General features: G+C 36.7%; 1 protein-coding gene across 1 annotated transcript; it reads right to left on the bottom strand.

Moving 5' to 3' along the window:
- Positions 1–19,410: 19,410 nt before the first annotated feature.
- On the bottom strand, positions 19,411–58,053 carry LOC311625830 (uncharacterized protein). The gene is made up of 16 exons (XM_084890470.1): positions 58,018–58,053; positions 48,455–48,525; positions 45,195–45,311; positions 43,248–43,335; positions 41,400–41,548; positions 40,871–40,968; positions 39,850–39,941; positions 37,755–37,817; positions 27,885–27,921; positions 26,846–26,960; positions 24,909–25,025; positions 23,740–23,827; positions 22,901–23,046; positions 22,387–22,484; positions 20,811–20,899; positions 19,411–19,546 (listed from the first exon to the last, which is right to left on the bottom strand). The coding sequence occupies exons 2-16, from the start codon at positions 48,521–48,523 to the stop codon at positions 19,419–19,421; spliced, it is 1,494 nt and encodes a 497-aa protein (XP_084746596.1). The 5' UTR covers positions 48,524–48,525; positions 58,018–58,053; the 3' UTR covers positions 19,411–19,418.
- Between the last annotated feature and the right edge of the window lie 14,036 nt (positions 58,054–72,089).

The following is a 72,089-nucleotide window of genomic DNA, read 5'->3' on the forward strand; positions in this document are numbered from 1 at the left end:
GATGTAGGTAGGACAGTGCAATTCAGGGAGGTAGCATAGCATGAAGTGAAAACACAAGGATACAATTTTAAAAAGGAAGAGAAAAATAGAAAAACAGAGGCATCACAGTTTCCCAATTTAATTTATACTATAATACAAAAGCTATTGTAATTAAAACAGTATGGTACTAGCATAAAATAGACATATAGACCAATGAAAAAGAATAGAAAGCCCACAATCCATTCAACATACACATTCAACTAATATTTTATAAACGGGCCAAGAGTGCCAACGGAGAAAGGATAGTTTTTGTAACAAATAGGATTGGGAAAAGTGGATAACCACACACAGAAAAATGAAATTGGAGTCTTATAATACTCACAATAATTAATTCAAAATAGATCAATGACTTAAACATAAGACTTGGAATTACAAAATCCCTAGGAGAAAACATAGGAACAATGCTCCTTTACATTGGTGCTGGCCAAAATCACCAATAGAACAAAAGCAAAAAAGAAAAATTCAACAAGCGAGATTACATCAAACTTAAAAGTTTTGCACTGCAAAAGAAACAAACTTTCATGAAAACACAACCTATGGAATTGAAAAATATTTACAATACCTGTATTTAATAAGGGTTAACATCCTAAATTGATAAGTAACCCATATAACCCAATAACAAAAAAATCCCAAACAATCCAGTTAGAAATTAGGCAGAGAAGCTAAATTGACATTGTTGTAAAGAAGACATCCATGTGGTCAACAGCTATGTGAAAAGGTGCTCAACTTTGATAATCACCAGGAAAATAAAATCAAAAGGATAGTAAGATGTCTGGGTGTACACTTGTTAGAATAGCTATCACCAAAAAGACAAAAACAAACAAACAAACAAAAACAGCAACAAGTGTTGGTGAAGATGTGCTACACTGTGGGTGGCATTGCAAATTAGTTTTGCCACTATGGAAACCAGTATGGAGGTTTCTCAAAACATTGGAAATAGAACTACCACACAATCCAGGAAACCTACTTCTGGGAATACATCGAAACAAAATGAAAACAGGTCATTGAAGAGATATGCACTCCCATGTTTACTGCAACATTGTTGACAACAGCTAAGACATGTTCATCAATAGATGATTGGATAAAAAAAGATGGGTATGTATGTCCAGTGACCAATCAGTCCAAGAGAAAACCCTGTAATTTGCAACAACATGTATGGACCTTGAAGGCATTATGCTAAGTGAGGTAAGTCAGGCAGAGAAAGACAAATTCTGTGTGATATCTCTTATATGTGGATCTAAGTAAAAGTGAATCTGAAAAAAACAAAGAGTGGGATGATGGTTATCAGGGACTGAGGAATGGGGAATAGAAGAGATATTATTTAAGAATACCTACTTTCAACAAGTAGGTAAATAAGTCCTGAAGAACTAATACACAGTGCAGTGACTCTAGACAACAAAACTGTATTATACACATGAAACTAAGCTAAGAAACTAAATCTTAATTGTTTCCATTACTAGAAGAAATAATTAAGGGACTCAACAAAGGTGTTAGCTAAATCTACAATGACAATCACATTGCAATATAAATGTGTCAAATATGTTGTATATTTTAATCTTACATAATGCTATATGGCAATTATATATCTCAATTAAAAAAAATAAATTAGTTGAGAATGGCAAAATGTGATTTTTAAAAAAGAAGAAATGTTCTTAAAAGTATATGTAAGATTGGACACATAATAAAATGATAGCTTATTAAGAAGACAAATTGTATACTTAAATGCCCTGGGTGATAGTTTGAAGTAAAAAGGAAACTTGACCCATCTTTGCTTTTCCATATTCTAAATCAGTGAAGCTTATTAAATAAAATTGTATTGTATATATCTACCTGAAAATCCGATACCTTTGGCCTAAATTTCTTTCCTTATATCTTTAATATTGCAAGATGTTTGCATGCACTTACTAGTTCTTGCCAAACCTGTCTGACATGGTTAGACATGAGATAATTTGGGGCTAATGGGCCTATACAAATATATAGATAGATGTTTATAGTAAGCAAAATGTTATAACCATAAATAGTGTTAAAAGAAACTCATTTTCATTTTAAGAGTTTGTGGCTCAGCAGTTTGCATAATTTCATCTCGCATCCAGAATATCAATTTTACATACTCACAAAAAATAATTGGTGGATCCATTGACATAGAAGGAGACTGTGTCATTTGAGCCCTTTACTGATAATAGAACTTATTATCAATGGGGAATTTGCATTAATTAGCAGCTGATTTTAGAAAAATTCTGGACTTTATTTTCCTAATTTTTAAATGGGATAATTGTGATATTTGCCTTAGAAGGTAGGTTGCTAAAATAAAATTATGTGACTTGTGTAAAGCACTTAGGACAGAGCACAAAATAGGGGCCTCAGTAACATCAGCTATCATAGTACCATCCTCTTTGTCCTCCCTCTCTTCCTCCTCCATCTATTGGCTTATCTCTGAGTTCTAAGGAGATTTCACTGGGATATTATTTATATATGTCCTGATAATAATGAGAGAGGACCATTGAGGCATTTAGTTTAACCCCTTCCCCAAGAATATTTGAGAAAGTGAATGTAGAAAAATAAAATCACTTGGTCAGGTAATGTGGAACATAGAGTCTCTAATGATCTTGTTGAATATTGTTTTCACTTTAGAATAAATGGAAATAATGTTCCACTTCCTACTTTATAGAGTTTAATAAAACAGTATACATAAAATAAGAAAGAAAAAAATTCCAGTTTTGCTTAAATGAAAACACTAAGGATTTCAGGACTCATTATTTGTAGTTGAGTGATCCTTTTCTCAGTCAAGATGACCTGTACTTGGCAAAGGGCCCTGCCTCCATGAGAGTCTGCAAATCCACCTCCCCCCCCCCCCTCACACACACATAGTTACTAAATATTAGTTTTGAAAGGAAGAGACTTATTTTTACCTTCCATGTCAGGTAACCTATCTTTGGTTTTACAGTTAGCCTTGAAGGGACAGATCCTGTCCCCCTCTAAGAAATGTAATCTCTGTTGACAATAGTCTTTGCAAATTATTGTATGCTCCATATCTCTTGACATTTGGTGGCATATTTGCAGATATAGTCAAAGAATGACTACAACAACAACTCCATAAACCATATCAATAATAAAATATTTCCTCATGAACTTCCAATTTAGTACTTTAAACTTTTAAAGTATTTTCTTGTGTGTGAAGTTTCCAATCTCATAATCTGAAGCATCCTTAGCCACAAAACAGTACTTGAGGATTTGAATGTTTCCCAAAGAAGGTCATCTCTTCAAATCATTTCCCTCTAAGATTATAGCTGGTATTCATTCACCTCAGTGTGTATACCAGATACCAAGAACTAAGTCTCCCCTTTCTACAGAGGCAGGTTAAACATGTGTTCTCTTCCATATTTCTGCATTATTGATAGAGAATCAAAATCTCAGCTCATATTGTAGTAGCATACTGATCGAGTTAATCTCCTGGTTTTTATCGCTTTGGGGAATGAATATTTTAACTTTAATTAAACATTTCAATATATTTTGAGTACCTATTGTGGTGAATACTATTTTAGGTGTTCTGATGGAGTTTACAATCTAGTTTCATTAAGTAATGAAAACAATGAAGAAAAAAGTATGAATCAAGAAGCACCATAATACAGATGAATATATGAAGAGAGCTTTCTTCTTCTAATTGAATGAGGCTTGACCTTACACATTTGGGAAGAAATTCATTAAATGGAAAATACTGTTTCACTAAGGAAGTTAACTTGAGATACTGGTAAAAGCTACAGGAGATGTTAGTCAGAGGGGGAAATATTTCAAAGATAGCAACAGCAAACAGTTCTGGAAAAGGCACCTGAAGGCTAAGAACAAATCATGACTAACAGGGACAAGAGATGGGACAAGAGATAGCTAAGCTTATGCTGAAGAAAGGAAATCTAGAAATGGGGTAAATAAGGAATAAATATTTGATTCTTCTAAAATGGCTTGGCTAACTTAGAACAAGTATTTTATAACAAAATATTTAAATAGCATTAAACATGAATATGAAGCCTCCTGATTTCTACATGTATAATAACTAAAAGGGACATGATCAAGAAACAGGCAAGCATGTAAGTGTGCCTGTCCCTGTGTTAGACTGTGGAGATGGAATGATGGAATCCCTGCAAGGAGAAGCAGTTTTATCAAATTCTTGAGTGAAGACTTCCACAAACCAGGCAATTAAAAGGCGTCACCTAAGACTACTAACTATTCAGGGCAAGATTGCTTCATACTTCCCTTAAAAGGTGGCGTCCTTACCCAACCTTTTGGAAAACACCAAAGATGTTTTACATTGTTCTCATTTCCTGGTCTGATCATGAAACCCACAATTTAGGTTTTATAGAATATATATCAAATAACTTTCAGCCCTTAGGTTTCAAAAACACTGTGTATTAGTCATAAGTTTTGAACAACTTTGTAAATACACATGAAATGGAGAGATGGCCCAGGAATCATAATTACAAGACAGGCTTCTGGGTGCAAGCGAATGAAGTAATGATGAAAGTGTAGGCTGTGTCCTTAAACGAACTATATATTTTTTGTGTTGGTTAGGTACGTGCCTAAAGTCCAAAGAGAAATGAAAATAACCATCAGAAAAAGTAATGAGGATAATTTTCCTTCTCATGTTTAATTTGCATATGAAAGAAAATATAAAGTCCTGAAGGATTTTCAGTAATACTTTAGAAAACTGTGATGATTTATGAAAAAGAAGCCATGACAACCCATGCTGTTGGGTTTCTCCTTTAGTAACATAGAAGTATCTTTCATTATAGATGTAAAGTACCTATGCAAAGGATTTTCATGGGTGTCACAAGAAGACCTCTTTTTAAAAAGACAAGTTTCTACAACTGCGGTCATTTTCCAAGTCTTCATCGCATCGGAAACAGTTTTCTCTGCCCACCAAATGATGTCCTCCATCCATCAGTTGCCAGTATCACATCATTCTTTCCTAGTTCCAGGTAACCGTGATGCAAAATTCCTTGTAGTAGGGATTTCCCCTGACCTCATTAAAAAAATAAAAGTCTCACTGTTGCCTTGTTCTCATTTGCCATTATCAATAAACTGGAGCAGAAAAAAAGGGATTTTCCCATATTTCCTTTTGTACCAGGAATGATTAACAGGAGGCTCTTTCACGGAGGTGTTATTTGAATAGTGGACACTGTTGGTGCCCAGATCCTCTTCACCAGCTGGTACATCCATCCCCCAACGGCTACCCTGAGTGTTAGCTTAGTGTGTGCATGGTTAATGGCTCAGCTACCCTTGTCTCCACGCAACTGCCCTTGTCATGGCGAAGTAAGCCAGTTGAGAAAGGATAAATAGCACATAATCTCACTCATATGTGGGATATAATAATCAACATAATTTGATGAACAAGAATAGATCCAGAGACAAATGGCAGGGGAGGGGGAGGTTAGAGACCAACCAAAGGACTTTTATGCATGCATATTAGCATAACCAATGGACATGTACACTGGGCTGGCTGGTGGGGGCTTGCCCGGGTTGGGAATGGCTGGGGTGGGGCATCAAGTGGTGAAAAGGAGACAAATGTAAAATTTTAAACAATGAAAAAAGGAAAAAATTTAGTCTTTAGAGTTTAATAAGAGATGAATCTTTAAGAGTTATTCTATACTTCTAATATGAATGTCCAGAAACAATTAAACAGTTTAGTATATTATTGTCAGTTATATATACTTTTCTATAAGATATTTCATGCTGAAAATATAATTCTTTTCACAAATTTTATTGTACAGAACTAAAGGAATAAATTATTTTATATATGTTTTAAGCAAGAATCAGCAAACATTTTTTGGTGTAGATATACCAGCTCAGTGTTGTGTTAAACTCATATTGTTATAGTTATGATTTTTAAAACACCAATTTTGTCTATAATTTTTTTTTATCATCTCTCAATATCATGTTAGCCTTATTCTTTCCAACAGTCCTTATTTCTATTTGGGGTTTCTTGTGGTTCTATGACTCCACACCCGATTACTGGCAGGGAGGGGAGAACATGTGAATTCAGCTAAGCTAATCAGGCCACTATGCAGGCCATCTCATTCCATAGTGATTGACACAAGTGACTTAAGCAGATCCAGTTCAAATGAACTTCAAGCTATATGCTTACATGCTTGCATAAAGGTAATTACTTTTCTTTCCTTGGATGTTATGTAATCTGGATGTGTGGCTGGAAAAGCTATGGTAATGATTGCCAGTTACACTCACACTCTCCCATTCTTTCTTGAACTACCTTTAATCAAAACTTTGCCCCTAAGAGTACATAAAAATTGACTTTCTCAAGGACATCAGTAACCTCAATGATTTGTTCTCCTCTTTTATTCAATCTATTGACAGCTTATTCTTCAACCTTAAAACATTTTATTTACCCACATGGTTTCCAGTGAAGTAAAATTAACTCATACTTCAAAGGCTGCGTTTTAGTACCCTTCCCAAACTGTTTATGTTGTAGTGCCCCACTGCTATGCTTAGATTTTTTTCTATTTACACTCATTCCATAATTGCATCAAATATCATGTCTTCAAATACTCATTTTTATATGCTGAGGAGTCCCAACTTTATATCTCAATTCTGGAGTTCACCCCTGAACTCCAGACTCAAATATCCAATTACTTACTCAACATCTCTACTTTGTTACATAAAAGGCATACACAATTTATCCAAAACTGACCTCTTGATCTTCCCACCAAAACCTGGTCATCTTCTAGTTTATCCATCTCATGAAATAGAAATTCCATAATTCTAATTATTCAGCCCAAAAACCTCATGGATATTCTTGATTCCACTTTCTCTTATATCCCACATCAGATCTTTCAGCAAATTTTATAAGCCTTCCATTCATGATACATCCAGAATCTTATAGTTTCTCATCACTGTACAGCAACCACTTCACCATCTTCAACTGTTAGCTGTAATATTTACCATAACTTCCTAACATTCATACTTTTGCTCTTGCCCACATTTAGTTCCATCTCACAGCACTAGAATAAACCAAAGTCCTTATAATGGTCCACAAAAACCTACATGATTTTTCTCCCACATTTTATTTTTCTGATCTATTTCCAACTATTTTCCACCTTGTTTACTCAACTCCAGGCTTATTACTATGAACCATATTCTATATTTTCTAAAATGTCCTCTTAATTGTCTATCTCCCTCCACTGGAATATGAGCTCCACAAGAGAAAAGACTTTTATATGTTTGGTTACTTATAAATTATAGTACTAGTAAGGTGCCTGACACATTGTAAGTGGTATTTGTTCAGTGAATGAAATGGGGGGGAGGGGGTCCCAAAGCAAACCAAACAAATAAGAAACTCCTTGTGATTCTTAGCTTTGCTTATATGTATAGCATCAATAAGAAACACCTTCCCTTTGATCAACCAAAGTACCCCCTCAATTATTTAAAACTAGAGGCCTGCCTGGCCAGCCCCGCTCTCAATCAGGGTGAGAAGGCCAATCGATCCAGAGGGGGGCTGATCAGGGGTGGGTCTGGCCCTTCAACCATTTGGGCCCCCTCTCCCAGGACAACCTCACCCCCAATCAACCCCCACCCTACTTGGGGGTGGGGCCAGCCCATCAGCCACCCAATAGGGGGCAGGACTGGCCAACCAACTGCCCTCGGCCCCTCCCCCCAGCTGTCCCATCCCAATTGCCTCAATTTGAGTGGGCCCCACCCATGTACAAATTCATGCACCAGGCCTCTAGTTTTTAGTAAGATTATAGCACAACCTGCAGATAAAGCCTATACATGGAGGAGGACAAATTCAGAAGGCTTCAGAGAAATGAATCTGGTAATTTGAGAGCACTGAAAACCTTTGTCTCCAGTGGTCTGCTTACTTTGTCTTTTTAGTCCTATAAGTTAAAAAAAGTTCTGGTATTATTTAAGTCATTTTGGATTGATTTAAAACATTTTTTTACAGTAAGAGTACTAAGTGATATATTTATATATTTAATTAAGGATATACATAAAAGCAGATATTTTGAAATTGTACACTTTGATGAGTAATATAAAGAATCAAAATGTATAGGCTTTTTACTATACTTCATGCATTCTTATTAAATGCAAATTATGTTCTACACACTGGTGACGTTGGTGCCATAAGGAAGAAAGTAAAACATCACAATCTTCTTTTCCAAGATGAAGCAGAATAGCTTGGGGTACTACAATAAAAGGAAATGCTACTTAATCTTATGATGCTGTCTTCTGGGGACTCCATTATTAAAGAGCAGGTGAGTTCTTTTACATACAATTGTAGCAGGAAATACCTTAAGAATTTCTTTGACAATGTCTTTCTTTGCCAAAGGATTCTTTGTTATAGACATACTCTTGGGAATAAATTGGCTTTTTGAAGTGTCTATGTCAGCTCATAAAATATAGTCCTATGCAATTATTCAGTTACCTATTCTTCCATTTATTTATTTTTTGCTCATGTATTCATTTATTAAATTACTACTCAGTAGCTAATGTCCTGCAGAGCATTGGGTATGGGATACTGAACAGAGTTCTAGCAAAACACTCACCAAATTTAATAATTAATAAAGATATACTTTAGGAAATGACAAAAATAAAAATAAATAAAGCCAGCAGACAATCATTTAAGGGACTGACGCTTCATAAGAAAATAGTCAAGGATTGTATGGCAGATAGATAAGAAATGACGATAAGAATGAGTATAGTTTTAGTGGAACAATCACGAAAACTAAAGTCTGGGAGCTTGGGTTTAGAATCAGTTACACTTGTAACTTCCATTAATTATGTCAGTAACCTCCCTTTTTGAGGTTCCAGTGTTCTTGTCTCTAAGAAGATTGCAGTCTTTTTAAAGTCTTTTTAAGCTTTCTTTTTTCATACTTGAAGAATGAGTATAACAAAAATCCATCCAGAATTTTATTTATTTATTTATTTATTTATTTATTTATAAATATATTTTTATTGATTTTTTACAGAGAGGAAGAGAGAGGGATATAGAGTTAGGAACATCGATGAGAGAGAATCATCGATCAGCTGCCTCTTGCGCACCCCCCACTGGGTATGTGCCTACAACCAAGGTACATGCCCTTGACCAGAATCGAACCTGGGACCCTATCCACTGAGCCAAACTGGTTTCGGCCATACAGAATTTTAAAACAAAAACAATAACACCTGAAATAAAGACACTATATGAAGTGATTTGAAACAATTCAACACAACAAATATTTCCTAAAGATCAAATATTTATCTACAGGGTGTTAAGTGCCTTAGGGGACACAAGCAAAATGTCATCCACACCTCCAAAGAGGTTAGCTAGCCAGTTGGCATACACAACCTACATGAGCAGTGCTGTCCCATGTTCAGCAGGAGCCACATTATAAGAAACGTCCATTTTAGAATAGACTTTGCTTTTCAAGAGGGATACACCTCATCTGAACCTCTAGGGAATAAAAATGTCCTCCTGGTTCCATCTTTTTCAGAAAAACAAAAATATATCCTGATAGCTCTATTGCTATTTAAAAAAAACAAAAACAAAAAAGAAACTGAGAAGTAGAAGGAAAACAAAGTTACTTATTGAGGCTGATTCTCTCATGTCATAACTAATTCCCTCTAACTCCCCTCCCAGCACCTTCTTTTTCTTTATATGACTGGGACATTTGTAATTGAGAAGGGGCAAGCATGATAGCATCAAGATTTAAAGTGAAGGAGGTAAGGTCCAGCTGGCATGGCTCAGTGGTTGTGTGTTAACTAATGGTTCAATTCCAGTCAGCATACATGTTCAGGTTATGGCCTCGATCCCTAGTAGGGGATATGCAGGAGGCAGCCAATCAATGATTCTCTCTCATCATTGATGTTTCTATCTCTCTCCTCCGTTTCTCTCTGAAATTAGTAAAAACATATTTTAAGAAATAAAAAAAGACTCTCCAGCCTGATTCCCTGTCATGTGTTTTACTGTTAGTGCCAGCTCTTCCCCACATGCTCTGAACACCACAATTCAAGCAGAAATGTCACCATCTTTCCTACTGAATCCCTTCTACCAAGGTGTGTTACTTGTAAAGAAAGACAAGTGGCCACTCAATAGTTCATTGTGCCCAAACCATAAGAAGGTCTCTGACTCCCAGATATGATCAATGGGTGAGAGGCATGCTCATGGATGTGGATTGCTGCAGGCTTGATGTGGGATGTCCTGATAGATGACATGGTTTTAACACACTTCACCTCTTTAATACTATCCTTTGGACACCAGTTCAAATACCCTGTCAAAGTTTGACATCAGCAAAGAATAGAATGTTCTAGTTATGTTCTTCACAAAGCACAGAAGCATGGACCCTTTATTTGCCTTGCATGAACATTTTCCTATAAATACTCCCTAGGCTTGTGTCAACATCTTGATAGTCATGCGACATTTGTAATTAATGAAAAGCTCTAGGTCTTTTTCAAACAAGATACTCATGTGCCAAGTATTACTCAACCTGTTTTTTCACAGTTGATTTTTGAACCTAGTCTCTCTTACTTACTGCGACCAAGTAACTAAGAGAGACTTCAGCTACTCTTAGTCCAGCTTTCCAATGCTTGCTACACTTGATTCTGTCACTTAAAATCTTAGCCACCTGTCCAAGTTTAGCATGATTATGTTCCCCTTTCAGGGCTCCTCCTTTGCAGAGACAGGGTAACTCGAAGGCCAAGCGTGCAATAAAAATGTTGGTTTTTTTGCACATAAAAGGAGAGCAAAGAGAAAGAATTTTGAGAGCCATTTCATTCCAGTCACGATGAGGCTAATGCAAGAGCTTTATCTTATGGGAAATACTATCCTCTAATGACCACACTGGAGTCTGCCAAAAGCAGTGTCTTCTCTCCCTAGTCCACACCATGGGACAGTCTGTCTGGGCTTTAGAGCATAGTGAGGGACCTGTTAAAACACACATTCTGGGTCTCACCTCAGTTTCTGATTCTATTGGGTTGGCAACTAAGTAATTGCGGGTCTCACACATATATGGCTTCAGTTGAATTTTTAGGTTTGCAGACGTAGTACAAATGTAAAACACATTTTGTTATTTGATAGTTGGCTATTCAGCTGTTAATCAGTAAAAAAAAGTTTAATTAATGGAGCTTGGTTGGGATGTTTTGCCACATCCACCATATAGTCCTGACCTTGCACCATCTGATTACTTTTTGTTTCAATCTTTACAAAACTCCTTGAATGGTAAAAATTTCAATAATGATGATGATGTCAAATCGTACCTGATTCAGTTTTTTGCTAATAAAAACCAGAAGTTTTTTGAACGTGGGATTATGATGCTGCCTGAAAGATGGCAAAAGGCCATTGATCAAAATGGGCAATACATTACAGAATAAAGTTATTTAGTTCCATGAAAAAATTGTCTTTGATTTTCTTTAAAAAATCCGCAATTACTTAGTTGCCGACCCAATATGTTGATGCTACTTCCAGTTGAAAGATGACTCTTTAAGGGCCACTGCCTTATACTGACCTACCCTGTGTAATTACACAGTCTTTCCTTCAGTTTTCACTTCATAAATTGCTATTACATTCCAATCTTATCTCTAGCAGGAGTAGATCTAGGTTACCCTGCCTGGAATTTTGAGGTTTCCCAAACATTTCACTTGAAGTTGATGATATCACTTGGTTTAAATACTAAGAACTGAAATTTTATTTACAAATTCCTGAAAGGTTGCTCATTGCTGACCCAAATGCACTGCTTAATTGCCTGCTTCCACAGAAGTCACTGGAAGCACCAATTAATAACATCAAGATCAGGATCTTGTATGGAACAAATCCAGCACAGAGAATAGTAGGTAGGTATTTTGTCTTGTTTTTCACCTGTTTCAAGTACCCATTATATTTAAAAATAGTCTCCATGGTTTAATATGAATTTAATAAAATTCTGCTTAATGTTTAGATGAACTATGGGCACATAACATACATAGTTTTATAAAATGATATTTTCATTTACATTCATAAACTAGAGGCTCAGTGCACAAAATTTGTGCACAGGGGAGTCCCTCAGCCCAATCTGCACCCTCTACAATCCAGGAGCTCTCAGGGGATGTCCTACTGATGGCTTAGGCCCACTGCCCATGGTTCTCTGCTTTCTGTGGGGCTGGAGGTTTTGCTGCAGCCATGGAGATGAACCCTCCATACCCTGCTCTCAGCTCTCTGCCTGCCTTGCCATGCACCATGCGAAGGAAGCCCCAATGCCCTGCAGTGTGCTCTGTCTGCCAGGCCTGGGGGCTTTGCCGACACCAACACACTAAGGAAGTACCCATGCCCTGTTGTCCTGGCTCTGTCTGTGGGGCCTGTGGGTGTTTCTGCTGTCACCTTGCTAAGGAAGCATCTAAGCCCTGCTGTTCAGGCTCTGTTTGCTGGGCCTGGGGCTTCCCTGCCACTGCAAGGCTAAGGAACACCCAAAGCCCTGCTGTTCTGGCTCTGTCTGCTGGGCCTGGAGGTGTTCCTGCCTCCTCTATGCTAAGGAAGCCTCCATGCCCTGCTGTCTGGGCTCTGACTGCTGCACCTGGGGGTGCTCCTGTCACCTCCACACTTAGGAGGCCCCAAGCCCTGCTGTCCAGGCTCTGTTTGCTGGGCCTGGGGCTTCCCTGCTGCCACCACACTAATTGCTCTCCAGGCTCTGACTGCCCTGTATGGGGCGGATCAAAAACCCCTCCAGAGTCGGATCCAGCCTTGCTGCTCCTGCGGAAAGGCCAGACACTCCAGCAGCGGAGCTGAGGGGACTGGGCACGGCCATCTTGTGGCTAAGGGGGCTGCCATTTTGTAGCAGAGTGATGGTTAATTTGCATATTACTCTATTATTAGATAGGACTAGCAAAAAAAGAAATAAATTTAGCTTAGCACAATTTTTCAAAAAGTGCCCTTCTACATATTACTCTGTTTTATATATGAAGTCATGGTTCAAGAATGCTAAATAGTAAAAAAAAAAAAAAACAAAAAAAACATATTTTAAATTACACATATTTCCCAAAGATTGATGTCAAACTTTCACGGTATTTTTTGGCTCTTCCATTTGCCACGTGTCAGTCACCACACATTGCTCTCCTACCTCATCATTTTTCAACTGAACTGATACTTATTTTATGATGACTTGAAAAGGTTTTCAATATTCCCCAAGCATGTAGATGATTTGTGACTGTAGATGATTTGTGACTGTTTCCTCACAGGTTAATTATTCTTTTCCTCTTTCAGCTAATTGTGCCAGACTAGAGTTTAAAGATTTATCTCCTTGACAGAAAAAAATTAAAATAGAAGACAGTAGCTTTTGTAGTTTTTGGTAGATCTTGCTTCACAAGTTTTAGCAAACTCTTGAGATTTAGCAAACTGCTCCACTCACTCTCTGAGAATCTAATGTAGTGTCAGGATTTTAAGAGTCATCTGTACAGTGAAACTCAACTGCCATTCCATATTCTCACTTATAATATGCCCCCATGATTTTCTTACCCTGATTTTCTTACCAAACCTGTACCTCCATGCCATATCATGACAGTCTATTTTGACTTTTGTCTTTTCTTCTTCTTTTTCCCCTCCCTCTCATCATCCTTATATACATCTGTTATTGTTTTTAAATTAAGGCCTAACTTGCATATAATATAGTGCACAAAGTCAAGGGTCTATAGACTATTTAATTTCCCAATATGTATGTAGCTCTGTATCATCCATCACTCTGGAAGGCTTTCTCATATTCTCATACAATCAGTGCTCTTTAGGATTCAATTTATTTCTTGTCACCATTTTTTCCATAATTATAGACAAGATTTTTAAGATAGTAGCAATGGAAGTCAACAGAATTAGGTCACTATCTTATTTTATGAGGTTAAAAGGAAGCATTTTATGCCTGACTACCATGAACTACAAGTCTTAAAAGTCACAAAGTCAAAAATACACACATTTTCATAAATACAGAATAAGTAATCAACCTCAGAACTTAATGTGAAGTACATTTTCCTTTTCCAATGAAATAGTGTGAATACATTTTCAGTCCAAACTGTCAAATAAATTCAGTCTAGATAAAAAATAAGTAAAAAGCCAACATTGCGCAGTGCTTAAAAACATTAGCCTTTGCCAGGCTCTGTCTGGGTTGAGTACATGCTCTGACATTTGCTGGCTGTTTATATCTGGACAAGGAGCTTAACTTTTATCCCCGCTTACTCACCTGTAAGATGCAGACAAAGAACTATTGTGAAGGCAAAGGGCAAAAATGAATATAAAAAAATCAGCAAACCATATGGAATGTAATATGTTTCTAATTAGCTTTGGTACAATAAGTGGAGACAGGCAAGTACATTAAAAGGTATTGAGTATCATTAGTATCTATTACTCTTAAATATATTACAAGCATTATTTCACATAATCAAAAAAAGAGAAAAATCATCTCAATTTGAAATAAATATATATCTGATGACATTTTTAAATTCTATATATAAATCAAAAGTGTCTTTTATAATTATGCTAGAGGACTGGTACACAAAATTTGTGCAGGGATAGGGGTGTTCCTCAGCCCAGCCTACACCCTCCCCAATCTGGGACCCCTTGAGGGATGTCTGACTGCCCATTTAGGCCCTATCTTAGGAGAAGTTGGACATCCCTCTGATAATCCAGGACTGCTGGCTCCCAACTGCCCTCCCCTCCAGGCCTGCCCCCCTCCCAGCTGTCTCCCCTGCAGGCCTGGTCACCCCTAACTGCCCTCCCCTACAGGCTTGATTGTCCCCAACTGCCCTCCCTTGCAGGCCTATTTCCTCCCATCTGCCCTCCCCTGCTAGCCATCTTGTGGTGACCATCTTTGACCACATGGGGGAAGCCATCTTGTGTGTTGGAGTAATGGTCAATTTGCATATTACTCTTTTATTAGATAGGATAGAAGCCTGGTGCACAGGTGTGGGCCAGCTGGTTTGCCCTGAAGGGTGTCCAGGATCATTATGGGGACTCCCTTGGGACATGGAGTGGCCTGGGTAAGGGGCCTGTGGTGGTTTTCAGGTTGGCCATGCCCCCCAGCACTAAGTGGAGGACACTGCTAGCTGGAAGCAGATATCTGAGATTTATTTATCTTCTATATTTGAAACTTTGTAATCTTGAGAGGAGGCCAGGGTCAGCCATGGCAGGTGGGAAGCTTGGCTTCCTCCATTGCCAGGGGTAACCCAAGCCTCCTACTTGCTCCAGCTCCATGGCTGCTGCCATCTTAGTTGGGTTAATTTGCATGCTCACTCTGATTGGCTGGTGGGCATAGCAAAGTGATGGTCAGTTTTCATGTTTCTCTTTTATTAGATAATATTTTTCAACATTAGGAGTTGCCATAAAATGCTTGTGTGTGTATGTCTATGTGTGTGCACTCATGCATATGTATGACAGGTAAAGATAGTGATCCCCATATTTGCTCTTGCAAAAGCCATAAACTGTAAAGTTTTCACCCAATCATTGTAGGGTACTCATAGAGTCCAAGGAATTTTCTCATGTGTAGTAACAAATAGTGTCACCTCCCCCATAACATCTGCTCTTTTCCTACCTTTCTACTCAGCCTCTCTGACAGATCTGAGCAAATAAGGACTCAAACTTGGCAATATCCAGTGAGTGTGTTATCAGTAACTCCAGACCTCAAAGCTGAGTTTGCTGGACGCCATGGAAGCCTCCAGTGGCCACTCACCAATTATCACCATCTTTGCTGCTGGCTACCAATGCTAGAGAGATAAGGATGAAGGCTTCATTAAGCCAGCATGAACTTGTCCTTTCTGGAACTTTCTTTCATTTAAAGCCATGATGTGTTCCATTTAAAAGTGGTGAGCCAGCATTTCTCTCTTTGGTGTTACATTTTATATCAATTTATGAATAATTTTTACTATCCTGAAGAATGGTATGTGTCCCTCATGGCTGGGAAACCTTATGTTCTTATTTCCTTTGTTAAAAAAAAGTATTCATTCTTTTTTTAAAAAATATTTTTTATTGATTTTTGTACAGAGAGGAAGGGAGAGAGATAGTTAGAAACATCGATGAGAGAGAATCATTGATCAGCTGCCTCTTGCACACCCCCTACTGGGGATATGCCTGCAACCAAGGTACATGCCCTTGACCAGAATCGAACCTGGGACCCTTCAGTCCCCAAGACGACGCTCTCTCCATTGAGCCAAACCAGTCTCGGCAAAAGTATTCATTCTTGAGGGAAGGGATTCCTTCTGCTTAGTTCCCTAACAACCACATCTATTTCTATATGTTGAAAACCATCAATTCATGGCAATATATCCAATTCTAATACAACACAGGGTCTATTTCCACCTTCCTCTCTTCCATATGCATAAATTCTTTCTCCAACAGTGAGAAACCTGGTTTCTATTATTCATATGTATTTGTTCAATCATAGCAGACATAGTAGTTTCAGAAATACTAACTCATGTGTCTAAGGTTAAAAACAAACAAGAAAGTCTATTCATTAGAGTTGAACATTTGTTTATATAAATATAGAAGACATACAGTCAAAAATGGCATTTGAACATTATTTGAATTGGTTCTGTGGTGGTTTTTTCCCCCCTTTATGGTGATTATTTTATGTATTTAAAGTATAGTTTAATTTGTTTTTGTGTTTATTCCATTTTTGGATTTTTCTTCCCACTTTTGTTGGTTATATTTTATTTTAAGAGTATGTAAGCATTAACATAATTTATAAGTTAAAACTATACCAAAAGGAAGTCAGAGAAGAGTCACTCCCTCCAACCAATTTTTCCTACCCCTTTGACACTTTCCAATCTGCCCACCCCATTCTCACCCACCCACTGTATACAACCAATTTCCTTAGTTTTTGGTACACTCTTCCTATGTTGCAAAAATGTGAAAGTACAGGTGTATTTTCGCATTTACCCTTTTTTTTTTTTTTTTAACACAAAAGGTAGAATACTATCAAAAACATTTTTGCACTTTGCTATTTTTTATTTAACAACCGGTGCACGAAATTCGTGCATGGGTAGGGTCCGTAGGCCTGGCTGGTGATGAGGGACAGTGCAATTGGGGTTCCGTGCTGGCACTGAGTTTGGTTGGCCTGATGCGGCCCACTCACCAGCCTGGCCCTCTGCCACCACTGCTGGTTGCTTCCTTTGGTGCTCCACCACTACCACCAGTCACCTCCTCTGTAGGGAGACCAGCAGAGCAATCGGAGGACCATGTTGGCTGGCCTGGAGCATGTGGGCTAGGGGCAGCTCCTGCATTGAGTGTCTGCCCCTGGAGGTCATTGTGCATCATAGCAACCCATGTTCCACCATTCCTTTTTTTAGGCTTTTATTATATAGGCTATATAGTGGAAATCACTCCAGATAAGTTCATAAAGATTCTTGTTCTTCATAAAAAATGTATAGGGCTACCATATGTTGAATAAACCATAGTTTATTCAACCAACTTTTTGTGTGTGGGCTATAGACTTTTTCAATATTTTGCAATTACAAATACTATTTCAATAAGTAATGTTGCAATATGAATCATCATATGGTTCAAGAACAATATAAAATTTCTAGAAGTGATTTGAAGATGAATCCCAGAAAGATGGCTGAATTAAAGAGCAAATGCACATGTAGTTTTGGTACACATTGCCAAATACCACTCCATAAAAACTATAGCAGAATGTGTGTGTGTGTGTGTGTGTGTGTGTGTGTGTGTTTAATTTTTACAATTTGAGAGATGAAGTGCCATGTCAATGAGATTTAAATTTCCATTTCTTTTTATGAATGGAATAAAAATTTATTTTATGTTTAGTGACCATTTTCATTTATTTTTGATAATTATTTGTTCATGTTCTTTGCCCATTTATTATATTTCTCACATACACACACATACACTTTTTTTTTTGAGAGGTGATAGCTTCTTAATAGCTTTTACATATTGGTAATGGGTGGTTTAAACTTTCTAGCTCTAATAGAGTCAATTTTTGTATTTTCATTTTCCTAGCAAATTATTTATCTAAGTTCCCAAATATATTTGTATAGAGGTTTTAATAGCTACCTCCCTGCCACCTCTCTTTATTTCTTACATTTTAATAGCTGTTTCTCCCTTGCCTTAATTTTTTTGTTTTATCTTTCTCTCTGTATTAAGCCACCTAGTCATTTGTCTATCAGTGTTTCCCAAACTTTTGACATATGTGTGCCCCTTCTATAATTTTTGTAATGCTGAGTACCCCTAGTACTCATGAGAATGTAGAATTAGGTGCAACTAAGCACGGTGCAGTGCATATCCCCACCAAACTCCAGTACAATGCCTACCCCCACCAAACTCTTCCCATACCCCTGGGGGTACACGTACCACACTTTGGGAAACACTGGTTCAAAACACAGAATTTTGATTTATTAATTATATATTTTTATTTTCTACTATCTATTTCATTAATTTTTATTTATGACTATCATTTTCTTCTTCAATTTAGATTTATTCTACTGTTTTTCTAGATTTTTAAATTGAGGAGTTATTTTAATTTTTTTAGTAAAAATGTTTGAGGCAATCATTTTTCTTTTATCACTACCTGTAAAAGAGTTACTTGACTGTTGTTTAACAATCTTAAATAACAATGTAGGCAAAGACTCATCAATGATAAATATCTCTAAAATACTTATTTTTTTTTTCTTCTGGGGAGGAGGATATCTTTGTACATATTGTCAGATGGTACCGTCTTTTTAAAAATTTATCAACTAAATAAATAGGATTATCAAATGTCATAAAGTAAAAAGAAGTAAGAACAGATTTTTTGTTGTTGTTAAAGTTTAATTTTATAGGTAAATATTTTGGAAATTTTGTTCCATATTATCATTTAACTGGGATGAGTCTAGTTAGAGTAATTATGAGTCCTATAAAATATTGCACAAGAATCATACCTATGTGGTTGTTTAGGTATGTTCTTTATTCTAAAAGCTACTTTTGTTTTTAAAGGACACCATAAGACAAAGGTAGATCCAATCTTTGGATTCATTCTTTATACATGTAAAAAATCATGTAGTAGGAATGACAATGATGTTACAGGTGTTTTTTTTTCCTCCAAGTTGTTTCATGAAACATGTGATTCTTCATTTTAGTCCAAAATTCTAGTGACCTAAAATCCTGTGGTTACCACTTTAGACATCCTCAACGTGATTTAATTCCTTCACTTTAAAGTAACAAATGTATCTCAAAGTCTTAAGTTGGCATTGTGTTGCTTTTGTAAATTGATGTATGAGAGAGATTACTGTGAAGATCCTAGAGAAAAAGATGCATTGCTGTTTGGAATCAAATGTGTAACTAACAGGCTTACAATTTCCCCTCTGGGATGTGTCAGTTAAATGATGCACCTTTCTCCACCAGGTCTAAGTAACGCAGCCCTTTTCCACTTAATCTTGTGCATTGCATGTTGAGCATTTCAGAAAACTTTGTCTTGACATAGACAAGTAGCCTTGCACTTTTCCTTGAGCAATTCATGCTCACAGCCTGCTGTTGTCTTCAAGGAACCACAGTTACTAAGAAGATCTTCATACTCACAACTATTGGCTGTAACAAAAACAGATTAGTTACAGGTTATGATTTTCTTTAGTAGCAGCAAAACGATTCAGATTTTCAAAATGCATGGGTGTAGAGGGAGCCTGGCTGGGCAGTTCAACTGGTTAGAGAGACATCCCAATACACCAAGGTTGCAGGTTTGATCCTGGAATTAACCAATGAATGCATAAATATTAAGTGGAACAACAAAGCAAAGTCTCTCTCTCTCTCTCTCTCTCTCTCTCTCTCTCTCTCTCTCCCTCTCCCTCTCCCTCTCCCTCTCCCTCTCCCTCTCCCTCTCCCTCTCCCTCTCCCTCTCCCTCTCCCTCTCCCTCTCCCTCTCTCTCTTTCTCCACTCTCTCTCTCCTCTCTCTCTCTCCTCTTTCTCAGTTGAATGCTTTTGCTAATAGGATAATTCCAAGCTCTTTAGCAAATAGCATTCAGCAGTGGTATAAATATTCAACTTTTTTCTTCTTTAGTTGATTTATAATTTTGATACCGTCAATATTCTGAATTAAAGCTTTATGAAAAGAAGGCTAACTGAAGATGAATGAGTTTGAAAGGTAAAAATCTCAGAGAATGGGTCAGCTCTATTGTTCATAATTTTAATGAAAGCATCCCAACTATGAAAGACCAACAGCTTTTTTTACTTCTATTCGTAAGAACTTCGAAATGAAATATATGACATTTATTTTATTCTCTCCTTTTGCTACCAATTTTGTATTCAGATTGAATTTTTGTCATTATAAAGTACACAAAGCTACTATCAAATGATAAGGTAAGTGATCATTTGTCAAGTCAAACATTATGATTCAAATTATACTGTAAAATATGATAATTAGCATGATGAATATATTAGCACAAAAGAAATTTAATATTTGGTTTGCCTGTCTAGATTGAGCCATAATGTTCATCTCACATCTGCAGATTTATTTTTATTTTTTCAAAAAGCCACCTTTTGTGTAATGATACTTTGATGAAAAGTTACCAGAACCTTGTGTAATTAATATTAATGAGCTTTTTATAGTCACAAAAGCCATTGATGGTAGATGTTTCACTATGTTAGAGTTGGTAATATCCTTTTTGTTACAAAACATATGTAAGTTATGAAAGTGTAAAAATGTTTACTTAAACACATCCTGTTGAGGAATATTTCTGTATTTTGCATCAATACCTGTATTTAAGTTGGTAACTTTAGGAGAGTTCTTAACCCATAAAAAGAAAAGAACATATCAACTCTTTATTATAACAGCAGGTAAAATCACTTCAAACTTACTGCATAGTCCATTGTTACAGCTAGTGGGGCAACTGGCACAGGGTGTTCCTTGTTGGTAAGGGGTATTCTTTTTACTCACATTATTGCCTCTGAAATTTAAAAAATTATAACGTCAAATATTTTTCACTTTGCTGTTTCGCTTATACTCCACAGGTAGCCTTAGTCACCAAATATACATAGTTATTAAAAGTGAAAAGTTACAATTCCCAATGTGTAATTCAGATGGCCTCCAAATTAAGAAAATACCTCAAACATTGACTCATCTCCTTCACTATTATTCTGTAGGTTGAACAACTAAATTGAAATAACTGCAATCTAAATATTTCAGAGTATATTTCAACACTCTCTTCACCTCCCACAAGATGTGGTTAAATTGGTAAGGCAGTGCACCCCACTGTGCTGGCTAGGGTTAGACCACATCTCCTAGACAGACAGGAGAAACTCTTGGGGCTAGGGAGTTGTAGTATGAAAGAAAATACTCAATGCTACCATATCATTTATATTTGGAAGATGATAAAATACCACAATTTCTCTGATATGTACTAGGGACAGTATATATTTCTAGGCAGGAACGATGTGGGAGATTTAGTTTGGTGTGGGGAGGGGTCCCTCTGTCTCTAGTCATAAGGAATTTAAGCTAAGAGATCCGTTGAGATTAGATCTTCGATATGTCCATAGGATTTATTGTGGATGACTTCAAATATATTGTTGGATGAAACAGCATGTTGCCTGCTATAAGTCAAGGCAGTATGGGGTGGTTCATTATGGAGCTGTTTTTGTGTGTGAAAACTGCTGAGGCTAGGTCAGTGTGGCTCAGGGGTTGAATATCAATCTATGAACCAGGAGGTCACAGTTCGATTCCCCATCAGGGCACATGCAAGGAGGGAGTGTGCAGGAGGCAGCCGATCAATAATTCTCTCTCATCATTGATGCTTCTATCTCTCCCTCTCTCTTGCTCTCTGAAATCAATATATATATATATATATATATATATATATATATATATATATATATATACATATATTTTATGATTATATATTTAAACTGCTGAGAAAGACTTCAGATGTTAACTTTTTCTGGACTCTGAAATATATTAAAGATCTCTTGAAAAACCTCTGAAACTCAAGAGAAGGAATCATTTTTAATGGTAGAAATGCAAATAGTTTGTAGATAAACAGGAGCAGAAACATTTTTGCAGAAAAGGCAGAAATCACAATCTTTGATCCCGAATTTGCCACTGCACTACCACCCCTTGCTTAATCATCAAGCATCAATAGGGCATGAAAGTAGTGAGAACTGATGACAGCTAAACGAGAGACACGCACACTCCACATGCTCAGAGAATAATCTTGAGTACTGGGAAAAGGCGATTGAGAGAAAAGACATTGTTTTACAGTTGAGAAAAAGGAGCTTCACGTTTATACTTGGTCTCTTATCTCTCCTGAAAAAGCATTTCCAAAGACTTATTCCTTTACTGAAACACATGTTTTTATTCTGATTTGTCTAATATATGAAAATTTAAAAGTATCAAATTGCAGATGGAAATATTGACATTATCTCTAAAGTGTATACTCACGCAGGACAATAGTGGCAAACATAGTAGTATTTTAGATTTTCTTGATTGGGACAATAAGCAATTCCACATCCAACACGGTAAGATGAGTACCAAACAAGCTACAAATCCATGAGGGGATATATAAAGAATAATGTGAGAAAGGGAAAATATTAAAGGACAAATACCAAATAAAAACTTGGAAAAATGTTACTACTATAGCTTGTAGCCATGTATGTCATGGAAATATTTATATGATTGAAATAAAAATCACACACTTTTAAAATGTTAAATTTTTATGTACATTCACTGCTCTATCCATTTGTAATGCTGGAGAAATACACACTGCACTTTCCAACCAAGAGTTTTGCAAGCCATCAAAATAAAATGACAGCTGCGGGTGAAGTACAGTCCAATGGTTCTGTGTTGTACCTATTCGGGCTCTTTCCCCAAATTAAACACTGGAATGGGTCATAATTTGAAGAAGCTTTCTGTATGAGAGCATTTGCGGTAGAAATATTTTCATCATTCCCTTTACCTGGGTATAATGTCCAACCACTACACTGGAAGACTTTGGTCCTGAACCATAAACAAAATCGTCACTCTCATCAAACCAGTTTTGGAGTGCATTTGACCACTCAGTAGGGTCACTTGACATATAGAGATTCTCACCACATTTCGTACCTATGAAGGAACAGAACATGAGGAAAGCGATAAAGCTGCAATGGTAAAAGAAATCAACTATTTGAACACCAGGATCATTGATATATCTTCTATTATTTTTTTGAATCGACTATATGGTTCCATGCATTATAATTACACAGTCCATACAAAATACTTGATTATCATCAAAACATTTTTAATGAATCAACATAATCAAAATATCATCCTGATTTTAAAAAGGTTTCATATTTGTAAAGAAAAAAAAATTAGGTAAAATTTCACATAATTCAATTATTTTGAGAATACAAAATAAATAATTTCAGAACACCAAATGGCTACATAATATCACAAAAGGTCAGTGGATTAGAAATCAGAAAGCCTGGTTAGCTTTTTGATATATGTCACTACATCAGGTTGTGTTCTTGGGTAAGTCATTCCTTCCATGTTTTACTTTACTCATGAGGAGGTTGGGAGGAACAAATTAGATACTGCTTGAGAAATTATTTATATTATATAACAAACAATCATTAGCACAAAATGGCATTTATCATAACTATCTCTCCATATAGAGATACTGTGATTACAAAAAGCCAAGTGTAAGTAACATTTATTCATAGTCTTAAAGTAATACACCAGAAGGATCCATTCTATTTTATTTGTCCACTGTTATTTTATTTCTTCTTTTATTCAACAAATGTTTATTAATTTACATACTGGTTTGTCGTTCCTCTGGTTTACTGTGTTCTAAAGTGCACTGGTTTGCCCACTTCTGGGCATTTATCATTGCTTCTCTGTTCCATTCCTAATTATTATAAGGAAAAAATATATACACTTAAGAGTTCACTCAAACAAAACATGCACATTGTAATCTGATTGGGATAAAATTAATTTGCACTACTTCAAAATTTCTGTAGATGTATTAGCTATTTGTCATTGATCTTAAAATATCTCTGGTGTGTCTTTATCTGCCAAAATGCCCATTTCCCACAAGAGAAATGACTATTTATGATCGCACAGCAGCCACACCTGGGATTTTTAGTGATGGTACTATTCTAAATATTGATCTTATGTGAAGCATTATAATTATACTAGAGGCCTGGTCCATGAAATTCACGCATGAGGTGGGGGAGGGCCTGCACCCTCTTGCAATCTGGGACCCCACCTTGGGGGATGTCTGACTGCCAGTTTAGGCCTGATCCCGAAGCAGGATGGGGCCTGAACTGTCAGTCGGACATCCCTCTTGTAATCTAGGACCACTGGATCCTAACCACTCTGCCTTCCACATTGCCCCTAACCACTTGCCTGCCTGCCTGACTGCCCCTAACCCCTCTGCCTGATTGCTGCCTGATCGCCCTAACCACCTCTGCCTTGGCCCCCACCGCTGCGGCTGTGTCTGGAAGAACATCTGGAATAACGTTGAGGTCATTTGGCTATCAGGTCAAATTATCATATTACACTTTTATTATTATAGATTTTGATAATAATAAGCTGATCTAGATTATTTCCAATTCCATTTGTAGCCCACTGTTTTCATATAGGAGATATTTAGCTTTCAGGGACTGTGCCCTGGAAAGGGTTCTATTTACCCTCAATGGCACTGATTCTGAAAGAAAAAGGGTTTATTTTAGACTAGAAAAGAGTGAAGAAAAAAATATAACAGCTTCACGTTTGATGCCTGATAGTCTGGTTTCTAATTCTGTCTTCCAAAACGTATAGCCCTGTAAACTTGATGAGTTGTTTAACCATTATAAAGTAAAACTAAGAATTTCTTCCTATAACATAACTCAAATAAAACAGCAAAACAGAGGCAGCATGTTGTAAGCCACAACAGATGCCAACTACCAGCTTGTACCCACCACTTTCCTTATATTACTGCTTCTTACCATCTGTAGCATGTTGCTGGCAGGTGGAGAGACTGATTTCCTTAATGCATTGTGTTTATTTACAATATCTTTTTGGATATGCGATTGAGTGGTTAACAAAGCAGAAAAGGCTGGATCCTAAAGGGAAATGAAGTCAGGGTTTTTAAAACATTTTTGAAAAACCTTTAATATATAAGAGTACATAAGTTGATTCAATGTAGCAAGGACCACTTTAAAAAGTGTTCAGTTAAGCCAATATTAGTTGCCAAGCATCACCAAGGAATCTCAGCCAAAGCTGTGACAGATAGGAAAGAAGTAACTTGAAGATTTGAGAATGAAAGTGTAATTCATAGCATGACAAAATTTTAAAAATTGTTTAAGGCCACAGATGCCCATTTCTAGTTTTAGGAAATTCTTAATATGGCATATGAGTGATAATATTTTATAACCACAAAAATGCACAATAGGAGCCCTAAGATATATTCATTTACATTTGATCGGGCGACAGCAAAAGGAATTAAGGGGAGGTCAAGGTTCATCCTAGACTTTGAGGGAATATTGACCTTGTATGATATCTATATTCAGAGACAGATGTATTTAGAATGTATTGGGAAAAGAATATTTAGGCTCAGTTGAAATGCATTCAAAATTCTACATAACTCATTCTACCTTTTGTGGTTAGATTTTATGGAATCACTTAAAAGACAAATTTGCAATATTAAACAAATCTCCAAGGTAATTTGGAGGAAGCAAAGCCATCCAGTTATGGACTATTGTTGATTCTTTTCCTTTATTAACAGAAATAATTAAGGTATTAAATCAGTCACCAATACTTATTGGGTTATCTTTGTGTGTGGGTGTGTGGGGTCTAAGTGTGAAAGGAGAGTAGGGTGTGTGATTGTTCCATAAAGTTTATGTAATTTAATGACCTAAATTTATGATTATCTAAAATACTATTTCAATGTGTATTTAATATAAAAGCTATTAAAGCAATATTTTCCTCTGCTTCTATACTAAATTGTTTAAATCTGGAATGTATTTTATACTTACAGTACAGCTCATTTTATTTTATTTTATTTTATTTTATTATTTCTTAATTGATTAAGATATTACATATATGTCCTTATTCCCCCATTACATCCCACCACCATTCATGCCCCCAACCCCATGTTGTCTGTGTCCATTGATTAGGCTTATATGAATGCATATAAGTCCTTTGGTTGATTTCTCCCGCTTAGGTTCTGATTAATGTTTCTCTGTTTCTGGATCTGTTTTTGTTCATCAGTTTATGTTGTTCATTGTATTCCACAAATGAGTGAGATCATGTGGTATTTATCTTTCTCTGCCTGGCTTATTTCACTTAGCATAATGGTCTCCATCTCCATCCGTGTTGTTGCAAATGGTAGGAACTTTTTTTTTTTTTTTTTACTGCAGCATAGTATTCCATTGTGTAGATGTGCCACGGTTTTTTAATCCACTCATCTGCTGATGGGTACTTCTGTTTCCAAATTTTAGCTATGGTGAATTGTGCTGCTATGAACATAGGGGTGCATATATCCTTTCTGATTCATGTTTCTAATCTCTTGGGATATATTCCTAGAAGTGGGATCACTGGATCAAATGGGAGTTCCATTTTTAGTTTTTTGAGAAAACTACATACTGTTCTCCACAGTGGCTGCACCAGTCTGCATTCCCACCAGCAGTGCATAAGAGTTCCTATACAGCTTAGTTTAGACAAGCCACATTTCAAGTGTTCAATAGCCACATGTGACTAGCAGTTACTCTACTGGACAGTGCAGCCTTGGATTTTCATCTAGGTAATTATGCTAAGTGCTCTGAGCAACCAGTGAGTACTTTGTGATGGGCCAGACACCCCTGCCCTTCCCACTCTCAAAGTGCCTTGCCATCCCACAAAGTTGCCTGGATAGGGCTAGAAGGATTTTCTACTCTAACATTACCTTACTTTCTGCAGGTAAAGGTGGAAGCAGGACAGCAGCCAAAAGCACCACCACTGAGAGTAAAGCCATTGCTGGGAAGTAAGTTAAAAGAGAACAAAATAGTTCTGCGTTGAAACTAGTAGTACATGAACAAGAGGGGAAAATCAATATAGTGAACATATTGTCTCATAGCCACTATGACTCCCAAATTCATAATGTAACAAGCGAAGACTGCCATATGGTACCAGTAGAATAATAGTGGAACTAACATTGTCTCTGGTAGAGACAATCTATATATATAAAAGCCTAAGCTTATATATATATATATATATATATATATATATATATATATATATAATCATTATATATATATATATATATATATATATATATATATATATATATATATATATATAAATGACCAAACCACAGGAACAACTGGTTGACCAGTCTCTATGACGTGCTCTGACCACCAGGGGGCAGATACTCAGAGCAGGACAACCTCCTGAAGGCCCTCCCCTTAGCCAGACACCCTCTTGCCACTCCTCCCCAAGGACATCCAGCCCCCTCCCCCGCCCCATCATCCCCTGTTAGGGGGGCATGGCTGGCCAACCTCCCTGGGTATCTCCCTCCAGTTACTTCTCCTCATAGGTCTCAATCGCTAGCCAGGCTGAGGGACCCTACCCTTGCACAAATTCATGCACTGAGCCTCTAGTAAAATGTAAACTGATGAACATGACTGATGTCCTTAAAGTATATATAATATATATAAATTGTCACATTTTTACCTTTTTCTATTAAAGATAGTTCTAGTGAATTGTTTCAAAGTCATAAACATGGGAATTATTTAAAGCTTCTATTTTAGAATGAAATATAAATAATTCATTTAAGTTTCAATTTGATATAGTGAGTAAAATTTACTTGATTCTCTCAATAATAAAAATTTAACCATAAAGTTTTAAAAACCATTGATATATTAAATGTATCATTTTATCACTGGCAAAATAAAAATGATTGACAAATAACATGTTCACATTACAATACATGGGTCATTGCTTACTGTTGGTCTTCAGAGCAGGATGGAGTATCTGCTTTACCTGATTGGAAGAAGGGAAGTGAAGAGGTCAGAGCACCATATATATTTCACCTACTTCTGTTTCAGCAAATTCTGGTTGCTCCAGTAAATCTAAGTCAATAAAGTTTTTAAACAGATTTTTTTTACACCCATAGCTTAAAATTTCATTGCCAGTTTCCTGACATTGTTTTTTTGACATTGACTCCCACAAAGTTTTTAATCTGAGTAAAGTACGCCCTTCTTCCCTAACCAGCCTTCCCTTCTTAGGCACCCTACCATTTGGATGCTGCCCTAGTACTTTTATAATAACCACTCCAGACAAGTTAATCACTTCAAAGATAACTTGAATCCTACTTTGTGGCTGAACTGGTGCGACTCAGCTTTCTGTGGCATTGACTTCCTAGTTAACTTTCTATACCTTATTGGTTGTGAACATAGTTTTTAAAAACATCAGTGCTGGGAAACCCTCTTGGAAAATCCAGTTTTCTCTTCTGTAAAATGTGGATCATCTTATCATCTGTTTGCTTTGAAAACTGAAAGGCATAAAATACCTAACATAATGCCTGGCATAGAATACTCAACAAATGGAAATTATTAATATTTTCATTATTATCCTTTATACTGTGTGGTAGTTTTCTGAGCTCCTAGGAGCTTCCATAAATGCATGTTGTTTGATTAAACTGCTAATTTTAAAAGTACTTCTAATACCTGTATTTATTTTTTGCATGTATGGGGAATTTTATAGTTTGCATAAATAAAAATATAAAAATTTAAGGCACAGTGTATAACTATAAATATTACAACTGGCCACTGTTGGACAAGTATTAAATAAAGTAAAATTCCAGAAACATAAAACCTTCCTAAGTCATTATCTTCTTTCTACTACAATTGGAAAAGTTTCTAGTTTTCTAGGGAGAAGATTCAGATCACCTTTAGATATGTGTGCCTTCACTGGGTAGCCAAATACCTGAGTTGAAGGTACTATCTCAAATGAAGTTAAACACAAATTAGAGGGGAAGCGTCAGATTAGCATGTTTTAGAGCTACTGGCAAACTAACTTACTGTGACATTAATTACATTACCTGCTGATTAATCCTTTAAGCACTAAATTATGTAGATTATACATTCATGACCAAAAAGATTACCATCACATGCCATACCTGAACCACCACACCATGAATCCATTAACCAAAGATTCCTATTGAAGAATTCTTTTTCATAAGTTCTTCAAATTTTGGTTAAAATACTGCACTTAGTGGCTAGATGTACACATTCCTCGGTTACAGAGTTCCTAATAGGTCCACTGTACCTGTGTTGTAAGTTTCTTTGTATTATATATAGACACATTTAAGATTGGAAGGTTAATGCTATTTACATGGTTATTCACAATCAATCATTTCTAAAAACTCTAAGTTTGTGACTAGTCTTTTAAGAGCAGCATTATCTGAAATAGACCACATATTGTTCCTTACCCACATTTAGTTATTAATCAAAATCATACAGATCTCTTAAGGTTCTGAACACATATTTAGGGATATTTTCAAAATGAGTTTCATACTCTACTTTGTAAGTTGGCTAATAACACAGTGGGTAGAGAGATGGCCAACACAGGTCAGGTAAACTGTCCACTCTACTCTGGTTCCTTTGAAGTGGTGAATGACAAGTACTTTCACATGTGGCCATTGCACCTTGTACAATATTTAACAGTGAGCCCGTGAAGGGTTAAGTCTTCTTCTGTCCCCAATCCCTCCCTTCTCCCTGCAACTACTTGGCCCATAAGAGGCACTCAGGGCTAAATGAATGACATAACCAGGATGCCAGGTGGGTATTCATTGGGTATTACCACTTGAAAACAAATACATTAATAAATTCATTCAGAAACTAGTGTTTTTAACATTATGTTCAAAGCTAGGTATTTGATTTGAATAATTACTAAAAAGAGAATACAAGATTAAGAAACCTGCATTAACAAAATGGAAACCCATGTTAATATTTGGTGTTATAAACCCAATCACCTTTCCACAAAATAATTATTTGCAGAGAAAGGAAATTCTAAGTGCTTTTATCTTGCTCCTTCTATTACATACTCAGTGAACTATCCTTAGTATAAAATCATGGCTAGTCTGTACTTAGCTCCTCTCTCTCCTCCCCTGGCCTTGATTCAACATTTCTTGTACTATCAATAATTTATCCTTTACATCAGCCCGAGATTATACTTACAAAAAGAAAAATGATTATTTTTTTTAATTCCTTTAAACCCATATACATACATAGTTGAAAGTTTGGCTGCCATTCCCTCCTCCCTCCCCCCTCACCCCCACCACTACTTACTAATAGAATAGTACTGTGCCCTCGTTGCAGATGTTTTAAAACCAGGATGTCAGGGTTCTGCTGGGGTGTCTACAGGAAGAGCATGGTGTATGGTTCCATAATCCTGAAACAGGGTAAAAGAGGGCATTTAACATAACGATGTGAAGCCTAGGTAGAATCACTCATCTCTGAACTTGAAACTCAACACAACTGTTTAGTCTTGTTCTCTAATACTTTGCTGTATTAATTTGGTCTCACCTTTAGGACCATACTCGCCTTCTGAGATCAGACTGCTTTGATGTCCTTGTATTTTATTCAAATACTAATAAATAATTGGGTTAATTGACATTCTTGGAATATCACAACCTAATTTCAAGATTCACAACTCCTCATCTAGGCCTCTAATCCATATACTCTTCAGAGGATAAACTCTGTAAGCAGACACCCACATAATGGGCATTTGCAACATCGATTTGGGTCACACCTATATTTCTCTTCATGTCATTTCCTGGAAGCCAGTAGAGGGCATAAAGCCCAGAAGATTCAACAGCCACAATTCTACTTGTCTGTAATAATACATAGCTTCTAATAACTGCGCTCAAAACATAAGCAGCCAAACTTCTCAAGCTGACTTCATGGAAGGCCAGATTTGGAAATATGACTTGAGGCTTCGGCTATGTCTCAGAGTGCACTGTGTGAATAGAATGATTTATCCTTAAGATAGGCAAAGAATTTCAAGAGGACTCACACAGACACCCACATTGAAAGCATCTGGCGAATGGGCACTAAGCAACACAGAGAAACACCCTACCCGTGTACTGGTTCAGCCAGCGATGGGTACCAGAGGGCCGAAGAGTACTAAGGATCATGAGACCCCTCCCATCATAGATGGTCCTCTCCCCTGTCATTACCCCACCTTTCCCCCACACCCCTCACCCCTACCCTCGGTCATTTCCAATTTCCCAGCCTGTTCTACTCCTTACCCTGGCTCCTGGGCCCAGATCTTCCTGCTTCAGGGCCAGAGCCAGGGTCGGGCTGCAACTGGCCCCTCCTCCGGCTGCAGTGCCTGGGAAACGGCCAGCCCGCCACGTGGGCGCCACGTCACAGGGCTTTGTGCTCAGCGCAGCCAGGCTACCCCAGTTCTTTCCCCAACACCCCCCCCCGCCCCACCCCCGGCTCCCCCCAGGGCTTCCCTGGAGAAAATCCTCCCATTCTCCCTGATAAAAAAAGCAGAGGTCTGCTCTTCTCCCATCACCATGGTGAGGAAGGTAAATGTCTGTTCGCACACCCGAACAGTACAAAGACGATGGAGATATATTGGGATTTAACATGCCCATAGCCAGGCTGAAAAGGAGATGTTCCTTTGCAGACAAGATCCCCTGAGTCAGCACAGGTCAGAATTTAAAGGACAGATTGGAAAAGTCTATTGATACTTAAGTGTTCAGTGCTATACCAGTGCGAAGGGAACAGGGAGCTCAGGGTTACATAGATAAAGTTGGCATTTGACAAGTGTGCTCATAAACACTCTATGCCCGTGCCCTGCTTTATTCTTTCCACACCCGTCTTGTGGTTAGGAAATTCAAAAGAGAGTCATAGGAACACAGGACCGAGTCTTAGGAAAATGCCCAGAATTCCTGGACGAAGGATGCTGGCTTCCTAGTTCAGCAGGGATACGGGGTGTGGTTTGAAGATCCATTCACGCCTTCTTCACAGAGGGCAGATGATGAATAGATACATTTTCTGAGATGCTTAGTTGTTTTCAAGATTTAAAGGAATGTGTTTATATATTAATTAGAGAATATGTTGGGTCTAAAGATGTCAAGCCAAGGATTATCATCCATCACCTGCTAGTTCTCTGTGCCCATGAGAAGAGGCTTAAAATTTCTCCCCAATACTTTGAAACTCACATAGGCACAACTAGAACAAGACTTCCTTGTTTCATGGTGCCGAGTGCCACTTCCCCTTTGCAATGTTAAAATTCCTAGTAACAGCTGCACAGACATTATTTTAATTCTCCTCTACTATTTCAGTTCAGTTACAACTGGCTTAAAAGTCATCTTATATTGCTTTACTCTTATGGTTACATTAAATCAAAGTTAACTCCTGACAGATGGATTTTCTAAGTGTTTATAAATCCACTAGAGGCCCAGTGCACAAAATTTGTGCATGGGAAGGGGTGTCCCCTCAGCCCAGCCTGCACCCTCTCTACTCCAGGACATCCCTCTCACAATCCTGGACTGCTGGCTCTTAATCGCTCACCTGCCTGCCTGCCTAGTTGCCACTAACTGCCCCCCATGCCCCTGCTGGCCTGATCACCCCTCACTGCCTCTGCGTGCTGACATGATCATCCCTAACTACCCCCTGCTGGCCTGGTAGCCTCTCATGCCTCCCCCTCCCCCCAACCAGCCTGGTTGCCCATGCAGCCTGCTTGTTCAGTTGTTTGGTTGTCCCTCACTAACTCCCTCTGCTGGCCTGGTTGTAGGCAGCCATCTTCTGAATGTTGAGAGTTAATTTGCAAATTACTCTTTATTATAAAGATTCCCAGATCTTTCTCACATCTATATTTAATTTTGGACAAATCTTGCTTAGATTATCAATTTAACATTTCAGATACTTAGGTTCAGGCACCTCACACAGACACCAGAGAGGTGTTAGTGGACAGCCCCCTGAGTCAGCCCACTTGATTCTTGTCATGCTCCTAGGAATCAATTCAAATTAGTGACTCCAGATAATTGCATTGTGTTAAAACAAATTTATTAAGCAAGTAAACCATGCAAATGGATTAAATAGTAAGGCAAAAATTCGGTTATCCAGTTTAAAGTGCAGATGGGTTCTCTGGGCTAATTTTAGGAGCGAGTGGGGTGGGGCAGGGCGGGAAGGGTATGCCTTATAGATTTTTCTGACTATAGGTTCTAAAATTTATCTGCTAGGTATCTTGGTACAGATTAACTCTGAAGGTCTCTTTCACTTTCCCAAAATTTATGAGAAACATCTGGCAATTTTTATCTTTGCTGGCTTCCCTTTCATGGAGTGAAATAAACTACCTCCCCTTTGGTTTTCCTTTTCTAAAAAGGACTTCTTTCTTTTGTGAGACCGGATTTTAGACCTCCCTCTCCTTTCCTTCTTTAGCAGTTCCAGGTGGATCAACTCCATGTTTACTCTGTTTGGGGAGAAGAGGCATTAAAAATCCCTTTCTCCCCCCTTCCCTTCCTTTCCTCCTCTCTTCTGGATTCTTTCAGTTAGTGGGGAGGGGTATTTGCTCTCAAGTGTCCGTAGTTGGGGAAGATAATGGCTTGGTATTTACCGGCCAACTTCAAGCACCCAAATTGTTTGGTCTTGTTCAATGTTCTTGTTTTAGTTTCCTATTCCACTTGCTTAAAAAGTTTTCTAGCTTCTCACTCTCCTGTAACAAATAGCCACAAAATTGCTGCTTACTTATTAGAAATAAAATTATCTGGAACATTTGTTCTTTTTTAGTGCAAAAAAAATCATTATTATCCTCTAATATGCTCTAATTTACTGTGGATGTCCTTTTTTTTAAATTCTTGGAGGCATCATACCTCCATGATTACTATTTGTCATGATTACTATGAATATTGTAATGATAGATATTTTCAGGGAACATATACCTTGTGGGCAAAAGTAAGTTTACAGTTGTTCATACAGAAAATAATGTAATTATTAATAAATAATAATGCAAGAATCAACTTTCATGTACTCATAACTATAAGCCTACTTTTGCCCACCCCCTGTATTGGGGAATTGACTATGTCTCTCTTGTTTATTGGTATAACTCCAAAGCTTATCACAATATTGGTTAGATAGGTGGCAGTTTGTAAATATTAGTTCAGTGACTTAATATTAGCCTGGATTAGATTCTTAGAGAATTCAAAGGAAAGGACATGCCATCTCTTTTCTTTAAGGTGTATAGTACTGTGGGAAAGATAAATACATATAAACATTACCACGTAGTACAGTTTAGTGCTAAGTAGTTGAAACAGGGATATATGCAGCAATGGGGAGTTGCGTGAGTTGGTATTATCTGGGTAAAAACTAGATAGTAGAGTTTCATTTGAACCTGAAAAATGTATCTGATTTGATCAGAAAGGAAAACAAGTTTTGTATGCCTGGTATGAAGAGCAGAAGCAAACAACAACAACAACAACAAAAAATCAGTGTACCATAAAGGCGTAAGTAGGTCAGAATATTAGGCTGTATAAAATGTTGGGGAAGCTTTGTAGAGAAGTCTAAGAGATTTGCCTCCTTGTATAACATGGGGAAAAGTAATTTTATTAATGTTTAGAGAGAAGGGAAATTACATGATCAAATATTATTTCTTGAATGCTACCTGATCGCACTGTGCAGGGAGATTTGCAGAGCTGAGAGATAGGTTATGGGAAATACACGAGTGTGGTGACAACTTCCCATATTAATTTTAAAGCAGTAGAAATAGAACAAAAGATGGGGATGTGAAAAGTTTAAAAAAATTTAGAAAGCAGTGTTGATGAGTTTGATATGGAAGACAAATCTAGAATTAAGAAACCTTTCAGGGTGAAAGTCTACACATGTTGGTGAGCACATGGAAAGCACATCTTCATTATTGAGGGGAGCGGTGCAGGTACCTCTAAATACTCAAACAAAATCGGACGCTGGCAGTGTGCTGGGCTTAAAGGAGCAGTGTCCTAGATGCTGAGAGTTGGGGAGAACAAGGTTCTTGCATGGATTCTGATGAGAAGCCTGCTGTATTTCTTACCCTTTTGCTTTACTTGTAAGGTGCTTCCTGTTCCACCTTGTAATCTCATGACTTTGCTAAACCTGCTCATTATTTGTATTAGCTTATGAGTCCTATTAGAGGTAGAAACATCAAGAAAGGTAATTTTAATCTGCAAATAATAACTTTCTAATCTATATGCCTTTAACTTATTTATTTTATTGTGTTGGCTGTAAGCTTAAAATGTGAGCAAAGTGGTGCGACCTGACATCCTCACCTTATTCCTGATAGTGGATATTCTCTTTGCCTGAGAGTTTCTTGATTATTCTTTATTGGTTGTTTTCTCACTTATCTTGTGACTATTGTCATTACCTCAGAGAATATTTACCTATCTTATTTAAATTAACATTTTCCCCTCCCAGCCTGTCCTCAATATTCTTCATTCTCTTGCCCATTTCAGTTTATAACACTTTTTGCTTCCAATATTATATTAGGATTTATTTGCACATATGTTGTTTTCTTTCTACCCTATTATAGTGTGAACTCCATGAAGTTCTGAACTTGGTCTGTTCTATTAATCACTATTTTCAAAGGAACTAAATAAATAGTTGAGTCATAATTGTTTCCAATAAATATTTGTTGAATGCATGAATGAATGATCACGCATCGTAATGATTATTATGAAAGGAAGTATAAGGAGCTATGAGGGGACGTTCTTCAGAATACTTACTCAAAGGAATGCCTAGAATGCAATGACATTCAATGTGAAGGAATTAGTCTAGCAAATAATTGAGGGATGAATCTTCCAGACAGTGTGAATAGCAAACACAAATGCCCCGAGCCAAGAAAAATCTTGAGAAGCTTGAGAGAATTTGATAAGATCATTCAATTTGGAGCATAAAAAATAAAGGAGAATGAAACAAAGTGAAAATAGATAGCAAAGTAGAGAAAAGTGATTTATCTTGCTAATGAATTTGAGCATAAATATGATCTTCAGTACTTGAGAGCTCTATGGGGATGTTTTGAAAGTAGACACATTAGGAAGTCCATCACTATAGAGATTAGGAAATGTGTTGCAGAAGCACCATCTGGGAGCTACATTGGCGCTCTTGGACCTATCCCTGTTTTGCCTTTGCCTCCTGACTAATATCCTTGAAATGATTAGTGATCCTAGACACTGGATAAGCAGCTGAGTTTGATTTGACAATGAAACCATTGGTATTACCTGAAAGTTCTTGAAAAAGACAAAATCAAACATTTAGTAGTGGGAACAACAAAATTTGGTGGTAGTGGGGGGTAAGGGGAGTCTGAGAAAGAATAACCAGATAATCTAGAGAACAAGTATGGAGCCGAGAAAAGTATATTTTCTTTACAATGCACTTTTTATTTTGAAGTCTTTTTATTTATTTATTTATTTATTTATTTATTTATTTATTTGTTAATTGTAACCCAAGAATATATTTTCCAGTTGATTTTTAGAGTGAGTGGAAGGGAAGGAGGGTAGGAGGGAAGGAGAGAGAGAGAGAGAGAGAGAGAGAGAGAGAGAGAGAGAGATTGGTTGTCTCCCACACAGGCTAGGAATTGAATCTGCAACCCATGTACATGCCCTTAATCAGAATAGAACCTGAGAGCCTTTGTGCGCAGGTCAACACTCTATCCACTGAGCAACAAAAACCAGGGCTATTTTGGAGTCTTTTTAGATTTACAGAAATGTTGCTAAAATATTACAGAGAATTTCCACATACTCTGAATTCAGTCTCAGTTCCCTATAATGTTATCATTTTACATTATCCTGGTACATTTGGAAAGACTAAGAAATCTTCATTACTTTTAAAAACACTACAGGGTCTATTCAGATTTTACCAATTTTCTCCTTAACGATCTTTTTCTGTTCCAGGATCCAATCCAAAATACCACATTGTATTTAGTTCTCGTGTTTGTTTAGTCAATCTGGTCTGTAATGGTTTCTCTGAACTTACTTATTGCTCATGATTTTAACAGTTTGGAGGCGTCATGATTAGTGGTGTTTTGTAGAATGTCCCTTCATTTAAATTTGCCTAATATGTTATCTCATGACGAGATTTGGGTTATAAGTTTTTAGAAATAATGCTGCAGAAGTGAAATACCGTTCTAATCACATCAGATGAAGGGTATAGGAGTCCACTTATTACAGATGATGCTAATTTTGATTCCTTAGTTAAGGTGGCATTTGCCAGATTTCTCTACTGTGAAATTATTATTGTTTTCTTCCCATACTTGACTCCTTGGAAATGAGTCACTAAGGTCAGCCCAGACTCAAAAGAGAGGAAACTAACTTCTACTTCCTGGAGGAAAGAGTATTTATGTATATTATATTAAGTTCTTCTTTAAGGAAGATATGTCTAAGAGAAGAGGGGTTTTAAAAAAGAAGGTGTGGTCATCTTCTGTACATTTTATGCAGATGAAGAATCAGAAGTCTTCATTGTTTTGGGCAAAATTAAGGTTGGGTTCTTTTTAGGAAGAAAAAAAATTAATTTAATTATAAGGATGGAAGCTAAATGAGTGAGAAGAAGGGTGAATGGCAGAGAAGGAATTAAAGACCACACATGTGAACCCTTCTTTGGATGAGAGACATTTCTGTAAAGTAAAAAGAAAACCCAGGAGAAAAAAATATTACTATTTAGAATCAAATTTTTAGTTAACATGAATGTGATTTCTTTGCTAATAAATGTCAAGTGTAAGTAGATGTGGCTTCCTTCCACTTAGCCATGATTAGTCTGAATTGGGCATTTAATAAATCTTTTTTGAACAATTGCAGGCAGCCTTGCAATTCTCCTTGACAAAATCATTTTTACAACCCATTTCGCTCATCATATCTCTACAGTTAGAATAAACATCGTCATGCTCGCAAGGATTGGCTGGAACAAAAACAAAAACAATTAGTCACTTCAGTATCATTTTCCTTCGCAGCAGCAACACACACAATAAATTCCATGTGAGTGAGGAGGAGGGAATAGTACTAACAAGTTGACATCATGAATTATGCTCTGATGGCATAATAGAACAAACAAGTTGTCATCATTCATTATGCCCTATCTTGAAGGACATAAGACCTCTTAGTTAAATTCACTGAGTAAGGCATCATTTTGTGTGTGTGTGTGTGTGTGTGTGTGTGTGTATGTGTTGTTTTTCTGTTTTGTTTTGTTTTTAATTTGAGCTTTTCAAAACATTTCTAAAATAAATGACTGGCTTTCCTCCCTCAGAAAACAGGGTGAAATGAATTTAAATAAATCTTTATGAATCTGCACTATCCAAAAGTATAGCCACTAGCCATGTGGTTGTTTAAATTTTAATTTTAATTAAATAACTTCAAAATTTCAGTTTCTCAATGATACTAGTTACAGTTTATGTGCTCAATAGCCAATGTGTCTAGGGACTACTTCACAGGACAGTGCAAATATTGGACATTTCCATCATGGCAGAAAATTATATTAGACACTAATGCCACTGAACTTAATGCCACCAGCCTTTCTTTCAAGAGTAAGAAGTTGTTATGAGATGTGAAAGTAAAAAATATATATATAAATAGAATTTTATTATTATTATTATTGGACATTTCCACTTGGATGTCCCTCAGTGGCCACAAATCTCAAACTAAATTCATCATCCTACCTACAAGTTTGGCATTTCTTTGGTATCCCTAACTCCCAGATCAATTCACCTGATCTCAGATGAATGGTGGCCCCACTACTAAATAATTCAAACCGGGAACTAGGAATCTATCTGCACTCATCCCTTCTACTTTTTATGAATGCTTAACAAGCATAGGTAATAAACACTGGCTATTCTACTTCTCCTTGTCTCTCATAAACTGCCCATTTCTCTTCATTCATTTTGCCCGAATACAGTAGTCTGTCAGGTGGCTTCTACGCAATTGTTTCTTCATACTACTGCCAGGAGCTCTTTATGAAACACAGTTCTGTTCTCATCACTCTTCTGCCTGAAGTCTTTCAGTTAGTTACTCAATACTAACAGGATAAGTTCCAAACTCCTTAACTTATACCTTAGCAGAGGTATAAGTATTTTCTTCTTTAGTTTTAATAGCTTTTATATTGTAAGTATTCTGTATTATAGCTATATCATTCACTCAGAAAGAATGTTACAATTTAGTCAGGTGAACGCATTTGAGAGGTAAAAATGAGTCAACTGTATTGCTATAATAATTCTAATAATGCATCCAACTAAAAAATACCTCTTTGTACCTTCATTCATAAAAACATTGGAAATGAGATATTATCTGACATCAATTTTGATCCTTTCTGCTAAAATAATTTTAAGGCTTCTGTTAGCAAATAATACCATATGCCAATTTGATAGACATTTTAAAAATACATAAAAGTTACTAACAACACAAAAGTGCAAATGATTATTAAATTAAACTTGATCATTCCAACTATGCTATGAGGAAAATGAGAAATTTAGTATGATTAATACTTTGGTATAGAATGGACTGTATTTGGTGTGCCTGTCTAGATGGAGCTATATTCTATGGTCTCACACCTTTATATTTGTATATATTTTCTTTTGTAAAATGCCACCTTTTATATAATAGCATTAACTTGAAAAAAATTCATATTTAATTATAATAAATTATTTTCACAGAAACATTTCATACATGCCAATATGTAATTGGTCAACATAGTCACAAATATACATCATTGGTAGATGTTTCTTTAGGTTACATAGGATAACAGGCTTTAGTTGAAAAAAGTACATATATACTGAATGGTTTAAGATGTTCACTTAAACACACTCTGTTCAGTAATTTTATTGTTCTCTTCTGCATGAAGTCATTGCTTAAGTTGGCTTCATTCAGAAGATTTCTGAATTTTTAAAAAATACATACCAGGTTATTTAATTATACTGATAAACTAATGACTTCAGACTTACTGCATAATCCTTCGTCACAGTTGTTAGGACAGCTGCCACAAGGTTTTCCTTTTCCGTAGGGAAAAAGACTTCTGCCAACTCCAATATTACCACTGGAATTTGAAAGACAACATTTTTCAGTTTAGTTTATGCTCCAAAGGTATCAGTAATCACCAATATTTCTGAGTATTTACTCAACGTTTTTCATTGTGTCATCTGAAAAACGAATATTGCTGATTTATACTCAGATAGCAATGCAAAATGAGATCATAATTCATACATACACTCAATTCCTTGACCATAATCTCACAATCCGAGCAAATGAAATGGAATAAATAGAACTAAAGTTTTGAAAGTACATTTTAATGTGTGGTCAGACATTCAAAACACTCAACACATGGGCCAGAACTATTAAAAAAAAGATTTTAATGGATGGTTCTTTCAGAGATTTTCGTGTTAAATTCTAAGAAGTGAATACTTAAGATATTGCTGTTTTTTGACAAGTTGAAAGATATCAGGAATTTCCTGAAAACCCTTTGAGCCCAATATTTAGTCAGTTCTTAATGGTATATACTACAGGTATTTTTAGATGAGCAGGAGTAGGAATATTTGAGTACAAAGGGCTGGAATCACTAGAAAGTCATTACCATTTGCTATTTCACCTTCACCCCTGGCCTTACCATCCAGCTTTCACTTTCCAGATGTGAATTTAATATAAAACTGACAGTACCGAGTCTAGAGAACTACACACAACATATAGCCATGGAGTAATGCTGAGCCTTGGGAAAAGCAGTTGAGAGGGAAGACAAATCATTTTAATCATGGTGGAAGACAACTTAAGAATATTAGACTCAAATATGAGAAATTGGTCTTCTTTCTGAGAAGTTGATTGTATCTCAAATTTAGAACATATTTCTAAAGATTTATCTCTTCCCTTCACTGAAATATGCTTTTTTAGTTTGAGTTGTCTATTACATGATACTTTTAAGATATTAAATTGTCGATGGTATCATTGACAGCAAATTTGAAAGCATATACTTACCTGGGACAATAGTGGCAAATATAATAGTATTTTAGATTTTGTTGTTTGGGACAATAGGCAACTCCACATCCAACAAGGTAAGATGAGTACCAAACAACCTACATGCCCATAAGTGCAAATACGAGAGTACATTAGAGAAGGAAATATATAAAAACAAACAATAGAAAATAAAAAACTGAAAAGAATGTTACTGACACACAATTTCATACACCATATGGAAATATTTTAATTTTTGAATTAAAGTAAAAATCTTTAAAACTATTACATTTACGTGTATATTCATAGCTTTATCCATTCAGACTACTCAGAAAATACAGAGTAAGTTTTCCTATTAAGAGCCCACGTGCTTTTGACAAATGATGGCTCACAGCTAAAATACCCACAAAATGTGAAGACTATTCTTTACCTACTGGAAATCTTCCCCCAGATTCAACATTGGAATCAGTCAATTTGTAGAAACTTTCTCTTTAGGGCATTTATTGCAAAGTTTTATGTGTGTGTGTGTGTGTCTTTCATTTTTTTTCCTTACCTGGGTATAATGTCCAACCACTATATCACTTCTTTTTGCTCCATAACCATAGATAAAATTAATTCCCTCATTAAACCAGGCTTTGATTACTTTTGACCATGGAGTGGGCTTACTTGACATAAAGATATTCTCACCACAGTTCCTTTTACCTAAGAAAAAAACAAATAATTCATGGGGAAAGCAATAAAGCATGCATTGGTTGGTATCGAGAGAGAGAGAGAGAGAGAGAGAGAGAGAGAGAGAGGGGGGGGGTGGGGGGAGAGTCATCTACCTGTTATCTATCTATCTGTCTGTCTGTCTGTCTGTCTATCTATCTATCTACCTACCTACCTATCTATCTCTATCCATCAAGTTCTTGATCTTCAAACAAATGCCCATAGTTACTGACTGTTCATTAATACATAGAGAGTTCCTTATCAGCTATAAGCCTAAATGAAACCAAATACGCCAAATGCATTGAGGTTGGTCTCAACATGCAAAATTTTGAGTAAAGTCTTCCTTCTTTAATATCTACTCCCCCAAGAGTCATTGATTTACAGATTAAATTCTTCATGAGTGTTAGCCTCCTGTGCTCTCAACTGTGTATTGTTAGCTTGCTGAAAGCAGAAAGCAACTCATAGTATTTCTCTTATTCTCACCCACACTTACCAGAAATTTTTCATATATAGCAACTTTAATAAATTTTTAGGGTAGTTATTTTGTGTAAATTTTGAAAACAATCTTACTCTCAGTCTTTAAGAGTTCCAAGCATAAAGCAAATGACATGAGGAGGGACACTGTTTTCAAAGTTTATTGGTTTCCCTTTAATCAGCAAATCATAATGTCATAGGCCAACATCTGCTCAAAGAATTAGGATAAAAGTGCTTTGCAGCTCACAAACATTTCAATATACTTTTCAAACCTTGAAATTAAGATTTACACTTGGATGGCTTGAAATGTGATATCTACATACTTTTTAAAGGAAGTGTAAAGTAATCTTGAATAGCTCCTTTTTTAAGGGAAGAAAGAAGCTGAAATTTTAACAGTATATTGGGATCTTCAACACCAGTTATTTCAATCTTTTTCTGAATATAACTCACCCCTCTCAATAATTTCATTGAATTATAGAATCAAAAATGACAATGACAGTCCTACTTTCAAAACAGGTGAGTTATTTATTATTTTAAAATTGGGCTTGCCTATATCTGTCAGTTGCTACCTCAAGTAAATATTTTGTTTAATTGTCAATACAGATGATATCTCATTGTAGAGGTCATGTCTTTGAGGCTATTTTTGAGTCTAATATAGTATTGCATGCTTTGTAAGAGCATCTAGAACACACAAAAGATTTGACTTACTGTCACCAAAAATGAAAAAGATGCTAATGGTAAATATTTTTGAGTAAAAATCAGAATGGTTTGGCAAAATTCAGCATATTTTATAAATTCAAAAATAAATAGTTTTCAAAACACAAACAGGCTCGATGCTATGAAAAAAAGGGCAATGGGTTAGAAATCTGAAATTCTAATTTTGAATTTACCATATATAATACTTGCTAGCAATGATTTTCCTGCTGACAGTGTGTCCCTTACTCATTAAATCAGAGAAAGAAATGACACAGGACCTGCTTTACTCACGCGATGGTAAGAAGTACAAATATGGCATTGTGTGAGACAATTTTTATAAAAGATAGAACAGTAAGCACCAGGTGGTGCTTCTCTGCGCTTTCTCTCACACAGGGATATTTTAACCTGAAAAAGGCAACATTGAAGCAATATTTATCCACAAAGGTTTCTTAATGCAACATCAACAAATGGCTCCTTATTATCTTACTTATTTACCTACTCAAAAAATATTTGATTTACATACCAACTTTTCGATCATTTTGGTCACTGTGTTGGAAAGTACACTTGTTTGCCCACTTTTGGGAATTTTCTGCTGCGTTGCTGTCCCATTGCTAAAACCAAGAGGGAGAAGATAGGCACTTAATGAATTAAGACACAAAGGGGCATAAGGTTTATAATGAGATTGGTGGCTTGATTCACATCATTATAACTTTTTCTGTACATGCATATTCTGATTATTCTTATAATCAAAGACCATTTTTAATGTGTCCTTTTCTACTCCCAAAGGAACAGAGATAGTATGGCTACCCCAAGTAACTGTGAAGTCTAAGATAGTTAATAATCTATGGATGATAGCATAGCAGGAATACCTAAAAACTTTTAGCAGTGGTCCTATCCTAAATGTTGATAAACATGTAGATGTATTGATATGATTTTCCTATAATACTGAGCTGGCATATTTCATTCTTAGTTCCTTGTGTGTGTGTGTGTGTGTGTGTGTGTGTGTGTGTGTGTTTGTTTTTGTTTGTTTGCTTTTGTTGTTCTGGTTTTGTGTGTGTGTGTGTGTGTGTGTGTGTGTGTGTGTGTGTGTGTGTGTATGTGTTTCCAGCACTTAATATGTTTCTGAGACATTTGGCTTCTGGCACTAGGCCCAGAATGATCTGTTATTTACCCTAAATGGCATTGGTCCTAAAGGAAAAATGCTTTTCTGATTATAGATTAGGAGGAAGTAATATCAAAAAAACATAATGGCCCCTTACTGGATGGCCAAAGATTTGGTTTTAATTCTGCCTCCATAACTTAAATAACCCTGTAAAATGGACAAGTTGTTTAACAATATAAAGTACAATTAAGAATTTGTGCTGCCCAGCCGCCGCTGTGGTTCAGTGATTGAGCATTGACCCAGGAGGTCACAGGTCTGATTCCTGGTCAGGGCACATGCCCAGGTTGCAGGCTTAATCCCCAGTGTGGGGCATGCAGGAGGCAGCTGATCATGATTCTCTCTCATCATTCATGTTTCTATCTCTCTCCCTCTCACTTCCTCTCTGAAATTATATATATATATATATATATATATATATATATATATATATATATATAATTTTTTAAGAATTTATGCCAACTTAAATAGCCCAATAAAATGAACAAGTTACTAAATCATTATAAAGTACAATTAAGAATTTCTGCCTGGTCCCATGGAGTTAGTGAAGGTCAGGTTTTGGACCCCTCACTTGCATAGGCTTTACCAAGGTTGGACTAGGGGGCCTCAGAATATGCATAGTAATTAAAAAAAAATTTTTTTTCAGTGGTAAGATAGTTGTGGACTCTCTTCCTGAAAGAGGGTTCCTTTAAGCTTAACTTGGATTTTCCTGTCTAACAACATGTCTCAGAGGAAAGGTCAAGGGTTCAAGGTGAAACCTATGTGGGTGGAGTGGACATTAATAACAAGAATGATGTCGATGGTGATTGTAGGTTGTCTGACTGTATGGAGAGGAGCTGCTCAGAAGAGCTGCCTATAACCAGAGAACTTACTGGGTTAAAACAAACAAAAAAGGCCAGTTGAAGTGTCTAACCTCAGGGCCAGGATTCCTAGAAAGGGCTTCAGGGGTTCCCTGGGCCCCCTGAAATTATATGCAATTTATATATGCACACAATATATAATTTCTCTGGGAAGAGAAATTTCACTCACAAAGACAGAGAACTCTGAAATACACATGATAGTGAATCAATTCTGACAGATCCCATTATTCTAGTGAATAGAACCTCCAGTGGTAGGATGATACACAATTTTTAAGCAAAAATAGTACGAGGGATGAGGAAAAGTATTTCTGCCTTGTCTATAACAAAAGCTCTAATGAAATATCAGAGACAGAACTTCCTAAGTCACCAAGTTCTTCGAGGCCTTTTTTTAGTAGGAGACTGTGATTATCACAACTGGCTCAAGCCACTTTCCTGTGTGGCCGCCTCTTACCATCTTCAGCATGTTTCTGGCCCTTGGAAAGACTAATCTTCTGACGTCATTGTGTTTCTTTACGATCTCTCTTTGCACTTCTTTTTCAGTGGTGGATATAGCATCAAAAGCTGACTTCTAAACGAAAGCCAAATCAGAATTAGTTTTTAAAAGTTTGAAAAATTGCATATGAGTAAATTAATTCAAGAGCGCAAAGATTACTTCCGAAGTATTCAGTTCAAACCAATATTAATTTTTAAGCATTGCCAATGAATCTGAACCAAAGTTATATAATTTTTAAGTAGAAAAGAAATAGTTTTGAATTTTGAGAGTGCCAATGTTATTCATGTCATGATAATTCAAAACACCTTTGAGGCCACAAATACCACTTTCTTGTATGCAGAGACATCACAATGTGATTGGTGTAGACATCTGAGTGATAGCATAATGACAAAGTTATAAGATGGGAACCCTTAAGACATTCTCATTCATAGTCAGGCTGCAGTAAAGGAGTGATAAGAGGAAGGTCAGGTGATTCTACACCTGAAGGGGAAACTTTGACCTGACATGTTACCTGTATTCAAAAAGAGAATGTTTAGGCCTAGTCCAAATGCATTCAATATTCTAGTCAATGATTTACCTATTATGTAGCAGATTTTATGGAATTAATCAAAAGACAGTTTTATAATATTTTTAAAAAAAATCTCCAAGGCAATTTGGAGGGAGAAATGCCATGCAATTAATGGGTTATTGCCGGTTTTGTTCATTTTAGTAACAAAAAATATAATTAAGGTATTAACCAGATGCTTATATTTTTGGTATAACTTTGTGCGTGGGTGGGGGGTTGAGAAGCAGGGTCTAAGCCTAGAGGCAAGTAGGATGTGTAATTAATCCATAAAGTTTACACAATGTGATGGCTTAAATTTGCACAAGTGTGATGTTATACCAGCATAAGCAATATTTTGAAGTATAATTTGAAACAGACAAAACCCTGTATTGATTGTTCCTGACATGCTGGAATAAGTTATTTTCTCTTTCCACAAGTACTGAGATTTTGCAAAGTTCTCCAAATACTGGAAGCATAGGTCTGACCATATTTATATTGCCACTGTCTTCTTATGCATCCATTTCTCCCACCTGCATGTATATTCCTAAGGACAGGGACCAAGACTGAATCTCAGCATACCCACAAATTCAGCACATTCCCAGCCACTGATTCCTAAGTTGAAAAGGATGCACATGAATGTTAGCAGTGACCAATCAAAGCATAAAATAACAACCCTGGATATATCCTATTAGCCCTCAAAACCTATTTAAAATTGTTTTATTTCAAAGCATATTAGAATGTGGTGCCAGAGAAAGAAGTAATTATTTCCTATTTCTTATCCCATCTTGTTTTGTAGATAACAATTCTACTAAAAAGTAGATGCCTTTGTTTCTTTTTTTAATAAATATTAATGAAAGTTTTATTAGGTGATGAGAAATATGAAAGTGTTGAAAATAAAATGGATAAAATATGGTTTCTATCTATCATTAAATAATTGATATTGAATAGGCAATATGACATAAATTATTATAATACCACATGATCAATAAAATAATAGGTGTGATGTACTAGATACAGAGGAAGGAGGGATCAATTTTTCCTGATTGGGGTTAAAAAAGGCTTCATAAAAGATGGCCTGGATTGGGGTTTTGAGAGGTGAATAATGTCTTGTAGGCACCTTCAGAAGGCACAGAAAGCCCTGGGCAGAGGGAATTTAGAGCATCGGACCAGCAAACATGTTGTGTTGCAAAAGATCTAACGATGGTGCCCTTTTTAATGATTTTATAAATGAAAACTAGGATATGGGTGAGAGAGGTCATAGGGTATCAGAGGTCATATGACAGAAAATCTTTAGGAAAGAAATTGAGAAGATAGTAAATGACTTGAATCAAGCCCTGAGTGATGAATATATTGTCTTCAGATTGAAAAGTTGATTAATAATGATTGCATTGATGAATGTCAAATGAGGTCTGATGCAGTGTCAGAATTCTCTTTCTTGGGGGTCCTAGCCAATCTTGTCTGCCCAATGCTAAAGTATGGTGTATGAACAGACATCCAGAAGCAAAGGTCCTCACATTCAGAGGTTCTCTGATCAGGAAATAGATTTTTTATATGGGCACTACACATCAATTAAAGAGGGTAATTGATACTTCTCTTGAGATTATTGAAGTGAAACAACATATTAGAAATAATTAGAGCATATTATCTTTCAAAAATTAATTGTAAAAGTTATGAAAAAACCCAAATGCTTCATATTTCCAGTAAATTTTCTTTTTCTTAAATTAAAACAAAAGATATACTTATTCTCATGCAGTAACTATGAAAATTAAATGTGGTGATATATGAGAAGAAGTTTTGTTAGTTTGAGATTATGCAAGTATATTGTTAATTTTCTATGGCGATCATATTGAACTAGGTTAAATAAAAGTAAATCAGAAAATGATCTTGAGATAAGAGGAATTTCTTACAGTTTTTAAGTGCATAGACCAGTGCTGTCAACAGAAAAATAATTAAAGCATCAAAGGTCATATTAATTTTTTTGGTGACTACTTTACAAAATAAAAAAAAATAGGTTAAATCAATATTTTTAATATTATCAGCCCGTGGCAATAGGCTTTCCTTCCCCTGGCTGCTGGCACCAGTTTTCCTCTGGCACCCAGGACCAAGGCCTTTGCTCCAGCCAGAGCCTTCAGTCTTTACTCTAGCTGGAGTGCCGCTCCGATAGTTCTCTCCATCCCCCACCCTCCTTCTCATAGCAAGCGCCTTGTACTGCCCAGCTGCTCTGCACCTGCATGCATGCTACCCAGAGGCCCAGAGCAGCTGGAGGGCATGGCCGTTGCCATCTTGTTGGGTTAATTTGCATATTCACTCCTGATTGGCTGGTGGGCATTGTGAAGTGATGGTCAATTTGCATGTTACTTTTATTAGTGTAGATATTTTTGAAACATATTCAAAATATATGCTTTCGTCATGCAATCCATATTAAAATTATTAATGAGATATTATTTTACCACCCTTTTTTAACTAAGTCTTTAACTCTGCTATGCATTATATTTATTCAGATCTCAGTTCTGACTACCCATATGTCCTGTGTTCAATACCTTCATGTGTTTAGGGGCTACCATACCTTGTGATGTCCTAGACACTCTCTCCCTTTTTACTTTGGAAAATTAATCTAATTGCTTGCTATCCTTTAGGGTTGCCTGATCTGAAAATATTTCAACCTCGACCATACCTTTCCATTTGCAGGAAAGAATGGAAGCAACACAGCAGCCAGAAACAGCAACACTGGGAACAACGCCATTGCTGATAAAACAAAACAAAGGCAACAGGGACATGAGTTGGAATTTTAGTGCATGAACTTCTGAGGAACACGGTGATGGAGGAGGGGAGGAAATATGAAACAAGGTAATGATATAATTTATCCTAATTTCATTAGTAATGTAACAAGAGAGGATCTGTCGCAGGAAACCTGTAGAATGATAATGGATTCAGCACCTGAAGCAAGCTTCTAATGGAGACAACAAAGAACAAACAGATGCCCTTTACTGAAATAGTGCACCTGTAAATATTAAAGTTCCACCACCCAGTTTTACCCGAGTTCCACTGTGTTGTTTATGTAGCAACTCTTTTCAAGGTCTAGGAATGGCTTCTTCACATTGCTCATTTAGGGGTCGTCATAGCTCCCAACTGTTACTATTATGGGGATACTACTGCACTAACCCTTGCTAGTTTCATTGACCCTCCTTTTCTTTATACTAAATATACCCTTATTAACATCTCTTCAATTTACCCCTCGGCATGTGCCATTTCTTCATTCTGATTCATATATTTGCCATTTGTAGAACCCTAGATAAATCCACTAAGAAATAGTAATTTAAAATAGTAATTTAAAAACAAAATACTTTCTACCATTTTCCTCAGTCTTTTCCATGTGTTGTCATCCATTCCCATTCAAATCTTCCTTTTTATTACAATGCCTTATTTAAAAAAAAAAAAAAAAAAGTAATACTTTTCTTTGAATTAAAAACAGAAAAATAACTTTTAAGGGATTATTGACCCTGTACTAGTATTACCTTTCATATGTTCACATCTTTTGCCTCACTAATTCAAATTCCTGAAGAAATAATATATACTGGAAAAACTTTAGTGTACATTTTTATCACATTAATATTCATAAGGGCAAAACAATTAATTACATACTCACTAACAGGGAGATAAAATGTCTAAATAAATTAAAATACATCCTTTTCTTAGACAACTAGTAGCCCAGTGCACAAAATTTGTACACATTAAAATGGAATTAGCACTAACTGGTTTGGCTCAATGAAAAGAGCATCGGTCTGTAGACTGAAGGGTCCCAATTTCCATTCTGGTCAAGGGCATGTACCTTGAGAGTGGGTACATCCCCAATAGGGGGTGTGCAAGAGGCAGCTGATCAATGTTTTTCTCTCATCAATGTTTCTAACTCTCTATCCCTCTCCCTTTCTCTCTATAAACAAACAAACAAACAAACAAACAAATAAATAAATAAATAAATAAATAAAATATATAAAAGGGAACTAATTAGATGAAATATTTTAATATTGCTATTTGCCCTTTCTTGGTAATAGAAGTGTCAGAAATGAAAGAAAATTAGTAAAATGTACATGAAAATCTTCCACCTGTCAGAGTCTGGAGCACACCACAGGACCTAGAGTCAAATTCCTGCCCACCCGAGTGTCCTTGAAATTGAGTGTGACCCAGACCCGGCCAGCCCCACCCCTGTCAAGCCCCGCAGGGCAGAGGGCACAGCCTCAGGTCCCTAGTTATGCTCTTCTGGGTGGGGGCACAGTCTCAGATCCTCCATCAAGCCTTGTTGAGAGGTAGGCAAGGCCTCAGGTCCCCCGGTCTTGGTTCCAGGGCAGGGGGCACAGCCTCAGGTTTCCTGTCAAGCCCCACCAGGTATGGGGGGGGGTACAGCCTCAGGTCCCTCATCAAGCCCTGCCAGGGTGGGAATAGAGCCTCAGGTCCCTCAGCCCGGCCTGGCCTTAGTTCCCCCAGCCCCAGCAAGAGGGCATGAGGGCGTGAGGGCATGAGGGCATGAGGGCACAAGGCAGTTAGGGCGTGACCACCATTTGCATATTAGCTTTTTATTATATAGGATATGAGAGATAAAATTATATTTATGATGGTTTTATAACAAGGAAAATGTGTAAGCTTCAAAATTAAGTTAAAAAATAACACCAAGGTACATTGGGTGATTCTTAGACTTCTATAATGGATAAAAGTCTGTGCCTTCCCAAAATTCTTATCTTCAAGTACTAATCTCCTGTGAGGCTGTATTTCTGTTTGGGTCTTTAAAAAAGTAGTTAAGGAAAAAGTAGTTAAGGACATAAAGATGGGACCTGATCCAATGAGGTTAGTGTTTATATAAGGTGACACCACAGAGTGCATTTGCTCTGTGTATATTCTCTCTCTCTCTCTCTCTCTCTCTCTCTCTCTCTCTCTCTCTCTCTCTCTCCTCTGCACTCACAGAGAAGAGGGCATGTGAGAACGCAGTGAGAAGGGGGCTGTCTACAAGCCTGGAAGAGAAAAATCACCAGAAACTAACCATACTGGTACCTTGGTCTCAGATTCTAACCTCTAGATCTGTGAGAAAAGACATATCTGTGATGTACAAGTCACCCATTCTATGGTCATTTGTTATGGCAGCCCAGGCAAGCTCATGTACATTCTCTTATTTAATACTAGAGGCCCGGTGCACGAAATTTATGCACTCAGATTGGGGGTGGGGGTGGGGGTCTCAGCCCAGCCTGCACCCTCTTGCAATTCTGGGAGTCCTCAAGGGATGTCCAACTGATAGCTTAGGCCCACTCCCCACACTAGCCAGCCATGAGCCCACCTTATGGTTGAACGGCACCCCTCCTTATGGGAGCACACTGATCATCAGTGGGCAGCTCCTACATTGAGAATCTGCCCCCTGGTGGTCAGTGCATGACATAGCAATGGGTCATTCTGCCGTTTGGTCAATTTGCATATTAGCCTTTTATTATATAAGATTTGAGGACTACCTTATTTTCAAGAATGTTCCAAGGTCCATAGCATATAGTAATTTAAAATCTTCTGGAGCTATAGATGTGTGAACAAGCACTGAGGTAGCAGGGTATCTGCAACTACCACCAAGCATCCATATCTCAAGTCAGCTTTGCTTCTCTCATGGGTGTATATTAAAAAAACTCTGTGACATAAGTATTTGAGGCCAATTTTAAGATAAGGTAACAGAAAAGAAAGTATTGCGTAGTGGCATTGATGATCTCCATGTGTAGGGATAACTAGAAATGAGTACATTATGATTCTCCTAGAGGACAGTAACAGCAACAGGACCTTATCCTCTTCGGCCACAAAACTCATGCTCAGACACAAAGCTAAGCAAAGAAAAAATGAGGTTAAACAGAAATACAAGAGAATGAGTTTATCTTCATGTGATAAAACATTCTTTTCTTCATGAGTCTGCATTCCCATAATTATAATAATTAGAAAAAGAAAACATATTTGTGCCAAAGAGTCTATTGACTCTTGGAAAATTCCTGTTTTTGTCTTGGTTACTTTTTTTTTTTTGCCACTTGGTGAAGCTAATAGGTCAGGCCTTATGATGTCCAAGTAAGAGAAGTACAGAGGCATAGAGGTATTAAGTGACCTCCTGACCCTCTCATCGCTAGTATGTAGCTGAGGCAGAACCCAAGATTTATTTTAACTTTAATATCTATATCCCACTGAACTGTACTATACATTTTGGGGGCTGAGGTTGCAAAATAAATAAATATTTTGCCTTGGCAAAAATAGTCATGCATTACTATAAATCTTTTGGCACCTGATAAATGATGATTACTCAAAATGTTTAGGAAATTTTTTTTTTGAGATTAACAATGCTAACCATTAAGTACAATCTTGACCTTCAAATATAAAATAAAACTCCTAAGACTTTGAGAGTTCAAATAATATTTTCTTAGGATGTCATTATAAGTTAAAAACCCATTATAACTTTTATTTATGATACTTTGTTGAGCTAATGAAGGACTTTGTTGGCATTTTAATAAAGTGTTTTTGCCCTTTAAATAAGTAGAACAGAAAGGGAGGGTGTTGAAATGGAAATCACAAGATTGATAACATATTTCTGTAAGGGTTCTGTAATACATAAAAATTATATAGGTGCTTCTATAATTTTTTTTTCAATTTAAGCTCTTCTATACAATTAAAATTTTACTCATAACGATGAGAAAAGGTTTATGTTGTTTGTATTGTAGTTCTGAGGTAGAACAGAGGAAGGAGCAAAGAACAGAATGAAAATCCAAAGACACAAAAAAAAGAAAAACCTGGAAAGAAAAATGAACTTATTTCTGTACAAAGCAAACACATAAATTGAATGTCAAAAATAGCCTTTTTTCTTTCTCAGAGATACCTGGCCCCCCACTGAGCAAACCTGAACTCTGGCACTTGTATTGTGATAAAGGAAGGAGAGCAATGCGAGTGTTAGGAAGCCCGGGTGTTTGTTATTGTTGTCACCTGGCGTTCTGTTACCGGCTCTTCTCTAACTAGGTGAAATTTACAATCTTCATTTGTCAAATAAAAACATGGTGACATAGGGCTTAAAGTTATAAATAACATTAAAGAATTTGAGATCATTAAATATCACCATATTCATACAAGTCCTAGCATTCATTACCGTTATTACTGTATTATCATTTGTGATGCTTGCTCCTTTATGTGGGAGTGTTGTCAGCAAAAATCTCAGGGATGGTGTTTGCTGGAGACAGCCACCTGGCCCAACATCATGCTTCCTTCCCAGGGTACCCTCATCCTATGTCAATCAGGTATGGGGTGTAAAGGCCCGACCTCCCCAGTCCAACTAGAGACAGCTCTGAAACATTATCCTAGCTTCAGAACCACTCCGAAGTAGTTGATTGTCTGAATCCTCCAATGAGATGACCTCCCAGCTTGATTTCTTACCTTTGTCCACTCTTACTTTCTTCTCTTCCCTTCCTGGGGAATTAATCCCAAGTACATCTCTGAATAAACTGTGTCTCAGATTTTCTTCAAGTTGCCTGGGGAACCCAGCCGGGGGGCATCATTCATTAGATAATCTTTATTCCATTACACTAGTTAGCCTAGTCTCCCTATTTACACTTTCATTCTCTCTTCCTTTGATCGTATGCCCTATATGTGTTTGATCATATTAATCCTCAAACCTGGATTCTAACCACATTTTTTTCCGAGAACATTTCAAATTCTCTCTCTTTCCAAAGAAACTCACAGACTAACATCAAGAACCCTGAATAGGAGCATTTAAAGTTCAACCAGTAAACTTTTGCTTATAATCCACTTTTTTTTTTCTTTCTGATTATGTGCAGGATCTACTTTATCTCAGTTTTGCCATGTACATTTGCCCTTTTTTCCATAATTAGATGTGTGTTTGGAAAAGGCAGAAAACAATCATCACATTATTCTAAATTCCTTGTGGCTAAATTGTCCTTGCTCAGCGGTGGCGCTGCAGAAGCTGTTGGAGTCTCCAAGAGGACTCTCTCTCATGCCGTGGGCAGGTCCCTCCCTCTGGCCTGGCCTCCAGTGAGCCTCTTGCAGAATTTGAGCAACAAAGAACTGATTCTCCTTTTTATTTTCTTACAAGTTAATGACAATCAGATATTGTTCTTTCCTTTAACACACATTCATCAAGTTTTACTCACTTTGTCTAGGGTGGCATGCTAGATATTGATGACCATGATCAAGTGAACAAGATATGATTCCTGCCAACCCTCGGGATCTAGCTCACCCATTAGGGGAGTCCATCCTACATGTACCCAGAGTGCAGGCTATTTGGACTGTCCCATGTGTGCAAAAGTGGAGGCTAAAGTTTCATTTTCTTTTGCCCTGACAAATTGTGAGGCTTTTGCAAAAGAATGGGGGAGAATCTAGACTAACACAGGGCTCTGGAAGGAAGTATTAAGGATGAGGTAAATGTGATTAAGATTTAGCATCAGCTGGAAGGCTAAAGCATTTAGCTCCACTCCCCGCCTCTTCCCCTGGTGCTGAGAGATTATGGTGTAGTTTGTTTTCATGGAGGAGAGTCCCACAGAAAAACATTAGAAAGAATTAGGTAAATAACTATCTCTTCCTGTCATGAACTTGTGGAGACAATTTCTAAATGTGTGTAGTTACACATTTCCTCTGCTAATTACTGAGGGACACATGTTTTAATTCTTTTAAAATAATTTCCCTAAAAAGAATTATTTTGCTAAGTAAGCTCCCAAGTTTCTCTCCATTCTGCTGCTTGTAATTCTCCTTTTTAAAAGAGATTAGCAATTTCTCTTAAGTGTGATTAGAGAAAAGCCAAATTGAAACATTTCAAAGGTGTGTAGTTACAATTGTTGAGGGCTTACTACTATGTAATTACAGATTGCAGACAGCAAGTTGTGTCTTTCTGAAGCATAAATGCAAATGATACAATTAAACTGTAATATACTGCTCCTTCCTCACACTGATATTAGGGCCACCGCTATGTTTCAAAGGCTCACTTGAAAATAAATCCTCTTCTCAAATAACGTATCACTATTTATTAACTTAATGAAAACATATATTTATAAAAATTATAGCAAAATTAGAAAATTCATAGACTAAAAAAAGATCATGTAGCAAAAATATCTTACTAAATTTAATCCCTAGTTATAGCTAAAACAAAAACAAAAATAGGAGATATCATTAATTTGTAATGACATTATATCATACTAAACTAGAGGCCCAATGAATGAAATTCGTGAGAGAGTAGGCCTTCTTTTCCAGGCTGCTGGCACTGGCTTCCCTCTGGCACCCGGGACCTGAGCTTCCCTCACAGCCTCGGCTTTATCTGGAAGATAATTGGCATATTACACTTATATTATTATAGGTATCTACAAAAAATATTCTAGCTATGGGAGAGACAAGGAGCATTCCATTTAATATTGGGAACAAGAAAAAAATGACTAATGTCACTGTTATTGTTCAACCTTGAAGTGGAGAGTTTCTGGTCAAAACCATAACAAAAAGAATTACGGTATATATATTCAGTATTCTTGAAAAGGAAGAGATAAATATTATTATGCTTAAATGGTATAATCACCTATCTAAAAATTACACCATTATAAAAATACTATTGTCATATACCAGCAACATTTAACTAGAAAATAAAAATTTTTAAATTGATGCTATCTATAACTGTAACAAAAACAATAAGGTATATTTATGACATAACCAAGAAAAAAAGCCTTTTGGGAAAAAACTTTAAAACCCTAAAAAAAAAGCCCTATATGGTTTGGCTCAGTAGATAGAGTGTCAGCCTGTGGACTGAAGTGTCCCCAGTTTGATTCCGGTAAAGGGCACATGCCTGGTTTCAGGCTCAATCCCCAGTGGGGCGGGGGGGTGCAGGAGGCTGCCGATCAATGATTCTCTCTCTTCATTGATGTTTCTATCTCTCCCTTTCCCTTCCTCTCTGAAATGAAATAAGTAAATAAATAAATAAAAACCATAGTAAAAGACATAAAATATCTGCATAAATTGTTTTCCATGCTCCACTTTGTAGGTATTGATATTATAAAGACAACAAATTGAATTAAACTAATACAAAAATTCTTTATAAGTCCAATAAAAATTCTGATCAGCATATGAATAATGAAGCAAAACTTTTATAAGAAAAATTTACGTGGGTATCTTTTCATATTTAATTATTAAGATAGACTTCAAACTTACTTGACAAACGTGATATTATTGAAGGAGCAGACACAGGGACCTAGAGAGGTGAGCAGAAATTTGAAGAGCCAAACCAAATAAGGTAGCATAAAAATCTATTTAGGAGAAAGAACAGGTTACCTAGCATATAGTGTTATAAAAACTAGCTCACTATATGAAGGAAAATAAAACCAGATCCTTTTTAAGCATCACCTATAAAGGTGAATGTAGAGGGATTAAAATTATCAATAGGTTAAAAAAAAAAAAAAAAGTAAGTTTACCTGCAACTTTTCAGGGCTATTCCTTTGCCCTAGGTGAGTCACAGGTAACAGTGCCGGTATATGGAGCTGGTGTGAATGTGTGAAGCACTGTACCCTCTTTTGGGCTCATTTCAAACTCCTAAGAGTCTAGGTATTAGATGATGTTACTCAGTACCCCAGTTTAAGGCTAGCAGTCCCAGGATCTGAGATTTCATTATAAAATGCCAAGAACATGCTGCAGAACTGGGAGATAAACCCACACATTTTTACCTCAAAGCCCTCACCCCTGAGGGAAGGAAGGATAAATGTTTTAAGCAATACAGACCATAAAAGAGGCAATTAAAAGCATTAATGCACATGCGTGTAATGTGTGCAAAATAGGTATAGACACACACACATACACACACACACACATCACAGCACAGAAAAGTATCTGATGCATCATTTTCAAACCCTCAATGTCATATCTGATCTTCATTCTGATCACTTTCATCTCACCACTTATTTGTGAGAAAGAAATCAGCTTAGACAACGTTTGCAAACTTTCTAGATTTTGTCATGAGGGAATTCTGTACAAATTTATAAATGATAACTGCTTTGACAGTTCTGAAAAGCGATTTTTTTCTTTTTTCAAGGTTGATTCACCCCTCCCCTCCCTTTGCTTGAATTTATTAAACATTGTTCTCTGTAATTCTAAGCAGTATCTGATTTACACACTGTTTGAGAGTTCTGCCGCTCTTCCCACAATTTACTTTTTCCTCAAACCCAAGCCCTATTCAGTGGTCCCAAGTGACTGCACACACATCAGAGAGTAGCTCCGGGCTGAAAACATGTCATCAGTTTAATTTCCTTTGATTCTCTTCCAGCGAGTTAGTCATCCAGGCAGACACTGGTATTGGTTTTAACCAGTGGAAGAGGCAATTTCAGATCTTTCTCTGGCAATAGTATACTACTAAGTCCTCCCTAAGCTCCCTGCCTCACATTCAGCCACAGAGGAAAAAAGCTTTAATAAAATATTTTGAAAGTAAAATCTCTCCTCTCTGAGGTAAATAACTTCTTACATGTCATGCTTAAGTAGCTCTATGGTTTTTTAGTTTCTGTTTCTTCAAAGTTACTTCTTACTATTAGGAATATAAAATTCTATGTGGAAATTGCTTCCTTATATAAAACATACAAAAAAGACATTCTACTTAAATTACTTATGCAAATTAGCTACCTCAGTAGATTCACTTTTAACTGGAAAATTTCAGAAAGTCTTAAAAATTTTGTATTAGTTGAGTGCATTTTATGGGAGAAATTGTATCTTATACTAATAATCTTTAATAGAATATTTTTTATCTCAAGTAAATACTATAATTTGGTTTTGATGGATTTAAAACTATGAATAATAGCTTCCCATCCTTATTTTAATAATGTCTGTATTAATACAGATATATGAATATCAGTAAATTATTAATATATGGACATATGCACACACATATGGCCATACTTTTTATTTTTCTAATAAAGGAAGTTTTAGTATAATTGTTTCCAAAAATCATAGACATGGGAATGAGTAATGTTGCTTATTTTATAAGAAAAAGCAAAAAATTCATACAGATGTTAAATTTTATACAAGTTCTTGTGCAATATTAGAGCTATTAAGAAGAATATACTAACATAGGTCATTATTCTCTATAACAGTTGTCAATAGAGTTTTGAAAATTATAGATTCATTTACTGGCCTCATTTGCCACTGCCAAGGCATAAACACATTGGCAACATAAAATGTTCACCTCAAAATAGAGCAGCTGTCACTTACAGTTGGTGCTGGGAGCAAGGTAAAGTATCTGCTTTATCTCTAGGAAGAAGGAGAATGGAAGGAGAGAAGGTTCGAGAGGTATATATGCATTACACCTATTTCCTGTCTTTGGCAAACACTGTTTGTGCAAGTAAGTCTAAATCAACAAAGTCTGAAATAGGATTTGTCATACCAATGTCTCAAATTTCATTGTTGGTTGTTTAACTGAAGTTTTGAAATTCTCATGGCCTTTTTAAATTAATGGCTATTTCAAAGTTAGCTCTTGTACATTTACTCTTTGGAGCTCATACACTATAATAATTTATCCTCATTTTTGCCAATTAATATTTTGGCAATTCTGAACCAGATCATGCTCATTACAGCATTAGAGTTTTCAAAATTACTTCTGCATTACTTCAAGAAAGCTAAGCTTATCATTTTCATGAATTATGGAGAATTCAGTATTTTCTTATAAAGATCTAAAATATTCATTCCTATTCTGTTGGACCTTATTGTTTTGGAGAACAATTAATATTTTATATTTATATAAGGTCACAATGCCTTTCAAATGGCAAAAGACCCAACAACAGTTGGTATTTCTAAGTTTTAAATTCTCTTGATATTAAAATTATTTTTTTCTGCTTGTGTGGATTTCAAGATACCATTGATCTAAATTGCATAGCAAGTTATCAGCATTTGATTCCTTTCATCCATAAGGCTTTAATTATTGCAGGTTTGTTTCCATATCTCACTAATGAAGGAGGGTGGGCTAATAATTTCAGGTTCTTTCTACCTCTAAAGTGTAATGATTTCAAATATTGCTTTTTAATAAATGAAAGTGTATAAATAAATCACAGGTAGTGCATGTATAGCACTGTCTTGTGATTCTGGGTGCTATTGTTAGCATATAGTTCGAACAATGTGGAGCAAAATTCAATCATCCCTGTTCATTTCAAGTTTATACTAGCTTGATTGAATTACATGGCAAATGTTACTAAAGCAGACCAGTGCCATATATATGCCTAATATGCTAAGTGTCAGGCCATTCAACCATTTGAGCATTCTCTATGATGCACACTGACCACCAGGGGGCAGATGCTCTGACAGGTAGGTTAGCTTGTTGCTGGGGTCTGGCAGATAGGGATTGGGCAAGACTGGCCAGACACCAGCCCTGGACCTCTGGTGGTCCCTCTCCAGCCAGGCCAAGGGACCCCACTGGTGCATGAATCTGTGTATTTGGCCTCTAGTATATATATTATTTACTATTAGCACTTACTAGTTATTCCCTAATTTTATATCTGTAGTTATGATTAAGTGAACACTACATTCACTATGCTATATGGCTATGCTGCTTGTCAAATATTAGCACTTTTATTATTAATTTAAACAAATATTTAAAAATTGTGGATCTTTAATTGTGGATCTTTAAATGCCACACACATACTGTATTGACAGATTGACCTTAAGCTTTCAAAATTGTTTGAAAACACCTTTGTTCCCTCACCTCCCAGGATTAATATGTTCTTTTCTGTATGAACATCAAACACGGTCATTGTTGGTCCTTCATGACCCAGCCCTCCCAATTTTTTTAAAAAGATATATTTTATTGATTTTTTACAGAGAGAAAAGGAGAGAGATAGAGAGCCAGAAATGTCGATGAGAGAGAAACATCGACCAGCCGCCTCCTGCACACCCCCCACCAGGGATGTGCCCGCAGCCAACGTACATGCCCCTGACCAGAATCGAACTCAGGGCCTTTCAGTCCACAGACGGGACCACTGAGCCAAACCTGTTTCGGCAGCCCTCCCAATTTTATTAATGAGTATATGCCAGCTCATTTGTATTTGTATACCCAGAGTTTATGTTAAAAGGGCCAATCATTTGCTCCTGTGTATATAGTTAATTCCAACTGTTCTAATGGAATTTGTAATTGAGTTTTGATCTCAGTAACCATTGCTATTAACCAACACATTCTGTTTAGGGAATGTTGTTTTTCTTACTTCTTAAAATTAATTCTCTATTCTTGGGTTTTGACCAGTATACTTTGACCAGATTGGCTACATAAAACACAGGTTCTCTTCTTCCCTAACTAGCTGTTGCCTTTTGGGCAGTTCTGTGCTGACTACCCCAAACTAACTAGTTATTCAAAGGTAAGTAGCATCCCTGCCTTAGAGCTGACCCTCCATGGCCCAGGTTTCTATGACTTTTCCTTCCCAGGTAACAACTATCTACTAGTTAAGAGCAGTCTTTGGAAACTGTCAGGACTGGGTAACCTCCAAGTTCCAATTTTCTCTTCTGTAAAATGTTGATTTTCATATCATAGGTTTGCTTTAATGATTGAAAGCATAGTATATATAAAATTCTTAAAACAATGCCTGGCATATGATGCTCAATAAGTGGCACTAATATTTTTATTGTTATTTTCAGCAAAATCTTGTATTTGTTGAACATCTAAAATTTTATATAATAAAAGCCTAGTTAGCGTCACATGCCACCTCATCACAAGATGGCTGCCACAAGATGGCCACCACAAAATGGCAGGCAGGGGAGAAAAGTTGTGGGTGATCAGGCTGGTTGGGGAGGGGAATCAGCGGTGACCAGGCCAGCAGGGGAGGGCAGTTGGGTACAACCAAGACTGCAGGGGAGGGCAATTGACCAGGTTGGCAGGGGAGGGCAGTTAGGGACCACCAGGCTGGCAGGGGATCAGGCTGGCAGACAGAAGCAGTTAGGGCAATCAGGCCGGCAGGCAGGTGAGTGATTAGGAGTCAGCAGTCCCGGATTGTGTGGGGTCCCAGATTAGAAAGGGTGCAGGCCTGGCTGAGGGACACCCTCCTCCCCCTTGTACATGAATTTCATGCACCCAGTCTCTAGTGTTTCTATAAATGCGTTTTGTTTGATACAATTGCTAAAATAGATGTTTTTATAAGATCTTTTCTGTTTATCATGGGAAAGAATCAGTATAATTTAAGTCACATGTGTCAAACACAAGGCCCGCGGGCCAAATCCAGCCCGCCAGGCCTTGCAATGTGGCCCGCACCGCGCTGTCATCACTGCACTCCGCTGTCAGTTTATGACATTGTCAGTTTATGACTGTTCAGTAAACCATTCGGCCCGCGATTTAGGCTGGATTTTAGATTTTGGCCCCTTCTCTGATTGAGTTCGATACCCCTAATTTAAGTAGTCAGTGTTCAAGGTCCAGTTCTATTAGAGATAATCAGGGTAACCTTAGTAAAAAAATAATTGATATCTCTGGTCTTCTGTATCCTTGCTAAGAATTGAGGAGGATAGATCTAGGCTTATTTTATTATTATTATTATTATTTTAAAATATGTATTTTATTGATTTTTTACAGAGAGGAAGAGAGAGGGATAGAGAGTTAGAAACATCAATGAGAGAAAATCATCAATCAGCTGCCTCTTGCACACCCCCTACTGGGGATGTGCCTGCAACCAAGGTATGTGTCCTTGACCGGAATCGAACCCGGGACCTTTCAGTCTGCAGGCTGACGCTCTATCCACTGAGCCAAACCGGTCTTGGCAATCTAGGCTTATTTTAGAATTATTAATTTCACCATGCTCTCATAAATAAAGTTATTTATAAGTGAGGTGTCTTGTTGAATTATTCTTTAATGTATTAATTTAATTTAGTGAGATTAATTTTCATAGAAAGGATCCTTTATGTACCAATTTGTATTGTTCTCTCAGTTGTATTGTTCCCTCAATTCTTATAATTAATTCCACAATGACATCTTTTTTAAATTAAATATATTTAACATATAACTGGGCAAATTTAAGGTATACAATATATTAATTTTATACATTTATATACTGCAATATGATTGTCATTATAGTGATAGTCCATGTTACATAATTACCCTTTGTTTTTAGAGGGTAATAACTAAGTTCCAGTTTCTTAGCAAGTTTGATGATTATATTGCTGTCCCTATGCACTCTACTGAGCATTAGGTGTCTAGGGCTTATTTACTACTCATTATGTGTATACTCTTAAACAATATCTGTCCTATCCCACTTCCCTGTTCCCTGGAAATCATCATTTTACTGTCCATTTTTAAGAATTTGGATTTTTGGATTCCATAGGTAAGTGATATCATATGTACTGCCTTTGTTTGTCTGACTTATCTCACTTTGCATAATGTGCTCAACATCTATGTAGTGGCAAATGGCAGGCTGTCCTTCTTTCTCTTGGCTGAATACTATTCATTGTACAAATATACCACATCTTCCTCAATTCATTCTTATCATTCATACACCTAATTGTGTGAGCACAATAGTAAATTGTAAATTATTCATGTGTTATTTTCTTGAGTGTATGAGCAATTTACATCTATACATATATATATAAACAAATGTATCTCTTAGATCAGGTTCCTTAGAAATAGAGAGTCACAGATTAGGTTGCTCGTGGTCTATTGAAGAAGTGTTCTTCAGGAGGGATTGGAGTAGGCCTGGGAAGGGCAAAGAGCTAAGGAAAAGCGTGCTCTCAAGTAAAGTCTAGCTTTTACCTGATCAACAAGGGTAGAGGTCCAGACGGCCTTTTCTAAGATGTGAGTCCATCTGTCATTAGCAGTGGTGGGAGGACAAGACTTCCTGACAAGGTGTTTCCCATTGACCACAAGCATTTCTCCTGAGAAGGGGAACTCATGTGGGCACTTGGTGACCAGTGCCCATGGCATCTGGGGTCAAAGGCATTGCCCTGGGACAGAATCTCTGTGAGCTATGTAAATAACCTCCACCACTCAATGGGATAATATTTGCATTATTATAATTGGGCTATATTATAAAGGTGATATAAAGAATAGTGAAGGCATTTATCTTCTGCATGACTCAGCTATCTCATCTGAAGAAACGACAGGACAGATTAATTTAAAAACCTTTCCACTCCTAAATTCCTGTATCTGTTTTAGGAAAAGAGAAACAGGGTTCTATTTTTTCTCTCTCTCATGACCTAGATGAATTTATTTGCTAAATAATTGACTTTTATTAGTCTTAATTTAATTACATATACAATAAGAATAAAAATAATACCTAATGTTGTGATGAGGCCTTAATAAATTTAATGTATGGAAAACATTTTATAGTGGTATCTTACACATAGTAAGTGTCCCATAAATACTAGCAATCATGAGTGTATGTAAAGTAAAATTAAAATACAACCTGTTAAAAGATCTCTCTCAGAGGAAAGGCAAGGCAGGGGATGGGGGGAAAGAGGGAGATTAACCAGATATTTCATATACCCATGGTCACAGATAATAAAGTGGTGAAAGCCTGGGAAAAGAGGAGGGTGCAGGATAGGGGTGGTGGTGGAGATAAGGGCAGGGTGGAAGGGATTAATGGTGGGGGGAGAGGAGGACATCTGTAATACTTTCAACAATAAAATGAAAAAAAGAAAAAGATAAAAATAAAAAAATAATATTACTTAAGAAAAGAAAAGTGGAATAGGAAAAGAAAGAGACAGAACAACTGAGACAGAGCTACATCAATTTTTGCATAGCTTTAAGGAAGCAGAAAATTCCTAATCACTCTACTGCTTAAAGCCCAAATAAGTTAAAAAGAAATGCTGGGGGACAAGGGGAGGTATCTCTTCAGAGCTAAGTTGTTGTTGTTGTTTTTAGTTTACTTTAAGTATAGTGAAATTGTTACTTATTAAAACACAGTTCATAAAAGTAGTAAATACCTCGTTAAGGATCACACAGTTCAGTGTCTTCCATGAATATCCTGGTACCTAGCTCAACTCCAACTCTACAGAAGTGAAGTTATTAAGGAAGTATTTGTTTTGCCAAGCAAATCTTACCTTTGCTGTTCTCAAATTTAGTGTCAACAAACAAAATATTGATATATATACAGGACATATTTTTCACAAAGAAAAACAAATTATTTTTCACGGCAGGAGCTGAGCCTTGTATGTCAATTCTTAAAATTGTAGGTACATAATAGGGACTTAATAAATATTTGCTGAAAATTGGCTAAGTATGAAGTAGGGCCATAGAAGAGATGTAAACATATCATCCCAAAGCAAGTACTTTTATTTTATTTATTTTTTTTTTTTTTAATTTATTTATTTATTTATTTATTTATTTTTTACATATTTTCTTGATTTTTTTTTTTTATTGCCCCCCTCCCTCCCTCCCACACATCCCCTCCCTCCCCATAGTTTTATGTCCATTGGTTGTACTTATATGCATTTATACAAGTCCTTCGGTTGATCTATTATCTCCCCCTGATATCCCTACCCTCCCCACTGTAATTTGACAGTCTGCCTGTTGCTTTACTTTCTCTATATCTGTCTCTTGGTTCATCAGTTTATAAAGATCTTTATCATCCACCGATGTGTGAGGTCATGTGGTGTTTCTCTTTCGTTGATTGGCTTATTTCACTCAGCATGATGCTCTCCAATTCCATCCAGGTTGCTGCAAATGATGAGAATTCCTTCTTCTTTATGGCAGCATAGTATTCCATTGTGTAGATGTACCATAGTTTTTGGATCCAATCATCTGCTGACGGGCACCTAGGCTGTTTCCAAATTCTGGCTATTGTAGATTGTGCTGCTATGAACATAGGGGTGCATATATCCTTTCTGATTGGTGTTTCTAGTTTCTTGGGATATATTCCTAGAAGTGGGATTACTGGGTCAAATGGGAGTTCCATTTTCAGTTTTTTGAGGAAACTCCACACTGTTCTCCACAGTGGTTGCACCAGTCTGCATTCCCACCAGCAGTGCACGAGAGTTCCTTTTTCTCCGCAACCTCGCCAACACTTGTCGTTTGTTGATTTGTTGATGTTGGCCATTCTGACAGGTGTGAGATGGTACCGCATTGTTGTTTTGATTTGCACCTCTCGGATACTTAGTGACTTTGAGCATGTTTTCATGTGCCTTTTGGCCTTCCTTCTGTCTTCTTTTGAAAATATTCTGTTTAGGTCCATTGCCCATTTTTTAATTGGATCATTCATCTTCCTTTTATTTAGTTGTATAAGCTGTCTGTAAATGTTGGAGATTAAACCTTTATCAGTGGTAATATTTGCAAATATGATCTCCCACACCGTGGGCTTTCTTGTTGTTTTATTGATGGTTTCTTTTGCTGTAAAAAAGCTTTTTATTTTGAAGTAGTCCCATTTGTTTATTTTCTCTTTAGCTTCCATTGCCCTAGGGGCAGTATCAGTGAAGAAGTTATTTTGGCATACGTCTGAGATTTTGCTACCTGTGGATGCTTCTAGTATTTTTATGGTTTCCCGTCTGATGTTTAAGTCCTGTATCCATTTTGAGTTTATCCTTGTGAATGGTGTAAGTTGGTGATCTAGTTTCATTCTTTTGCATGTGTCTTTCCAATTTTCCCAACACCATTGTATATTCGTGTCTTGACTCCATTGTATATTCGTGCCTCCTTTGTCAAATATTAATTGAGCATAGTGATTTGGGTTGATATCTGGGTTCTCAATTCTATTCCATTGATCTATTTGTCTGTTCTTGTGCCAGTACCAGGCTGTTTTGAGAACAGTGGCTTTGTAGTATAGTTTGAAGTCTGGTATTGAGATCCCTCCTACTTTACTCTTCTTTCTCAGAATCGCTGTGGCTATTCGGGGTCTTTTATTGTTCCAAATGAACTTTTGGAGAGTTCTTTCTAGGTCAGTGAAATATGTCGTTGGTATTTTAATGGGGAGTGCATTGAACCTATAGATTGCTTTAGGAAGTATGGACATTTTGATGATGTTGATCCTACCAATCCATGAACATGGTATGTTCTTCCATCTCCTTACATCTTCCTCTATCTCTTTTTTCAGTGTCGTGTAGTTTTCCGCAAATAGGTCCTTTATTTCTTTAGTTAAATTTATTCCTAGGTATCTTAATTTTTTTGGTGCGATGGTGAATGGAATTGCTTTTTTAGCCTCTGTTTCTGTAGTTTCACTATTGGTGTATAGAAATGCCATGGATTTCTTGGCATTAATTTTATATCCTGCTACGTTGCCAAATTCATTTATTAAGTCAATTAGTTTTTTAATGGAGTCTTTTGGGTTTTTTATGTACAATATCATGTCATCTGCAAATAAGGATAACTTTACTTCTTCTTTTCCAATTTGGATGCCTTTTATTTCCTCCTCTTGTCTAATTGCAATGGCTAGTACTTCCAGAACTATGTCAAACAGGAGTGGCGAGAGTGGGCATCCCTGTCTTGTTCCTGTTCTTAGAGGGAATGGTTTTAGTTTTTGCCCATTGAGTATAATGTTGGCTGTGGGTTTATCATATATAGCTTTTATTATGTTGAGGTATGATCCTTGTACTCCCACTTTTTTAAGAGTTTTTAACAGGAAAGGGTGTTGGATTTTGTCAAATGCTTTTTCTGCGTCAATTGATATGACTATATGATTTTTATCTTTCAATTTGTTTATGTGATGTATCACGTTTATTGATTTGCGGATATTGTACCATCCTTGCATTCCTGGAATAAATCCTACTTGGTCATGGTGTATGATCTTTGTGATGTTCTTCTGGAGTCGATTTGCTAGAATTTTGTTGAGGATTTTGGCATCTATGTTCATGAGGGATATTGGCCTGTAATTTTCTTTCATTGAGTTGTCTTTATCTGGTTTTGGTATTAGGGTGATGTTGGCTTCATAGAAGGAGTTCGGAAGTGTTCCTTCCTCTTGGATTTTTTGGAATAGTCTGAGGAGGATAGGTTTTAGTTCTTCCTTGAATGTTTGGTAAAACTCTCCTGTGAAGCCATCTGGCCCTGGGCTTTTGTTTGCTGGAAGCTTTTTGATGACGGTTTCAATTTCTTCCCACGTCACTGGTCTATTGAGATTTTTAGATTCTTCCTGATTGAGTTTTGGCAGTTTGTATTTTTCTAGGAATATGTCCATTTCCTCCAGGTTGTTTAGTTTGTTGGAATAGAGTTGTTCGTAGTATTTTGTAACAATCTGTTGTATTTCGGTGGGGTCTGTTGTTATTTCACCTCTTTCATTTCTGATTTTGTTTATTTGGGTCCTCTCTCTTTGTTTCTTGGTTAGCCTGGCTAGAGGTCCATCAATCTTGTTTATCCTTTCGAAGAACCAGCTCTTGGTTTTGTTGATCTTATGTATTGTTTCTTTGGTCTCTATGTCATTTATCTGTGCTCTGATTTTTGTTATTTCCTTCCTTCTGCTTACACTGGGCTTTTCTTGTTGCTCTTTTTCTAACTCTTTGAGTTGTAGAGTTAGTTCATCTGTTACCATTTTTTCTAGTTTTTTGCAATAGGCTTGTAAGGATATGAACTTCCCTCTCAAAACTGCTTTTGCTGTGTCCCATAGATTTTGGATTGTTGTGTTTTCATTGTCATTTGTTGCCAGGATGTTTTTAATTTCTTCCTTGATTTCTCTGGTAACCCAGTCCTTGTTTAATAGCATGTTGTTTAGTCTCCATGTATTTGATTTCTTTGGATTATTTTTATTGTAATTAATTTCCAGTTTTATGCCACTATGGTCTGAGAAGATGCTTGATATGATTTCTATCTTCTTGAATTTGAATAGACTCTGCCTATGTCCCAAAATGTGGTCTATCTTTGAGAATGTCCCATGTGCACTTGAGAAGAATGTATATTCTGTGGCTTTGGGGTGGAATGTTCTAAAGATGTCAATTAATTCCATCTGGTCTAGTGAGTCGTTTAGGATTGATATTTCTTGGCAAATGGAAAGGAAAGAAAAGCTGGGGTAGCAATACTTATATCTGACAAATTAGATCTCAGAGTGAAGGACATAACAAGAGATAATGAAGGTCACTTCATAATACTAAAGGGTACAATCCAACAAGAAGAAATAACCCTGGTAAATATATATGCACCCAATACAGGAGCACCCAAATACATAAAAAAACTGCTGGAGGACATTAAGGGAGAGATTAATAGCAATACAATCATAGTAGGAGATTTTAATACCCCACTGTCACCCTTCGACAAATCATCTAAACAAAAAAGCAGCAAAGAAATATCAAAGCAAGTACTTTTAAAAATTGCTCAGACTCCTCAGTTATAAAGCTAGAAATAAGCTTCCTGGTTATAATTATAATCACAGTGCATACTCTGAAAGAACACTAGTGTATTTGAAAAAACACTATTTTTTTTAAAAAAAATCACTGAAGATTTAACCAATTGTAAATAAAAATAGTAACTATTTTAGAGTAGTTTATTACAGTCTCATTTATATATTTGGTTCTTTTGGCAACATATCAGTCAGACTTTTTTCTCCAAAGTTAATAGTCAATATAAATATATATATATATATATATATATATATATATATATATATATATATATAACCTACTTGGAAGTTGATAAAAAAAAAAGACTGGCATTTTGAAAACTATCTGCCAATAAGTAGTTTTTAAAATGAGTTTCTTCTTTTAAAAAGGGAATAGCTCCTCCAGTTGTTCAGATCAATTTTGAAGATACAGAAACTCATGACTCATATTTTCTAGTAATAATAATAATCACCATGTGTTCTTATGGGACTACTTTTGAGACACAGGAGGAGGAAAAAAAGAGAAACTTATTAATTTCCCTATAGTGTCCAAAATGGGAAACTGACTTGGTATTTTTAGAGATTTATAGTATAGATGCCTGGTTCAAGAGATTCATATCCTGGCAAAGAGTAGAAGCAGAAGAAGAAAAACAAGATAAGAATATGCAAAATTCAGATGCCATAACTGAATTAATAAATTTGGAATCCACAATGGCAAGGAGAACCTCACAATTAGGAATATACTATTATTTCTGCATAATCAATTTCTTCATTGTATTGTTTGTTGGATAGCTTGGATACAGTACCAAAGAAGTTTTTAAAGAATGGATCTGAGTGGCATGTGCATACCTAAAGATGTTTTTGTGTGACTTCTGAACATAAAAAAATCACATAATGAAATAAGATTCTTAGGGCACAATACTTTTCCCCTAAATATTCTGTAGGCATTGGAATGTTTTATGTGACTTTAAAAATATAGTTAAACTAAATTTTCAGCTTGAAAAAATACTGATGCCTGAGTCCTACTCATGGAGAATAGGGGTGTGTCTTGGATATAGTGATATTTAACATCTCCCAAATTGTTATAATTGAAATCAAGGTTGATGACCAGTGTTCTAAAAAATACAATCAGTGGACAAACAAATTACTCAACAAGTATTTCTTATGAAATACAACACACCCAGTTTATAGTACCAAATGCTATAAGGAATGTGAAAGATTCTTCCCTGAGTTGCTGAAAAGACTGGCATGTGAAATAAGTATACGAAATCCATTAGTGTACATAATTGAGTGACAATATGTGCAGTGTCCACTGCAATGGTTGTAAGAATTTAATAAAAGAAGACACTGTGGTGGCAGTTAAATATATATACATACAGAAATTTGAAGGTGAGTTGGCATTTAAGAATGGATAAAGTGTTGGGCCCTACTGAAATTACTAAATCTAACTTGAATTTTTAAAATGCCTTTATTGAGGTATCCAATATAATAAAAGGATAATATGCAAAAAGACTGAACGACATAACAACCTAACAACCAATCAAAACATAATATGCTAATGACATGCTAAGGCTGCTCAACTGCTCGCTATGACATGCACTGACCATCAGGGGGCAGACAGTCAACTGGTTGACCCGTAGCCAGATCGTGCACTAGTGGGGTTTCTCAGCTTGGCCTGCACCCTTTCTCAATCCAGAATCCCTTGGGGGATGTCAGAGAGCTGATTTTAGCCTGAACCCACAGGCCACTCCCCTTGGGAAAGCGCCAGATGCAGGGCTCATGGCTGGTGAGCACTGCTGCAGCAGTGAGAGCCTCTCCTGATCCGGACTCATTGGGTGCGAACCCGTGGCAGGCATAGTGGGGCCAGGATGAGCGGGAGTGGCAGGTAGGAGCTGCAGGTGGCATTGGACTGCTTTCAGCCCAATCCCTGCAGGCCAGCCAGAGAGACCCCATACACTGAGCCTCTAGTAAAAATATAATTTCAAATAAAAAATGTAGACAACTCTGATAATCCTGTCAATGAGAAGTACAGATAATTTTTCTCTAAAGGAGAAGGGAAACATCAGAGTAAACCCCACTGAGAGTAATATTTTTGTCTAGAGGTAATTTCTTTATTTATTTCTATTAAAATAATATGAAATCCAGATACAAGAGACTTTGCTAGTAATTCTAGTAATTCTAATTGGAATCCTAAATTTAGATTGCAATAAGTAAGTGTTCCCAGGGCCTCTCTGATGTTACTTTGTTATTTAAAACTCTGAGACTGTCTCCCTACCATTGAAGCCTCCTCCTTGATTTCAATCAAGGACACTCTACAATCCTCTTTGTAAAAAATAAATAAGCATTGATAGACATTTGAATCATGAGTATTTTATTTTTTATTGATTTGAGAGAGAGAGAAAGACATCAATTTCCTATATGTGCCCTGATTGGGGATCCCAACTGAGCTACCCAGCCAGGGCTCTACATTCCTCCTTTCCCTGATCTTCCCAATGATTCCAGTCCATGTAGTTATTGCACATTGTGCTTATTTATCCAGATCAATGAACAATGATAGCCATGGGGATTTCTGTAACAATTACAAAAAAAATATATATATATATATTTTTATATAATATATATATATATATATATATATATATATATATATATATATATATATATATATATATATGCCTAAGTGACTGTTATCACTGGAACTGGTTGATCAGTAGCTATGATGCACGCTGACCACAGGGGGCAGATGCTCAATCAAGAGCTGTGCTTTGGTGGTCATTGCACTCCCACAGCCAATCTCCCCATGGTTGGCAAACCTCCAGCAGTTCCTCCTTCTGTCCCTCCCCTATCTGGCAGACCCTATCTGGCAGCTGGCAGGCCCCAGCAGCAGCCAGTAGGCCCCAGTTGGCAGCCAGCAGGCCCCAGCCGTCCTAGTCCCAATAGGCTCTGATTACTGTCCAGACATAGGGATCCCACCCATGCACAAATTTCATGCACCAGGCCTCTAGTTTTCAATAATTCTTCCAGGGGAACTTTCTTTTCTAGCCAATTTCTCCCAGTCAACTAAAAAGAATATCTGTGTGTAATTGCCTGCAAGTCACACATTGTCCATTAAATCACTTTATCTTCTAGAATTTCCCTCATTCCATCATGTCACTCTTTCTTTTGTTCATTATTTATCTTCCCAGGCTATAAGAAGAGAATGACTATAATGTCTTTGAGGTTTTCTATGTAGACTACATGGCTGTCAGGTCATAGCAGTTTCCCTAATGACACTCTAGGATAGTTGCTCAACTCTAAGTCATTTTTCTACACACACACACACACACACACACACACACACATACACACAAGCAATAAGAGCAATATATGATTTAGTGAGCACCTATTATATGTATAATGTATTCTCTCTTTTATGAAGAAAAGAATAGGTGGTATACAATTCATTTGGATATGCTAATATAGAGCTTCTATTGATATAATAATAATCAGCAAGGGTGCTTAATTTAATAAAAATATTTTTTAAAAACATGGGTTTTTGTATTGTTTTATGTTGTTTTGTGTTTCTCCTTCCTAAAAATACTGACTAGGAATCTCTAGAAGTGCAGCTCAGATTTCTGCATTTTCAATAAGCTTTCCAAGTGAATCTTTCACTTTGAGGACTCTTTGAAAAGCCATACATGGGTGGAGTCACCTGAAAAGTTTCTAAAGCTGGTTAGAATAACCATTAATTTGTGATACTTTACAAGTAAAAGAGGACACTATCAAAAATTATTGCTAGGAATAATTTACATATATCAGGGACTTTCCAGACAGACACTGTTATTTTCATAAGAGCTGAAAACTAGGACACAATATATTCAATATAAAATCCCGGACAAACTAAAAGTCTTGGATGTATTCTAGACTGTTGTCTCCACATGGACACTAGACCTACTTGTATCCAATTAGAACTGCAGATTATCCCTCTGAGTTATTGTTAAAGCAGCTCGTCTTTTCCCTTCCCAGAATGACTGTCCCTGTTCGGGCCCTCATCCTTTATCTTCTGGGTTATAGTGTTGGCCTTCTATCTGCTCCTGCTCTCTCCATTTT

Source organism: Pipistrellus hanaki (assembly GCF_964339955.1).
Source record: "Pipistrellus hanaki genome assembly, chromosome: 7".
NCBI classification, from domain to species: domain Eukaryota; kingdom Metazoa; phylum Chordata; class Mammalia; order Chiroptera; family Vespertilionidae; genus Pipistrellus; species Pipistrellus hanaki.

Coding starts and splice junctions, on each gene's coding strand:
- LOC311625830 (XM_084890470.1), bottom strand. CDS start 48,523: ATGGCGTTGTTCCCAGTGTTGCTGTTTCTGGCTGCTGTGTTGCTTCCA. Junction 43,336..45,194: donor CCAGAAACATGCTGAAGATG/GTAAGAGGCGGC, acceptor TCTTGGTTTTAG/CAATGGGACAGCAACGCAGC. Junction 40,969..41,399: donor TGGTTGGACATTATACCCAG/GTAAGGAAAAAA, acceptor ATGGGCATGTAG/GTTGTTTGGTACTCATCTTA.